This window comes from Haliotis rufescens, unplaced genomic scaffold (genome assembly GCF_023055435.1).
Source record: "Haliotis rufescens isolate VD_foot unplaced genomic scaffold, xgHalRufe1.0.p SCAF_24, whole genome shotgun sequence".
In the NCBI taxonomy this organism is placed as follows: domain Eukaryota; kingdom Metazoa; phylum Mollusca; class Gastropoda; order Lepetellida; family Haliotidae; genus Haliotis; species Haliotis rufescens.
The window spans coordinates 4,879,126-4,951,214 of record NW_025963935.1 but is presented as its reverse complement, the minus strand read 5'-3'; the positions used below and the strand labels follow the sequence as shown (position 1 = coordinate 4,951,214).

The 72,089-nt window shown below is 42.9% G+C and overlaps 2 protein-coding genes across 3 annotated transcripts; one reads left to right on the top strand and one right to left on the bottom strand.

Moving 5' to 3' along the window:
• Positions 1-16,128: 16,128 nt before the first annotated feature.
• On the top strand, positions 16,129-26,848 carry LOC124123156 (palmitoyltransferase AKR1-like). Of its 2 annotated transcripts, XM_048402052.1 has the most exons (5): positions 16,129-16,897; positions 25,166-25,225; positions 25,676-25,741; positions 26,286-26,693; positions 26,742-26,848. In XM_048402052.1, the coding sequence occupies exons 1-4, from the start codon at positions 16,156-16,158 to the stop codon at positions 26,684-26,686; spliced, it is 1,269 nt and encodes a 422-aa protein (XP_048258009.1). In that variant the 5' UTR covers positions 16,129-16,155; the 3' UTR covers positions 26,687-26,693; positions 26,742-26,848. The 2 variants fall into 2 exon arrangements, with proteins under 2 accessions (XP_048258009.1, XP_048258010.1); XM_048402053.1 differs by lacking the exon at positions 25,676-25,741.
• Positions 26,849-46,765: 19,917 nt separating this feature from the next.
• Positions 46,766-58,785, bottom strand: LOC124123159 (chitin-binding domain protein cbd-1-like). The gene is made up of 4 exons (XM_046486428.2): positions 58,770-58,785; positions 53,969-54,056; positions 51,490-51,763; positions 46,766-47,561 (listed from the first exon to the last, which is right to left on the bottom strand). The coding sequence occupies exons 2-4, from the start codon at positions 54,042-54,044 to the stop codon at positions 47,096-47,098; spliced, it is 816 nt and encodes a 271-aa protein (XP_046342384.1). The 5' UTR covers positions 54,045-54,056; positions 58,770-58,785; the 3' UTR covers positions 46,766-47,095.
• Positions 58,786-72,089: the final 13,304 nt, after the last annotated feature.

Here is a 72,089-nt window from a genome sequence, read left to right as displayed (position 1 = left end):
TAACTGGATTGTCTTGTCCAGACTCGGTTATCTACCGACCGTCGTCATATAGCTGGAATATTGATGAGTGAGGCGTTAAACAACAAACCAACCAACCAACCAAACGTGCTATTGAGATAGTAATGTTTAAATGATAATTCATATTAGCAGCAAACTGCTGTGAATCCTTTATCTATAGCCTTTGTACATAAGCGACGGCAAATGCATGCTCATATAAATGTAGAAAAGTGGAAATGGATATGAAACTCGCATACATGGCAAAGGAATAAATTACACACACGTGAGGAATCTGGTCGTGGTCAGGAAATGCGTGTGCACTCGGATGTGTGAGGAATGTCAGGATGTCAAATATTGACCAGTATGCTGCAACCTGGGCTTGCACAATTGCACACCTGGCATTGGTCAGGCATCTCGCGTCTGTAATAGTCCACATTTGTAATACATGGAGGAACTGAGTAGTCTGACATATCGATGGCAAGCACGAATCAAAATTCAAAATTCTGCATTGAAACGATGTCACTTGAAATCACAAGACATACCCGTTTACATGTTGTGTGAAGGTTGGATTGTACAGGATATTTTGTTGAAGAAATCCATTAACATGAGAACAACCGCCTGACATTTACTCAGGACAGGATATGATACCACACGAACGAGGAACTGTGATCAACATGTATCAATACGACATTAGCCTTTCTTGTACACGATGATTATAAAGGTATGCTGTAGACTACTATTGTGACTTATTCACTGTGATTGCGTCATGTCATTAATGCTGAAGGACATTGACTATTCTTTACACACGACAACCAGGGCCATCAGCGTCATACGTTTGTCCTTGTATGTAAGTCACAACACACCCACACCCACACCCACACTCTCTCGGGCATCCGTCGAAGTATGATGAAGATTACTTGTCGTGTTTGAACCCCAGCACTTGCTTGACAAAGTCGACAACACTCTGTCGATGACAACGTTTTTTATGTATTTACTGAACAACAACAGTTCCTGTGACATTGAATAAGATTTAATGCAAAGTTATGTTTTTTACCAAATCTGAAACAATTTCGGTTTGCAACAGATAAAAGAATCCTGTTCTGTTCAAATGGTTTAATTTGCCATACTGACTTCAGAGAATAAGTGATTTCATAAAAAAAACATGAACATGCCAAAATGTCAATTTACAAATCAATAGCGTGTGTGTCCACCTGTGGTTGCGATGCAAGCAACACATCTTCGTCTCATGGAATGGACCAGGCGTCGCACAAAGTCCTGTGGGATATCTGTCCATATCTGCTGGAGCATGTTTCCTGGAGTGTATGTGGAACACATGGCGGAAGGCACTGATCCATCTCATCTCACATGTGCTCGATTGGCGAGAGATCAAGGGAGCAAGCCGGCCAGGGGATGACATTCACGTTGTTTCGTTGAAAAGAATCCTGAACAAGTCGAGCAATATGAAACGAGGCTCGTCAGTGAATAGAACTTGTCCCCACTGCATGGCCGTCCAGCATAGACGTTGTCTGCACCACTGTAGACGGTGGTTTCCTGTCAAAATGGGTCGTCTGGCTGGTCTTCTTGCGACAATCCCTGCACATCTGAGGCGACGACGTACGGTTTTTGAAGATATTCGTCAAAGGCCAGGGATGCTTCTTGCAGTCACTGTTGCTGGCTTGAATCGATTTCGTAGGTCTGTTGTTTGAATCCTTTTGGCTTGTCGATTATTGGGTATGTGTGGCCTGCCACTCTGAGGATGGTCTCTGACTGCATTCGTCTGTTGCCAACGTTGCCATAAAAACCAATGTGTGTTTCTGTGGACCTTAAGTTGTCTTGCAACATCGCGTTGACTCAATCCTATTTCAAGAATTCCAATGGCTCGAAGACGCCCATTTTCGGACAGGCGTGGCATTTCGCAATGTTGAATAATTGCATAATTTTGTTGTTTGTCTAAGTGTTTGTTGTCGGCACGATGCTAAACAATAGATATGGAATCCCGTTACCGCACATGTTTTCATACCTATTCTTGGGTAGTGAAATGCATGGGGCTTGCATGAAAGTCAACTTTGCATGGAATGCATACTTTTTGTAGCAGTTGCATTTTTGTGACTTGATTCAATACATGTACTACAATATTGAAAACCAAACTTTACTTGTTTGAAAAATACACTGATATATTTGTGTCACAGGAACTTTTGGTGTTTAGTATACTATTCACAACAAATATCTTTTTATATTTGGACCGCCTCCGTGGTCTAGTGGTAGAGTGTTCGCCTGGAGAGCGGACGGTTCGGGGATTCCCAGCCGCGTCTTACTATGTTAAAAGATGATACTTGTTGTTACACTGTCTGGCACTCGGCATTATGGGTCTAAAACAAGGACTGGTCGGATTGGAGCATAGTGCTGCTGAGTGGGGTATTCATGCTAAACCAAGTCTCGCAACTACCACCACCACCCTACCTCTCCCCCAACCCTCCCTCCAGCTACACAACCAAGTCTCGCAACTACCACGACCACCCTACCTCCGCCCTTCTCCCCCCACCCTCCCTCCAGCTACACAACCAAGTCTCGCAACAACCACCACCACCCTACCTCTCCCCCAACCCTCCCTCCAGCTACACAACCAAGTCTCGCAACTACCACCACCACCCTACCTCGCCCTCCACCCTCCCTCCAGCTACACAACCAAGTCTCGCAACCACCACCACCACCCTACCTCTCCCCCCACCCTCCCTTCAGCTACACAAACAAGTCTCGCAACCACCACCACGAACCTACCTCCGCCCTTCTCCCCCCACCCTCAATCCGGCTACACAACCAAGTCTCGCAACAACCACCACCACCCTACCTCTCCCCCAACCCTCCCTCAAGCTACACAACCAAGTCTCGCAACAACCACCACCACCCTACCTCTCCCCCCACCCTCCCTTCAGCTACACAAACAAGTCTCGCAACCACCACCACGAACCTACCTCTCCACCCACCCTCCCTCCAGCTACACAACCAAGTCTCGCAACAACCACCACCACCCTACCTCTCCCCCCACCCTCCCTTCAGCTACACAAACAAGTCTCTCAACAACCACCACCACCCTACCTCTCCCCTTCTCCTCCCACCCTCCCTTCAGCTACACAACCAAGTCTCGCAAGAACCACCACCACCCTACCTCTCCCCCAACCCTCCCTCCAGCTACACAAACAAGTCTCGCAACAACCACCACCACCCTACCTCTCCCCCCACCCTCCCTCCAGCTACACAAACAAGTCTCGCAACAACCACGACCACCCTACCTCCGCCCTTCTCCCCCCACCCTCTCTCCAGCTACACAAACAAGTCTCGCAACAACCACCACCACCCTACTGGATCAGGCCAATCTAAGTGATATTGATGTTCAAATACAATAGTGTCCAACCATCAGTCGTCGTTAACAGTGCATTAATCTACAAGACAATGACATGATTTTTCGTTATTCCCGGTGCATTGAAGACGCGAATTGAGATATTATGTTACGTACGGGTGTACTAAGCAACAGTTCCAAATGTCATTTCTTCAAATATCCAGCGAAAAGAATGATTTAGCGAGGGGGTGAATTTTGATACTGCACAGTCATTGTGGAGAAGAGATTTGGAATCCGATTGGACATGCCATTTTGTGTCTATTGCATTTTGAAGGATGTGTCTATAGGCTTGAGGCTAAGTCCTGTAGGGGGCTTAGAAAAACGCCAACCACATAAAAGCAAGGGTGAAATGTCCCTTTAATTGTTTCCTGGCTACGTGTCAATGGGAGTTCCGTCAATATTCAGGAATGTATGTGTCACAGTTGTCAAACATTTAATGTTTCACAATAAATACACAACAAACATCCCGCTACATGAATATATCCAACAAACATACATGACACAGAACTCGCATCGGCACACTGGAGGAGCAAGGGTGAGACTTCCCTTTGGTCGTTTTCTGGCAATGTTTCAATGATTTGTTTACGTTGCATTCAGTACCATCTGCGTCGCTGTTGTTAAACATTGAATCTTCCGCACTTAACTCTTGACACACCAGGTTGATGACTAACAGATCCCGAATAATTCTCCACCCCTCCCTGGGAAAAAGGGGAGGTGTGATCCCTGACCTCCAAGTTTCAATGTGCAATGACCTGAGGTCGAGTGATTATTCAGAACTCTTACTGCGCAGTACTTCTCTCGAAACAAGGAAGGAGATTTGACAGTGTTGAAAATAAATCAGCAGATCAGATGAAACATGTCACGAATGAATAGCCTTGCTGTGGCTAAACAATTTGTAACATTTTCGTAAACTTTGATAAGTTAACAGCAAATATAATTCAGTTTAATGACATCTTAAGATGTTAGCTCAATCCTGCTTATCTTGTGGATACCATAAACATAAATCAAAGTTTCTTTTGAGCTGGTATGATTATCATAAAATACTTAGTAAGTCTATCCTGATAATTTTCTCTATTCCACCATGCCTCTGGTCCCACAAAAAATGTTCTTCATGAATACTGTGAATCCTGAAATAAATGCAATGATGAGTCACCACATTAATGCGAGTGTCCACCCCAGGCCTAAAATACGCCTTGTACGTAGCACCCAGACTGTAGACTCAGAATTCCATACAGAAGTTCTGCCTGACTTTCGACCAAATAAACATTTGCTATCTTCACAAACTTAACTTCCATTAGTGTATGCGAAAAGTTCATATGTTCATAGGCTTCGTCGGGATATGACCTCCATGAGCGGCAGTGCATCTTCGAATGTGGAGTCGAACTGAGTAGACAAGCGTCCTCACATCGACTGCAGGTATTCGATTCCATTCCTCACGGAGCGCAACATCAACGCTTGTCTCGTGAAGGGAGAATGTTGACGTTTTCGAAGACGACGCCCCAGCTGGTGATGTTCTATGGGTGACAGATCTGTTGATCGAGCTGGCCACGGCAGGACAGTCACGTTTTTGGCGTTGAGGAAGTCTCTAGTAATACGGGCTTTATGGGGTGTGGCGTTATCTTGTTGGAACACCGTCCGTTGTTGACGCTGGATGAAAGGAAGAACAACTGGCCGTTAGATATTGTCATTGTAGCGTTGTGTTGTCAGATTACCTTTGTTGATGACAAGTTCTGTCTTCTCGTCCCCACAAATGCCGCCCCAGACCATCACACCGGATTTTGTTTTGAATTTATAGCTCAAATAAAAATATCGAATTACCGTCATTGTCCGATTTCAATACATCGTTGAGGCCGCGCTATACTATCACCTATTTATTATAATCAATTTGACTAGTATGTACATTACCCCAATGAGCATGTATTTGATCACACACTTAGCATCAACCAATACTATTATTTTATTTTGTGATGAATTTAACTGGATCAGCCGTAACATGAGATATTAATTATCCATCGATATCTTTCCTCGTTGGTCTATCTTTGTCTACAAAATAAAAATAATATCCAACAGGAGCCTAAAACAATTCTTAATTTCAGTGTAGAGCTGAGGAAATCAAGACTTTCTCAATGATTCTAAACTCGAGTTGGACTCCTTTTTTTTCTAGGGTGACATGTCACACAATAACAAGTCCAGTTTGGCCCCCGCCCGGGATCCCGTCCGTCACAGCAGCTGACTTTTGGTTATATCATCTAACATGGCCAACTAAGTGTCTCAAGTAAACAAGAACCTAATCAGTGAGGGGTCCCTTATTGAAGTAGTCAGTGCAAACATTAGAGAGAAATTCCTGCAGTGTATCGGGTGAATCAGATCGATGTTCTGGGCCGACATCAAACGGTAGATTACATATTATGTGAAACCTTTTATTATCAAATTATTAATTTATATTGCTAACCCTTTTTACAAAATGCGTTCTGAAAGTCATGTTCAGCAGCTTAAATATCACTCGGGCTTCGAACAGCTTTCATAAATTTACTGTTTCAGCTAATGTTCCTGATCTAGGAAGATACAGTCGGTAGACTTTCACAGCAGTCTAATTTGGATATAAACATAATTTGCCTTCATATATACTGAGTCAAATTAAAAAATTCACATTTTTAAAAGAAATCCCATATATGATATACAACGGACAGATGTATCAGAGAAGGTAATTTTAATCATTTATGTCCAAAGAAGGATTTTAATTAACGGTGGTAACCATAATTTGTTCCAAGCACCTACGGTATTCGGTAATAACATCAATAATTTAAATCATAAGTCCAAAGCACGAGAATCTGATGGCACACTAGTTCAGTAGCGTGTATGGCCACCATGTGCGTTGACAACTGCCACACAACGCCTCAGCATGGACCTTGTGATGCTTGTGAACACATGATTGGGAAGACGACGCCATTGTTGCTGCAAAATGTTGCCAAGATCTTGCAAATTCTGTGGTTGGTTCTGGAGAGTGCGCAGACTTCTGCCAAGAGCATCCCAGACGTGTTCGATGGGATTGAGGTCGGGAGACCTTGACGGCCAGTCCATGACGTTGACTTCCTGTACACAATACTGGGCGTAACGTTCATGACGGCGCCTCCACACCCTCGCCCTACCTTCAGCAAATTGAAGATTAAATCGGGATTCATCAATGAAGACGACTTGATTCCAATTCCTCTGAGTCCATCGTAAGAGCCGCTGTGCCCATAATTGACGTTGACGTCTGTGTAATTGAGTCACAATCGGCCCGCAGTATGGCCGTCGTGCTTGAAGGTGAGCAGTTCTCAAACGGTTTTGAACCGTTTGCGCACTGAGTCTACCCCTAAACAGTTCATTTCTGGTTGATGTAGCCGTCGAAAAGCGGTTACGGAGGTGACGTAAGACAATCTGACGATCCTCTGCATGTGACGTCACACGTGGTCGACCTGGCCGATTGCGATCAGCGGTGGTACCCGTTTGCTGTAGACGCGTAAATCATAAACAGTCCGTCGACTACAACTCATCGTCCTTGCGACTTCAGCTACGAACGTTCCCGTCTGAAACATGCCGATGTCACGTTCACATTGCACATAGGAAAGGGGTGGCATGACAAATGGCCTTAAAGACTTTTGTTTTCTTGTGTTTTTCTTTTTTTGTTAATGACTGTTAACAAGTATGGCTGAAAAAACGATTTTGATCGATTCACAAGCACAAAAACGGGTGTTATCTGAAGACAATACGTGGCCATTACTGTTTAAATACACAATAAGGGCCCACAATGATAACTGGTCAAAATGTTAAAATTTTAGGATTGTGAAGTTTTTAATTCGGTTCAGTATATATTACCTGTGGATTTGCCAGTACTAAACTGAACTTGGAACAAAGGATGCAAGGTTAGGTTGAAGTGTTACATGTAGCAATGCCAGTCAGCGGGAAGCACAGCTCCTTTTTGAAAATACAGTATCATTCTTGTTTTCCTGAGTTTACCATGACATAATCATTCACTTATCTTTTAGAAAATAATTCTAAATACATCGGCTCAGTCTGATGTGTTGAGTGGGTGGGTAAATTAACCGAACTTTTACCGATATTGATATGTATTATATGAGAGGCAGTAAACAGGGGTCATGGGCCGAGACATCGTATATCTGTACCGCGGTAGGGAAGAAAAATCGCCCAATACTTCAATAAATCGATGTCCAGATGCCGGGATATCGTACATACAACAAGACTAAACTTCTACAGTACGGACACCGTGCACTGCACTCTGAGTGCAGGCATGAATGAATGTACATGAATATGTTGTCTGAATATTTCGAACAAAAACAGAAACTGTTGGAATCAAGCATAGATAATTCTAAAACATTTTGGTCATCGCTAAAAGCCATTAAACCAAATAGATATTGCAAAAATGATATTGATATTCAAGCCTGGTTTGAGCATTTCCAGGAACTGTTTTCAGTTCCATTTAGCCATGACAATAACAATTTATTTGACATGGAATTCATGGAAGATAAAGTTGACAGCGTAACAGATGATATTCTTGAATGTCCAATATCTAGAGAGGAAATTTTTGACAGCATATCCAACCTTAAAGATAATAAGGCATCTGGAAATGATAATGTGATAGCAGAGTTTTTTAAACATTCCTCAGACATTTTAATACCATATTTGGAACTAATTTTTAATATCCTTTTAGAGAGATCATATTTTCCAGATAATTGGACAGTTGGCATTATTGTCCCTCTTCACAAACAGGGCGCAACCAGCGATGTTAAAAATTACAGAGGCATAACTCTCCTAAGTACATTCAGTAAAATATTTACTTCAATTATTAACAAGAGACTTGTTTTCTGGGCGGATTCTTTGGATAAGATAAGTGAGTCACAAGCAGGTTTTAGAAAAGGATACTCCACCACTGACAATGCTTTTATCCTATATTCTATAATTCAGAGATATCTATCAGTGAAACGAGGGAAGCTATATGCTGTATTCGTAGATTTTGCAAAAGCTTTTGACTCTGTGAAAAGGGATAACTTGTGGTCACACTTTCAAAGACATGGGCTAAGTAGCAAAATTGGAAAGTTATTATGCTCTCTATATAAAAATGTGAAGGTATGTGTACGGAACAATGGCGCTATATCGGATACTTTTGTAAGTAGCAGGGGTGTCCGACAAGGGTGTATATTAAGTCCCTTCTTATTTTCCTTTTTCATAAATGATTTGGCATATCAAATCCAAAAAAATTGCACTGATGGAATACAACTGCACCCCGAAACTATTAAATTATTTCTGCTTCTTTTCGCTGACGATATAGTCATGTTCTCGAGCACAATACCTGGCCTGCAAAAGCAAATACATGTATTAGAGAGTTATTGTGACGAGTCAAAACTTACTGTAAATATGGATAAAACCAAAGTTGTAGTTTTTAAAAATGGTGGTAACATATCCAGAAAAGAAAAATGGTTTTACAGAAGGAAGCCTGTAGAAGTTGTTCCATTTTATAAATACTTAGGCTTGTGTTTTACAAGTAGATTAACTTGGTCAAGGAATGCACATAACATTTCATTGCAAGCCAAGAAAATTTTTGTAGGCATATTAAAAAGTCTTAGAGTTCTGGACAATGTTACATATGATGTTTATTTTAAAATATTTGATACAAAAATAAGCCCGATGCTATTGTATGGATCCGAAATTTGGGGCCTAGAACATTTGGATGTTATTGAGAAAATACATTTATATGCATGTAAACGGTTCTTGGGGGTAAAATCTAGCACAGAAAACGCAAGGGTATATGGTGAATGCGGACGGTTTCCCATGTATATTAATAGTTATTTAAAGGTTATTAAATACTGGGTTAAGATATTAAATATGCCATCTTCAAGATACCCGAAAAAATGTTATAATATGATGCTTCTCTACGACAGCCATGGGAAACAAAATTGGGCATCAAAAGTTAAAAACATGTTATACGAATGTGGATATGGTTATATTTGGTTACAGCAGCATGTAGATATGCCACAACATTTCTTCTCCCGTTTGACACAGACTTTAAAAGATATGTACATTCAAAAATGGCATTGTTCTTTGTTTAGTTCTAGAAAAGCAAACTATTACACTACATTTAAGACTACTATTATATTAGAACCTTATCTATTAAGTGTAAATTTACATAAGTTTAGAACAGCTCTTTCTCGATTCCGTTGTGGCTCACATGATCTATTTATTGAAACAGGCAGATATGAAGGTATTGCAAGAGAACACAGACTTTGTAGGATTTGTAAAACTGATTGTACTGAAGATGAATATCACTTTTTATGTGTATGTCCAGTGTATGAAGATTTAAGAGCAAAATATCTAAATAACTATTTCTACCGCAACCCAAACGGTAACAAATTTTGTAAATTAATGACTTGTGATTGTACAGAAACTATTAGAAATCTATCAATGTTCATTTATCATGCCATGAAACTAAGAAAATGTATGAATTTGTAACACGCCCCACACATTGTACTATAGGCCTTTGGCCTCATAAGTACCATGAATAAAGATTGATTGATTGAATATGTTGTCTGTATACTGAATTGCCGACGTGAGATAATTCAGCCTTGAACACGGACCCTGGCCTCGTTGTTGACGTATCTGTATTCCCCGGGAGGAGCTGTGCAGGGTCCGTTTAACTACATGTGCAGGCTTCACATCCGTCGCGGACTCTGTTGTACCACCTCGTAGATGGCAGCATATCGCTTCTGGGCCAAGGAGCGGATATAGCGGCCTCGAGTGTTGGTGCTGACAACACTCTACTCACGGCAAAATGGGCCGCGTGCTGGATGTTCATCCATAAAAAAACATTTCTGTAAAATAGAACTTTTCCTTCTCTGATATTTCGGTCGTATGTACGGATTGTGGGTTCTAGTTGTAGGATTCAGTTGTGGGTTGAAGCTGCGGGTTTCAGTTGTGGGTTGAAGCTGTGGGTTGTAGTTGTGGATTCTGGGTTTCATTTGTGGGTTGAAGCTGTGGGTTGTAGTTGTGGATCGTGGGTTTCATTTGTGGGTTGAAGCTGTGGGTTGAAGCTGTTGGTTGCAGTTGTGGATTGTGGAGTTCAGTTTTATTTTGCAGCTGTGGGTTGTGGGTTTCAGTTGTGGGTTGAAGCTGTTGGTTGTGAGTTAAAGCTGCGGGTTTCAGTTGTGGGTTGAAGCTGGGGGTTTCAGTTGTGGATTGTGGGTTTCAGTTGTGGGTTGAAGCTGTGGGTTGTGCGTTTCAGTTGTGGGTTTCAGGTGTGGGTTGAAGCTTTGGGTTTTGGTTTCCAGTTGGGTGTTGAAGCTGTGGGTTGCAGTTGTGGATTGTTGGGTTCAGTTTTGGGTTGCAGCTGTGGGTTGAAACTAAGGGTTGCAGTAGTGGGTTGAAGCTGTGGGTTGAAGCTGTTTGTTGCAGTTGTGGATTGTGGGGTTCAGTTTTGGGTTGCAGCTGTGGGTTGTGGGTTTCAGTTGTGGGTTGTGGGTTTCAGTTATGGGTTGAAGCTGTGGGTTGTAGTTGTGGATTGTGGGTTTCAATTGTGGGTTGAAGCTGTGTGTTGCAGTTGTGGATTGTTGGGTTCAGTTTTGGGTTGAAGCTGAGAGTTGCAGTAGTGGGTTGAAGCTGTGGGTTGTAGGTTTCAGTTGTTGGTTGAAGCTGTGAGTTGTAGTTTTGGATCGTGGGTATCATTTGTGGTTAGACTGTGGGTTGTTGGTTTCAGTTGTGGGTTGAAGCTGTGGGTCGAAGCTGTTTGTTGCAGTTGTGGATTGTGGGGTTCAGTTTTGGGTTGCAGCTGTGGGTTGTGGGTTTAAGTTGTGGGTTGTGGGTTTCATTTGTGGGTTGAAGCTGTGGGTTGCAGTTGTGGAATGTTGGGTTCAGTTTTGGGTTGCAGCAGTGGGTTGAAGCTAAGGGTTGCAGTAGTGGGTTGCAGCTGTGGTATATAGGTTTGAGTTGTGGGTTTGAGTTGTGTGTTGAAGCCGTGGGTTGTGGGTTTCAGTGGTGCATTGAAGCTGTGAGTTGAAGCTGTGGGTTGAAGATGTGGGTTACAGTTGTGGGTTGTGGGGTTCAGTTGTGGGCTTCTGGTTGATGGTGTGGGTTTCAGTAATGAGTTAAAGCTGTGGATTTCAGTTGTGGGGTGAAGCTTTGGGTTTCAGTTGTGGGTGTAAGCTGTGGGTTGTGCGTTGAATCTGTTGGTTGAAGCTGTTGGTTTTAGTTGTGGATTGAAGCTGTTGGTTTCAGTTGTGGGTTGAAGCTCTGGGTTTCAGATGTGGGTTTAAGCTGTGGGTTTAATTGTGGGTGTAAGCTGTGGGTTTTGGTTTTTGATTGAAGCTGTGTGTTTCAGTTCTGGATTGAAGCTGTGTGTTTCGGTTGTGAATTGAAGCTGTGTGTTTCGGTTGTGGATTGAAGTTGTGTGTTTCGGTTGTGGATTGAAACTGTGTGTTTCGGTTGGTGGTTGAAGCTGTGAGTTTCATTTGGCAATTGCAGCTGTGGGTTTCAGTTCTTGATTGAAGCTGTTGGTTTCAGGTTGGAGTTAAAGCTGTGGGTTGTAGTTCTTGGTTGAAGCTGTGGGTTTCAGTTGGGAGTTGAAGCTGTGGGTTTCAGTTGTGGGTTGAAGCTGTGGGTTTCGTTTGTGGATTGAAGTTGTGGGTTTCGGTTGTGGATTGAAGCTGTGGGTTGTGGATTAAAGGAAACTAGTCTTTGTTCAGTATGATATAGGCTTGCCCAGGCTTTGAGTAACAGAAATAAATTGTATATATAAATGCCACAGTCATCGCGCAGGACTACATGATTGAAGACCAACTGAACACAGAAGAGTTGAGGTAAAATCTTATTTTTTTAGCAACTGGATACACGCCCTTCATCACTTCTGTTCGGTAGTAGACAGTAGATGAAAGCAAAGACAAGACCCCGTAGATCGCCGTGGATGGCATAAATCTGATCTAAGAGATGTGTAGAATGTATTATCCGCATACAGTACAGTAGATTTAGGTAGCTGTTGGAGACCCCTGTCGGTGGTGACGATTAGAAGTCTTCTCAGCTAACTCACAAATTGATTTGATAGAGATTTATACTACCAAGAGCTATCTAAAACAGAAAACTAGTATAAGCTGTCCACCTACGAATTGTAACTTCCTACAGTCATGCGTGTCCACTATTGCAAGAGTCTGCAGTCAAAACATTTCACTAGCTTCAGTGATTCTGACCATTGGATGTCCCGGTCCCTGGTCGTTATTCGATGTCCCGGTCCCTGGTCGTTATTTGATGTCACAGTTTTACTGTTTCTTCAGTTCAATGTCACGGTCACCCCAGAAATGTGTTGTGTAGAACATTAAGTGGACACAAAGTGAAAATGAAGTGAAACTTTCTCGTTTTAACTCCACATGAAATCACTATTATGACGTCTTTGCATGCCGACCCTATAAATAGGATGTCACACTTCCCAGATAGAAGAGTGCCAAGTTTCAAATGTTTCGATGTCAGCAATATTCCAGTGATTTGACGGTGGTATCTACATTACTTCTATGAACATGTACATGATCACACACTTACTAATATTCAATATTATATAGTTCTATTCTATGGGGAATTTAACTGGATCAGCGTTGTTATGTGATAATAATTTTCCATCGATATCTTCCTTGGTGGGTCTGTCAATATTTCACATTCAAGAGCACATTTGACATAATTCACGGAAACACGTTGACTGAATGTCTACATGTACATACAAATTGTAGACAACCATTCCATGGCAAGATGTATTTTAGCCATCATTTACGTTTGGGCTTGTTCCGCTGTTGGCTGTGTTAGAGATGAAACATTAACAACGAACAGCACAGGACACAGCTCATACCACACAAGAACAAGTCCAGTGTGGCCCTTCGGTTGGAGCTCCTTGTTCGGCTGCTTGTAAAATCTGATATCTCACCCCACAGCTAGTAAATACATATTCTCTACTGAATACTCGGGAATACTTGTTCTCTGCTGAATACTCGAAATAGAGTGAGTGAGTGAGTTTGTTGATCACATGATGGCGGTGGTGAGGGCGATGATGGATTCTGTGGTTAAGCTGGTTTCAGGAGGGGTTTCAGTGATGCGACGGCGGAGAATTTGCAGAGTGTCATCTATGGGTACGTTGGTGAAGAGGTCTACTACATCGTAACTGATGATTTGATCTGGATTGGTGATGTTCTTGAGTTTGGAGCAGAAGTCCGTGGAGTCAGAGATGAAGGAGTCGGCTGTTTTTCCTAAGGGGGCAAGGATTGTGGTTAGGTGTTGGGCCGTTTTGTAGAAGACAGTGTCTCGGGAGCACACAAGTAGACGGGCTTTAGGAGGGTTCTTGTGGATTTTGATGGTGGCTCTGGCATAGGGTGGCTGGGGGTGATTGATGGAGAGTTGGTGGTGAAGAGCTTGGCTAATTTCAAAGTTGTCTTTAAGTCTTTCATGTATATCTCACAAAGGTGGGAAGAATCTCCCGCATACATGCAAGCAACACACATATATGACACAAAGACAACACACATATATCTCACAAAGGTGGGAACAGTGCCCCGCATACATACAGGCTACCCAGATATATCTCACAAAGGCTACACACATATCTCACAAAGGTGGGAACAATGTCCCGCATACATACAGGCTACATAGATATATCTCACAAAGGTGGGAACAGTGTCCCGCATACATACAGGCTACACACATATCTCACAAAGGTGGGAACAGTGCCCCGCATACATACAGGCTACACATATAGATCTCACAAAGGTGGGAACAGTGTCCTGCATACATACAGGCTACACAGATATATCTCACAAAGGTGGGAACAGTGTCCCGCATGCATACAGGCTACACAGATATATCTCACAAAGACGGGGACAGTGTCCCGCATACATACAGGCTACACACATAGATCTCACAAAGGTGGGAACAGTGTCCCACATACATACAGGCTACACACACATATCTCACAAAGGCTACACACACATATCTCACAAAGATGGGAACAGTGTCCCGCATACATACAGACTACACACACATATCTCACAAAGGCTACACACATATATGTCACAAAGGCTACACACATATATTTGAGAAAAGTGGAAACAGTGTCCTATGGCATACATACTGATTACAAACATATATATCATAAAGGTGGTAACAGTGTTCTTCCGCATATATACTAGGTACAAACAGCGATAAATGTTGCTGTAAATATTACCACAGATGGTGATATATTTTGTGTAATATAAATATATAATATAAATACTTAGAGAATTCTATAATAGCAAATATAGACTATACTTGATGAAATAAGTTATATTTCTTAGCTGGTGGAAGCAAGACTCCACATTAAAATTGTCTGACTTATGAAAAGAATAGATTGGCGTAGAGGCACAGAACACTTTTACAAATTGAGGCACATGATATTTTTACAATCCTGGAACATGAATGCCACAAAAGCCTTCCCATATTCATAAGAAATCTCTTCAAAAACCAGAGTCGATTGTAGTATTCAGACTATATCATGAGCATGTGTTTATGAATCACTATCAAATAGTGGTGATACCAGTTGCTTGCGAAACGATGAGCGCACCCTGTCCTACCGGTTGAACCCGTCACAAACGCATGCAAAGGCATGTCAATTATTCACCTGAAAAAGAATCATGTCCACAGGAGAAAGCTGATTCCAACTTTTCCGAGCAGATAGAAGAATTTGTGTCCGTGGAGATGAGATTTATTAACAAGCACGTAGAGAGTGTTATCCCAAATATATATCTAAGAACTAAGAAAGTGTTATCCCAAATATAACATATGTTACATTTGACCACTTTCTAAATGGCATTGTGTATTCATAGCTTTCGGCCATGGGAGCCGTGCCAATTTACATTTGTCATAGGGGTACTCAAAGTACGTGATCTAGACTACCAGTTGTCGGACTTTCATTTTTGTGGAAGCCTCGGTGGCTGAGTGGGTTGGATCGCTGACTTTGTGTGCTGGCGATTAGGTGCTTCACTCTGGCAAGTGTGGGTTCGAATCCTGGACGGGAGTCAACTCAAAAAGTACTAGAATCTGTACTTTACTAAGAAAGTGTTATTCCAAATGCAACATATGTTACAAGCACGTAGAGGACGAGTTTTTATATTTTCATAAAATTATGAGCTGTGTTATTTTTTCAAACAGATCCTGTCCCGAGTTTCTAGATCCACAGCCCCTTCCTGAACTGTGGTTCCCGTGTAAGGTCACACTGACATCGGCTAGGCTTGCCATGAACTCAACTTGCCTAAACGGGGACTTTATGCAATCACTGATGCTCTGATATTTCCACTTACAATTCATGTAAACTGAACTAAACCATAATCCTTGCAAAGTCAAACGGTTCAAGCTGACATTCTTATTTAGGATGTTTAAGTAAATCGGCGTGTTTGTTGGATCCACCATAAATTATTGTAAGATAATGTAAATATGTACTATCTGTTTAAAGTACACTATATTGTTTGAGTGCGTTTTACGTCCTCCTTTTTGACAATATAAATTCACAAACGTTAGAAGTATTCCGGGCATTAAACACAATATTCTGATGAAGCTGTTAGTCATGTTTGCTGTTACGATGCCACATGTACACACAGGAAGTACTTATAGAGCATCTGTTTCCCTGAGCTGGCTTTCGGCCAAACACTTGAGTCGGGCTATGATATATATATCCCGCATCAGTGCAGCCGTACACAGCAAACTGCGCCATGGAGACGGTATCAACAGTAATAGTCATCGGTCTTGTGTCGTTTTGTGGTGTCAGTGTCGTACATGCTGACACCAGTTTGACAGCTTTCAATGGCCGACTGAACCTACTAGAGGGAGATATCAACGCATTGAATCAAACAGCTGTTAATCTTGAGACAAAAACGAATTATAAATTTAGCACGCTGGAGTCATCACTGAAAGAGAGCCTGACTAACACGTTCATTCCTGCCTTGATAAAGGGTCTAGTGAAACAAGCGATAACTGACATCCTGAAAGAAGGTTACAATGAAGATATGATTAGCAGCCTGACCCAAGACATCCATAGTTTACAGCTGCAGCTGAATGAGACGGTAACTGGTCTTCGTGATGCAAAGATGGTGAACACTGTTCTCAGACAGGATCTGATGACACTGAATACAAGCTGCGTGAAGATGAGCCAATCGATTGAACGACTCACCAATAATAAACAATCATGCAGGGAGGGCTTGCGGGGAATGCAGCAAAAGTTACGCACTGACATTCAGAGTTTAAACAATCAATTAAATCAGACCATTGATGATCTGCATGACTCAAAGCAAAGAATCACTGGTCTTACGGAGGACATGATGGCACTGAATACAAGCTGTGTGATGAGAGAAGGGTTTGAAGAGAACGATGTTAATGAAACGTCGCTGTCTACATCCTCGTTGACGCAAGTGCCATCCACCACATCGCCCCCTATGTTTCCTGGTGCTGCAGGAGGTGAGACTTTTAGCAGAGATTTCTTATGATTATGGAAACGGTTGTGTCGCTGAATTTACAACCGTCTCTCTTAACATGCCCTGTGATAGATGTATGAAATATATTATTTCCTTAGAAAAAAAAGATAAATGTATGTCATGAATTTCAAACAATATATCGAATGCATGCAAAGGATATGCCTTCTGCCTTTAAAAATGTGTCTGAACTTTCTATTTTTAAACGTGGAGACCGTAAATTAAGCTCATTTAAAAAATTGGGTTAACAGAGCATATCGACATAGGGTTTACAGGGCATGTCAACATGAGGTTTACAGGGCATGGCAAAATTGGGGCTTACAGAGCATGGCATCATTGGGCTTATAGGGCGTGTCAACATGTCGACATAGGGTTTGCATGGCATGTCGACATAGGATCTGCTCGGCATGTCAACATGTGGCTTACAGATATGTTTTCATGGGGCTTAGGGGGCATGTCAACATAGGCCTTACAGAGCATGTCGAGATAGGGTTTACAGGACATGTCAGCATACGGCTTACAGAGCATGTCGGTTTTCTAACGCTCTGTAGACATAGATAAATATTCTGTTAACTGGTATATAGCAGGTATAGATACCGTTCCGTACACCTGTATAGCTAGCTGGCTTACCCACTAAGAGACCAAGCAGAATAATATTGACTCGTTTAGGAGAGCCCAGTTGAGTAACATTTAGTCCCGTAAATATAGTTATCTTACAAAGGAACAGACAGACAAGAAAAAAATCTTTTTCATTTCACTCCCGTCTCCGACGACTTTTCAAATTAATGAGTAGGCACGGTTGACCCAGTCGTTTTAGGCGGCGCAGTTCGCTGCGCAGAGATCGCCGAATCCCAGCACCATACCATACTTCGGATGTTCCTCCTACATCAAGCTGACACACCGTGGTATAACCGAAATACTGTTAAAAGCGGCGCGAAAAATAGTTATTCAGCATATCCTTTTTGACGATCCTTTATCGATAAATTATAAAGATCATATTTCCCAATCATGTTTACATGCTTACTACATCAAACTTCAGTTAACCAACGAGTCTTTAACCCACAGATTTAGCTCCTTCTTTACGGACTTAAGTATGCACATGTGCTATTGTTGTGACCGAGTTAAATACCTGAGCGTATTCATTTACAGTCAAATTCCATGTTCAGTAAAGATTTTGAATATAAGCAATACGAAATGTAACAGCGACAAGGCAACACTTCATGGCCGAAATGTTTTAGACATTCAACATTCAAAATGGTGGCTATCGTCGCGATAGCTTAGGTGCTGTGTTTGCTTGTGATAAGGTTAAGTAACTGGTCAGTTGTTATCGGTAATTTTCCGATCAAAACACAAATATGAGTTCATGGTCTGAGGGTTTTTAATGAACCAAAATGATGTCTCAGGGCAAGGGCCAGGCACATCGGGCTCAGCCAGTTTAAAAATATGCTCCCATGGTAAGAAGTGCAGGCTTGCAGTCAAAAGATCGAGTCCTTACAATCAATATACCCGTGAAGATCCGGGGTAGAATAGGTCTTCAGCAACCCATGCTTGATGTAACAGGCGACTATGCTTGTGGTAAGAGACGACTAACGGGATTGGGTGGTCAGGCTCGCTGACTTGGTTGATGCATGTCATCGTATCCGAATGGCGTGGATCGATGCTCAATCGATGCTCATGATGTCAATCACCGGAATGTCTGGTCCAGAGAGCGGCGTTAAACAACAAAGAAAACAAACAATCTTACAGACAATAGATGGAGTCGTTACGTTACAGTCAATAGATGGAGTCGTTACGTTACAGTCAATAGATGGAGTCGTTACGTTACCGTCAATAGATGGAGTCTAACCTCGGTCACTCCAGTTGCCCATTCGATGACGAGCCTGTCCTGTCCAGTTAATGGTGTTAATGGTGTATTCATGGATGGACTAAAGCTTAGTAAAGTTCATGTGAGCATCAAACCTTGTATGAGTGTGCGCCAGCACATGAATGTCTCGGAAGGATGAACGGTCGTCGGACCATTCCCTCCAGGACGCACATCACGCGACTGGATTTGGCAAGGATAAGAAAACAGGTTTGATAATGAACGACGCCGACTGAAGCTGCGTAACTCAGTCAGTCAGTCAGTGAGTTGTGTTTAACGCCGCTTTTAACAGTATTCCAGTTATATCACAGCGTGTCAGCTTAATGTGGGAGGAAAGCCCGAAGTGATGCAGGTCTCAGACGTTTACCACTTTGGTGAAACCCACGAGCACGGTAGGTGCTGACAAACCTAGAAACATAATCGGGGCGAACCGGGAATCAAACCCACAATCATAGGTTTCTGGCATGCCCAAGGGACGCAACTCTGCACAGCGAATTGCGGCGCCTTAGACGACTGGGCCACCCGTGCCCCCAGCTGCGTTACTGCCAAATATGTGGACGTATACGTAGCAATATGGCCACCAGTTGTATGTGAGCGACAGGTGAGGTGAGGTGAAATTGGGTTTAACGTCGCGTCTAAGATTATTACACTTATATATAGCGACGTGCATGCATGTATACTGAGTCAAATTAAAAACTTCACATTTTCAAAAGTAATCCCATATATGATAAACAACGGACAAATGTATCAGAGAAGGTCATTTTTAATCATTTATGTCCAAAGAAGGATTTTAATTAACGGTGGTAAACATAATTTGTTCCAAGCACCTACGGTATTCGGTAATAACATCAGCAGTTTAAATCATAAGTCCCAAGCACGAGAATCTGATGGTTTAGTAGCGTGTATGGCCACCATGTGCGTTGACAACTGCCACACAACGCCCCCGCATGGACCTTATGATGCTTGTGAACACATGATTGGGAAGACGACGCCATTGTTGGTGCAAAGATCTTGCAAATTCTGTGGTTGTGTTCTGGAGAGTGCGCAGACTTCTGCCAAGAGCATCCCAGACGTGTTCGATTGGATTGAGGTCGGGAGACCTTGACGGCCAGTCCATGACGTTGACTCCCGCATTCTGAAGGACATTCTTTGTCAAAACTGCTGTGTGGGGTCTGGCATTGTCGTGTTTGAAGATCAAACCGGGTCCATGTGCTGCCATAAAAGGCAGAGGTTCTGGTGCCAGTACCTGGTCGCGGTAAGCAGCAGCGTTGAGGTTGCCACGGATGACAAGAAGCCTGGAACGTGCATTGCCACAGAAAGCACCCCACACCATGACACTTCCGCCTCGAAATCTGTAAACTTCCTGTACACAATACTGGGCGTAACGTTCATGACGGCGCCTCCACACCCTCGCCCTACCATCAGCAAATCGAAGATTAAATCGGGATTCATCACTGAAGACGACTTGATTCCAATTCCTCTGAGGCCACCGTAAGTGTCGCTGTGCCCATAATTGACGTTGACGTCTGTGTAATTGAGTCAGAATGGGCCCGCAGTATGGCCGTCGTGCTTGAAGGTGAGCAGTTCTCAAACGGTTTCGAACAGTTTGCGCACTGAGTCTACCCCTAAACAGTTCATTTCTGGTTGATGTAGCCGTCTGTAAATCATAAATAGTCTACAACCCATCGTCCTTGCGACTTCAGCTACGAACGTTCCTGTCTGCAACATGCCGATGGCACGTTCACGTTGCACATTTGAAAGGCGTGGCATGACAAATGGTCGTAAAGACTTTTGTTTTCTTGTGGTTTTTGTTGTTGTTAATAACTGTTAACAAGTATGGCTGAAAAAACGATTTTGATCGATTCACCTGCACAAAACGGGTGTTGTCAGACAATACGTGGCCATTACTGTTTAATACACAATAAGGGCCCACAATGATAACTGGTCAAGATGTTAAAATTTTAGGATTGTGAAGTTTTAAATTTGGTTCAGTGTATGTGTGTGGCTGCTTGTACTATTCCGGACTGATGCCGATTTATAGTGCTAGCTCACTGAGATATCATGCTGCAGTTTAACATGAATACCCCACTCAGACACAATATACTGACTTCGAGCCGACCAGTCCTTGTTTTAGCCCGTTTATGCCGAGAGCGCCAGACTGGGTAACAACAAGTACCATCTTTAACGTTTTTTGGTATGACGCGGCCGGGGATCGAACGCCGGACCTTCCGACCTCTACCACTAGACCACGGAGTCGGTCGTGAGCGACAGGGATGGCGGAATAGAATGTGCGTGTGTACTAGTATGGTAAAAGCCAATGGAGCTATTGAGAATGTGACCTTTTAATATCTCACTCGTCTATCTGGAAAAAAGAATTAGGTAAAGAAACTTGCATCTAAGCATTCTCAAAGACGTTAAAAGTAGGTAGTTGTTGTTACCTTGCCTGCTGTTAATTTATCTTAAAACGTCATTTAATCCCACTGTTGAGGTTTAGTTAAGAAATAAAGTTTGCTCTACCCCCATGAAAAGTATAGTGTTGCCCTTAACTATTATAGTTAAAGCATGAGGACGCTTGCGTTGCTTTGACGTTATAATAGTTCAGGGCAAAACTATACTTTATATACGTGCGGCTAGAGCAAACTTTATTAATTTTCTAAGATGCAGAATTTAAAAATGATCAATTTTTTGTCTTGGGGATGGGTTTAAAATCAAATCTGTATTAACATGCGGTAAATTGAAAATCCTAACAAGCTAACAGGCTAACTGACGGGCTGGTCCACTTGATTGCCTGTATACCCTTACGCTCAGAGACATATTTACGTTAACAATATAATAGAACACGACTAAAATGATTAGTTTATTATAATAGGTCCTATTTTCTTATCCGTCCAGGGGCGGTCGGGTAGCCTAGTGGTTAAAGCGTTCGCTCGTCACGCCGAAGACCCGGGTTCGATTCCCGACATTGGTACAATGTGTGAAGCCCATTTCTGGTGTCCCCCGCTTTGATATTAATGGAATATTTTGCTAAAAGCGGCGTAAAACCATACTCACTCACTCACTCATTCACTTATCCGAAGGATTTTGAAATTATTTTTTTTTATATCAGCGGCTATATGACGGTGGTCTGTAAATAATCGAGTCAACACCTTGAAATCCATTGATTGATATCATGAGCATCGATCCATGCTGAAGACATATATATAATTAATTCATAGGGCACCGGGGCCGACGCCTGCATGGAACAACTTTGTGACTGCTGTCGCACGGTTAGTTTGGTTGGTTTGTTGTTTTACGCCGCACTCAGCAATATTCCAGCTAAATGACGGCGGTCTGTAAATAATCGAATCTGGACCATACAATCCAGTGATTAATATCATGAACATCGATCCACGCAATTGGGATCAATGACATGCATCAACAAAGTAAACGAGCCTGACCACCCGATCCCGTTAGTCGCCTCTTACGACAGGCATAGTCACCATTTACGGCAAGCATGGGTTGCTCAAGACCTATTCTACCCCGGATCTTCACGCGGACACAATGCTTTGTCGCAGGATAAAGTATAGTCGGTGCCTTTGATCTTTTAGCAAAGCGTCTTAGAATAAAAATAAAGACATATTTTACGCACGACGATGAGGTAGGTTTCTTTAACCAATGAAGTAGGCTTAATTTGTTACCTCAACATACAATCTGAAACGAAATCAGGTAAGACGGTAGTAAGACTTGTAGATCTAGTATCACTCCACACTGTATTATCTTAGAGTGATCGGCACAAGCAGCCGAGCGCCAAACTATGCCATGCTCATAACCAGACACGTCACACTGACGTCATAACTCGCCCCTTCGCTAGTCAAGACGTTTCTTGACTGGCAGTGAGATGTGTCACTCGTGTTAGGACTTAAACGGTGGTAAGTTTTCAGTTTGTACTTCAGGATTTTGTTAGGAAGTTAAATGACACTAACATTGTAAATATATCAAGATTGATGTACAACAGAATACATTTTGAAGGAATCGGGTGCTTGCTTCACACACAGGACCATGTAACAATAAAAATATAATTGGCCTCGTCTATGATTTTTTTGCGAGTTTTATTATATTGTTATTGTTTCATGGTCTTGTGCTTCACACAATGTTTACACCCAGACGTTTGTTTAGCCTGTCACCGGGGATAACAAACGTCTGGATGTAAACATTCATACCTCGTTTCAACTGAAAAGCTTGTTCTATTTTAATCAGTTGTTCTATATTGCAAAATATATGCTTGTACGTTTCATCTCTGAACTAATAAGAATTATTTACAACTGAGACTGAAGACAATATGAGATTATTCGAAATCTGTTCAGTCAAGTGTCGGATGCGTTTTTTCGCTCATATTTTTAAAACGTTGTTCTGCATCATGGAATGGCCAAATGTTTCAGCCATATTATTTTTACACTCAAGGCGTGCAGCTTTGTTCTTCTAATCCGGAAAATATTACGTGGAACAGTTGTATATCTGCAGGACACTACATTGTTTTTAAAGAATCATTGGCAAGGAAATGTAGAATATATAAGGGCAAATGTGCATGATTCTCGTTGTTGTATGAGTAAGTTGGAACGGACGTTAAATGCGAAAACAATTTGGCGCGTTTCACACGGGCAATCGGCATTTCAGTCTTATCACTTTATAGAGCCACATGTTTATTCCCTTCTTTACACAACCAAACACCCTATCAAACATCTTGTAGATCTAGTGCCGGCGACAGTTTCTGCCTCAGATAATAAGCTGATCTGTGATGGGTGTACTGCCGCCATCGCTTGGAATGCTGAATTATGACAGTGTTGCAAAGAGTTTTCCGGACACTGAATTACCACTGTGTTGCACACGCGCTTAGTCAAGTAGACCTGTTGCTCTTTTACATTCATTGTATATCATCATGAAAATGTCATCACTGAAATATTAATCTGTAGCATGTCGTATATCGACGTTTGTAATACTGTGTAGCCTGAGACACCAAACGACGTAAAATGCACCAGTTTCAGAGTCTAGTTAAGAGAGTGTTTGTATTGGGGAGGATGGGGACTAAAACAGCAAGCAAAGTCACTTGGAACAACAAATAATTTACGATAGGTCACAGCACTCTACATTTAGTAGCCTGTTATCATCAATTGGCAAAGGCAATATGTACACAGAGAAACCATCAATACAGTTGTCGATTTGACGAAGTAACAATTGTGTAAAATGCCAATTGTCCACAGACGTTGAAATGCACGAGAAATATATTTTCCTCCAGAATTACAATGGTGGGCGTCATATCCTGGTCAAAATATATATAACGATGTGCATTGATTCTCACTCACAACAAATACCTGAGTATTATTTAAATATACAGTAATAACATAGCAGGCAATGAAAATTAGAAAATAATGTTCTGTATTTGACCTGTATGAGCGGAGTAGGTTTGCTATTCACAGTATTGTTACTCAAATGCAGATATTATGCAACAACGCACCAACTTGCGGGGACCATTTCATTGTCATAACGATTCCACCCACAACTAACGAAGTCAGACTTAAATACTAATCATTCCATAATTGGGAATTAAGGGGAGGTAGCTGATCCAAAATAATAAATGCACATATTCTGTGTATTCTGTGTACAGCAATATAAACTAACATGTTTCGTCCTTAGTCCTCATAATGATAACATATAAAACCCTAAAAATGACATATGTCTACAAGCCTAGTCGTTATGATATCTGAACTACTGGAATTTTTTGCAAGGAATATAGGACGAGTGCCAATTTCTATCGCTGATGTAGTAATGTTCATTTATGTTGTATGTTGTATGATAATATTATTTATGAGAACAAAATAATCTATTCAGTTCCTGCAACTTCAACCAAGAGAAGAGATATATCTCAGCAGTTAGCATAGAGGCAGTGTGCAGCTTAGGTTTATTCAGGAAGTGATTAAATAAATAAAAGCAATCTAAATCTAATAAATATATGTGATTTCCAAAATGTGTCAGTCACCATGCTATGGTATATTAATAATACATCTACTGCAACAAATGTATTATAAGTTATGTTCATCAGTGAATAAATTTGAAAGTCACACATTTGTTGAAATGTTTTTTTTTTGGCAAAAGCTTCTCTGAGGCCAGTAGTTATAATGTTTACCTGCAACATATAGTTTTCTGAACAGCATATATGGGGGTTTTGGGTGGTGGGTAGCCTAGTGGTTAAAGCATTCGCTCTTCGCGCGGAAAAAAACTGGGATCGATTCCCCCACATGGGTACAATGTGCGAAGCCCATGTCTAGTGTTCCCCGCCCAGATATTGTTGGAATATTGCTAAGAACCTGTAAAACCCAACTCACCCAACCCAACTGAACAGCATATTTTGTGTTTCAGCCTCGAACGACCCGAGTCAGGGAGAAAGGGCTGCACAGATGACGACAGTGACGACCCATGGTAGGTGGGAGAAGCCAGCAGGTGGTAGATACTGTCACTGTCCAACTTTGTACGAGATGAGGTCACATCAACATGTAACAAATATATGCCTGAAAGTTCACTCCAAAAACCTTCATATGAACAGTCTCTACAATAACAAGCTGATAAATGTAATCTCTTATTATCCTAATAATTTGTAACAAGTCAATTGTATTGGCAGTACCACCATAAGGCTCAATCCAACAAGCCTGTACAGACGCGCGGCTCAGATGAACAGCAATCTCAATGTTTGTGTTGTATTTATGATAGAATCTAGTCGTTTGAGTGATTTGTTAGTCGCTAGACGACCTTATATTTATACCTCTACTAAGATGAATGGTTTTGAAATTGTACAAACTTTGTCGAATATCGTGTATGTATAAAGCTTATTTAGTTTGTATTGTTTTCTGAACAGCATGTTCTGTATTTCAGCCTCGAGCGATCCGAGTCGGACAGCGAGGACACCAGTGACGTCTACAAAAAAGCCTGCTACACAGGGTAGGTGGGAGAACCCAGCAGGTAGAAAGCCCACACTTTAATCCCTCCAACAATTAACAAGCTGGGGTATAGACCCGTGGGGGTTCTGACTTGCGTCTTGCATGTCATCGTATTCCAGTTGTTTCGATCGGTGCTCACGTTGTCAACCACTGGGCTGTCTGTCTGTACCAGACTCCGCCATCTTATTACTGGACTACTGCTGAGTGCGGCGTAAAACAACAAACAAACATATCTAATATTTCCAAACAGCAACTGTACTGACAGTATCATCTCATAAAGCTCAGTCCATCAAACGTTAACACTCTCCAGCCACACACAGAATAATGTTACAACAACTGGATTTTACAGAAAGATTTTAAACATTGGCTACATAATCCTTGATTACATGAACCAGCTGTCGTCCTTCCCCTTGATCCTTGTATTGTCAGCCATGTTGGAAGTGGTTGATGACGTGCCGTGTCACGTGTCACCACGTTGAGGTGTGAACCATGTAGATGTATGACGAAGATGTCTGGAAGTGTACAGAGTTTACTTTGTGTTACAGCGACTCCATCACCAACAGAATGCGAGGACCTCTATGACGCCAGCGAAGCCGGGAGCCTGGAGGAGGTGAAGCGGATCCTGTCTCTGGGCGTCGACGTCAATTGTAGGTGGGGAGAGTGGAGCATGACACCGGTGATGAGGGCAGCATACAGGGGACACAGAGACGTGGTGGAGCTCCTGGTGAGTGAAGGGGCCGATGTGTCACTGGTGGACAGGGACGGTGACAACACCCTTCATTTCGCCTGTAGGGGAGGTCACTTGGATACGGTGAAGTTTGTGCTGTCACTGAACGCCGTGGACATCGACGCCAGGGACAACTCGGGGGAGACTGCGGCCGACTGGGCGAGATACTGGGGATATTCGCGAGTGGCGGATCTGCTCGTGTCCCGCGGCGCTCAGTGACGTCAGTGTCGTGTTTGTGTGGACGGTTGGGGGGGGGGGAGGGGGAGGGGGGGAGATCTGACAGTGACGTGGTGTGCCGTTCACGTCGTCGTGTGTAAATATGTCTTTATTTACGTGAAACTGTTTGTTGTTTTTGGAGATGAATAAAACTTGTAAAAGCTTTGTCAGACATTTTGTGTATGTAAGCACCGCACCTCGTGATATGTTCATGCATGTCAATATATATTTCTGTGTTAATTGTACGCAATAAGTTTTTGATTAATAGTGAAAAACACAAAAAAACCTGTTTGTTTACATCTCGCTGCACTCGGTGACCTCAGACCGAGCCGAGGTTCGCCCAGCTGACGTGGCGCCAAATGTACAATGACAGTGACGTCACACTGTCGATGACGTCACGGCATTCCAGCTAAGGTCTAAACACTAAAGCTGCCTTCTGTTTTCTCTGCTAAATGCGATATCGGTAATTCACAGGACATGCAGATACACTCCACAGTTTTGTATACTGTGAACTTTCCGCCATATTAGATAGTGATTACAAAATCACGTTTCACATGTAGCCTACCGGTAATGAGACGCCTGTAACATTACGCGTATTTCAAACTCAGCTGTGATACATACATCCTTGAATTCCTCATACATTTTAGAATCAAATGACACATGGTCTCTGTCACCAATACAAAGTGCCGAGATCAATCAAGCAAAATAAGTTAGGTGTGAAAACAACGCTGTGCTCGAAAAACTGCACTTGTTTGAAATGTAAACAAAGCAAAATACATATTTTACAGTGTAGCATGTTCCCCTTTTTTAGCTATCCATTCGTCTATTCTTTTAGAATATGCATGGGAAGAGAATTATAGGAAGAATTAGGGAATTAAAGATAGATACATTGCTATGCTTTGATATTTTTCAACAGAAATTTCTTGGGAGTGTCAAAGTCAATATTATAAGTTCATATAAACAACTTCCATGAATAGCTGTTTCATTTTATTTTAAAACTAAAACTGAATATATTACCACAACAAAATGGATATTTTGCGTTAAAATATACGCACACATTTCCAGGAGAATTGTCTTGGTCTTGGAATAGTTTTTTTAGGTCGTTTGATAAACATAACAGTGATATCTAAGGATTCGCAGGTGCGCGTTGTCACAAACGATTTACGAATTATTCCTCTCGTTTTGCATTATATAATCAAAATGTTCATCTTTTTCTAAACATTGTGATCACAGGGTATTAAACTGTTTACTTTCTTTCTCCAAGAATTGTAAAAAGTAATTAGGGGAGGTATATATGTATTAATCAAAATACCAGTGTCGTCTTTCTCCGACGCTGTCAAAGATATAAAACCAGCCATGACATCAAATAGAACGGTGTCATGTTTTTAGTATTTCATTACATTTGATCACAAGACTAGTACTCCATTAATAATGGTGCAACATAAGCCAAATTACATTTGCACAGTCAGAAGAATGTTGTTATCTAAGGACTAATTAACAGCTTAGATAGGGCCATTCATTTCGCTATTACTTCTTTTTTTATTAAGTAAGTTTCATCATTTCTTACGGTAATATAAGGGAGTATACAGTTTCAATATCGATATTTGTGTTGGAATAGTTTGGTTACTCGTGAACAAAATACCACGAAAATATACTGTCCTTACCCACAGCTAATTCTCACCAAGTGACCTGAGTTTAAATAAACTGGAGCTAAGCATAACGGAGTTATGCCCCCTTTTCTTTTTTCGTGTTTAACATCTATGTCGCCTTTTGACGTCATAGAGAAAAATCAGTTTTCGTCATTTACGGCAGGCTATTTTTTGCATTGAATGTATGGCAGACAGACAGACAGACACACAGACAATTTATTCAATAAAAGGCCACTGGCCCAAAATACATACATATGCAGGAATACATAAAGCCTGCGCAAAATGACATATTTACAAACTGGGAAAATTTACATTATTTTTTTTTTTTTTATACTTATAAATTCGCAGTGGATTATTTACCCTAAGTTGATGAGATTGGGAAAAAAATAGATATTTTATATAAGGTATCATATGCATCTAAGGAAATAATAGAGATAAAGTTATGCTGAAGGTTAGAGGTAATATATTTCTCTAAAAGTGCATTACGAAGGGAGCTGTAGGATTCACAAATTAATAATAAGTCTTTCTTCATATGGTTAGGCATGGTATCTTCCAGTATTTACTGCTATTGGAAAGTTACTTAAAATCCTTCTTAAGTGAGATGGAAGTGGTGAATTTAAGTAATATTCAACATTTAGTAGCGATTTAAAATGTTTATAGGAATAAGAGTCAGATAAACTGTTCACATTTACACTCCAGGTTTGCTGCAAGTTGTCAAATAGTCTCTGTTTAAACATGGAAATAAAAACAATTTTATCCCCAACTTCTTGTGCTGCCAATGCATATCCAAATCCAAATCTGAATAAAATATTTTTAATGTGTGTGCGACCAGGTGGTGCGACCTGAATCATCCAGAACAGCTAGCATCTTGTAACACTGATATGTGGTAGTCTCTCCGGGCCCAGGTGGTCCAGGTGGTCCAGGTGGTGCGACCTGAATCATCCAGAACAGCTAGCATCTTGTAACACTGATATATGGTAGTCTCTCCGGGCTCAGTTGTATCAGCCTGCACCAGTACTTCACAGCTCTTGTCATATATGTAAGCTGTAAAGGAGCTCTACCACACTCACCAAGCACCATCACATTACATGTATTTCTTGACACTTTAAGAACTAATTTACACACCTTAACTTGAATATCCTCAATGATTTTGCTGTAATTAACATCCCAGATTTCAGAGCCATAGCACAGGATAGGAGTTACAATACTATCAATAATTTTGAATAAATCTTTGCATGGAATATCACCAAGTTTCTTCTGATATCTATTTATTGCAAACACAGCTTTGGGACTCTGAGCAGCTAAACATGTTTGAGCCTGGGTCCACACAAGTTTGGGGGTGAACATAATTCCTAAATATCTGTAAAATGGAACAATATCAATTCTTTCACCATTATATGACCACTTTTCACAACTTCTTAGGGGACCACCATTTCTTAATACCATTACTTTTGTCTGCTTCAGATTGACTTTCATACCAGTTTGTAAACAGAATAAGTGTAGAGCATCAATTTATTTTTGTAGTTGAACTTCTGAATACAGATGAAACATCATCTGCAAACATTATGGCAGAAACATTTTTAAAATCTTGTGATATAAAAACACCTTCTCCTCCGCAGTCTTCAAGTTGAATTAAAAGCTTGTTTATGAATATCATAAATAGTTGTGGACTCAAAATACAGCTCTGCCGGGTGCCAATATTACATTCAAAATAGTCAGTTAGTCCAGTTGAAGCCCTTACACAAGCACACAGACTTGAATTCATTGATGAAATTATGTTGAACAGTTTACCCTTGATCCCAACATCGTGTAGGCTTTTCAGTAGATTATCATGTCTTCTGGTGTCAAATGCCTTTGAAAAGTCAACAAAGAGGCAGTAAAATCTCCCCTTTCTTCTCCCTGCATATTTGTTGTCAATAGTTGAATAATTGGACCTAAATCCTGCTTGTAGTTCATCAATTATGTTATTTCTCTCACAAAAATTCTTAAGTTTCCAGTTTATGATAGAGTAAAATATTTTACACAAGTTATCAATCAAGGATAATCCCCTGCAGTTGTTTACATCATGCTTGTCTCCAGACTTAAAAAGAGGGCAAATGATACTTCTATTCCAAACATTAGGAAACACACCATTGTCAAGTATTTCATTAAAGGGAGCAGTCAATGTAGGTAAAATTATATTTTTTGTATTCTTGAAATATTCAGAGACAATACCATCAGGTCCTTCGCCCTGTTCCACAAAGCGATCTTAGTGCTAAGTCTGTCGTAAGTCTATGTCAAAGTATGGGAGTTACGATCATCTTAGAGCTACGATCGCTTTGCGGAACGGGGCCCTGGTGATTTATTATTTGCAAGCTTTTGGATATGTTGTTCAACTTCTTGATTAGTTTTAGGTTGATTTAATTCTTCATGTGCCGGGGTATCATCAGTTACATAATTATCTGTGTCCATTGGTGGAGGTAAGAGGTCCATTCATCAGTTCTAATTCCAACTAGCAATTGTGATTGTCTCCCTTGCTTTAACAATTTCCAGAATAATTTAGGATTAGCTCTTGATTCAATTAGTTTTTGTTGCTGTTGATTTTGATAAGATTGTCTTTTAAGTGCAAATGTTTTCTTGAGTTTAGATCGCAACTCTCTGAACACACCAATATCTAAACAATAGTCTCTATGTCCTCTCAGGGCACAGTATTTTTCATTCTTTAAGTTTTCAAGTTCACAGTCCCACCAAAGTGGTTGACTGATCTGTCTAGATTTATTATGGGTTGAAGGAAAACAGTAAAGTCTCTTTTGTATAGATGCTGCTTCTTGGTAGACATTCACAAGTCCACAGAGTGCAGTATTAACATCTGTTGAAATTATCTGTTCAATTTCATCTTTGAGGAGGTCATACAAGTCTTTAAACTTGGATTTAAAGACATCTTTATTATCTTCCTTCCATGGGTATTTGTACCAGGGATTAACTTCAAGTTCACTAAGCAGAGAATCATCATTGTACTTGTTTACTTGTACATTACTGCAATCATTATGAGCAAAATTAAACCTACGAAACACTGGGAAGTGATTGATTCATCTGGCTCACCTACTCCAAAGTCAGATATACATGGAATGAGGCTAGGGGAAGCTATCATATAGTCCACAGTACTGGCACCATTGTGTGTAATGCATGTATATTCACCTTGCTTGTCTCTGTGACATCTTCCATTCAATATATGTATACTGAATAATTTGCACAATTCAACAAGTCTCTTACCAAAATTGTTGGTACTTCAAAGCTGTCAGTTGGGTAATTATCAATTTCCTTTTGGATAAAATGAATGTTATCTTCAGGTATGTAATTAAGGAAGGTTTTGGTCCTGGCATTCAAATCACCAACAAGAAAGAGTTCCTTTTCTGGGTGATCATGTACAATCTCTTTCAAATAGTCCTCCAATACTGACATACCATCTCTATCTTTATCCTCATAGATAGGTGAGTTCTCAGGTGATAGATATGTCAGAATCAAGATTGTATCCTTGTCAATACCTTATCTTGATGTGTTAAATAAGAAAACTACTGTATTTTCAAAATGTTCATATATCCTTGTTAAATATCCATCAATGACCCACGATTCTCTAATAAAAATTGTCACACCACCACTGTAGCTACCAAACTTCATAGTTTTTACCCGAACACTCTTATATGAATGTATGTCGTTAAACATACGCATATAACTCCATTTGATATATATACTATTCAAAAAAAGAAACTTGACATAGATGTAAACCCACCTTTTGCCAAATATCTAAAATAGTTACATTAAATGAGAACCAAATAAGTCAAACAGAAAGATGATGTGTCTATAATTGGCGAAAACACATGCAAAGCACATAAACGTACCGTTTGGGGATCAATTTTACAGCTACATCCAGACGCAACCGCCTGTAAAAAACGTGCAGCACAGGATCCTGCATTAAGGCATGCAGGCCCCCCCCCTGCTGAATGGGTATAAAAATCCACATCAACGGCTGTTCATACAGTCCTTATAACGGCAGTAGAGGCGATGACAGAATGCCAAGACTGAATGCAGCTCAATGGAACAACGCCATTGGGAGAATACAAGCTGGAGCAACTCAGCAAGAAATGGCCAGGCACTTTGGCGTATCCAGACAGACAATCTCCGCACTGTGGTCCCGATACAACAATACCAACAGAGTTGATGACAGTCCAAGGTCAGGAAGACCAAGGGTGATAACCCAAGCACAAGATCGATACATCCGGCTGTGACACCTCCGAGACCGCACTACCACAGCCACGTCTACAACCACACAGATCCCTGGGGTACGCAGAATATCAGATCAAACGGTACGCAACAGACTGAGGGAGGCTGGACTTTTTGCACGAAGACCTGTTAGACGTCATGGCTTGACCCCAAGTCATCTGGTGGACCGTCTGCTTTAGTGCCAACAGAGAGTTAGATGGGCACGTGCAAGGTGGAGAAATGTACTGTTTACCGACGAGTCCTGTTTCCTACTCACACGTGCTGATGGGCGCGCACGTGTCTACAAACGTCGGGGTGAACGTTACGCCCCCAACTGTGTGCAGCCGGTTGTCCCATTTGGCCGCGGGAGTGTCATGGTATGGGCCGGAATTCATCACGGTGGTAGGACGCCTCTCGGGTGCATGTGGCAGGTGCATTGACAGGTGTGCGTTACAGAGACTTGATCCTACAGCCTTACGTTCTTCCTCACGTCAACGTTCATGGCTGACAGTTCCAGCAGGACAACGCTCTACCGCATATTGCACGTGTTTGTCAGGACTTCTTACACCACAACAACATCCAGACATTACCTTGGCCAGCCCGGTCACCAGATTTGTCCCCGATTGAGCATCTGTGGAACGTGTTAGATCGACGCGTTCGCAGTAGGAATCCATCGCCCCAAACACTTCCGGCGCGTCTTGATGCACTTCAGCATGAATGGCAGCACATCCAACAGCGTGTTATTGACAACTTGATTGCATCTATGGGTCCTCGGTGTCAAGAGGTGATTGATGCACGTGGTGGGCACAACCGATACTGACATCTTCTGTACCCCTCTGACATTAACAGTATCGTGTACGTGTGTCTGTCCAGGTGACACGATTAATGTTTTGAACATTGTGGACATTGATCTTCAAACAGTGTTTCAATTATGGTTTCTGTGTCCTATTTTGAAACAATCGCATTATATTACATTTTGAAAGTCAGTGTCAAGTTTCTTTTTTTGAAGTGTATATTTATGTCGTTCAGATATTAGGCAGAATTTTGTTCGCTCACAGTTTCCGTAAAGCTGCTAAATAATAAAACTCGTTACACAGTACTTTTACCACTGTACGATAAAAAGCGGCGAAATTTCCTGAATATATTTTTGGACAACACTTAGCAGTATCTTTTGTTCAAACGGGATTAATATCTGCAGTTAAATTTAAACCATCAGGCAGGAAATTTAATACTCTGCGTAATCTTATCGACGGATGTAGCTCCAGTCCCGCATGAGCGCAATTGTCGCACAGCCTTCACTTTTCCGATCTAAGGAAAATGTGCCTCAGAAAAAAACTCAGCATCCAGCGGGTTAATTTTGATTGCGTTTCCCATGTTTTAAGATACAATATGTATAATGAATACTGACGAGGCACATATGCTTTTCATTTGGCATCTATCAGTTTGTTTGTCGCAAACGCTTTTCCAAATGTAACTGACGTTAAGTGAATTTGGCAATCGGCTGATACACAATCATGTTTTATCATCCAAAACTGGCTCCCACAAAACTGGCTCCCACAGGAGATATCGCTTAATCTAGAGAGATTACTACACGAGTGTCTGTCAGATACCATTGATCTTACAACGAGTTGTTTCAAAACGTATCTAACGAGTGAAAGCGAGTTAGATACGCTTTGTAACAACGAGTTGTAAGATCAATGGTATCTGACAGACACGAGTGCAGTAATCTGTTTCTTACACACCCTATAATCGCACCTTTTTAGCATCGAACCGATGACTTTTGTCTATTCTCATGATTGCAGTAGCGCATTAATACATAACACCACTGTCATAAGTGACGTCATCCTATGTGCTGCTTACTACTCATAAATAATGTGACCCTACACAAAAAGGTTTCCGTCCTATCTGTGGATTATCAAGGCGATGATGAAAATGCATACTAGACAAAAAACAAGAACATGCTGGGTGCCAAGTTGAAAGTTTACACCTCAAAGAAATGACCAAATATGTACAACAATGTTTACTTCCATATGACATCACTACCGGTGACCGACTTTTACAAAATGGCGTGTTCACTGACAACAGTACGCGGGATTTCCAGAGGAGATTTTCGTTAATTGAGGGATCGTATACACATAAATGTGTAACGTAAGTAATCCCAGAAACATTCTGACAATCTGCGTACTGTTATTTGTTTAACATGTTTTCCAATGTAACAAAGAGAATTAGTCTGAAATGCAGATAACTACCGTCATCGTTGTGCGTGATTTAGCGTCAGTCATGTCGTCACACAGGACGGAACTTTTACGGCTTCTGTTGAATTTACCACATCATTGTAATGTATATATGTGTAATTCCATAATTAGTGCAACGATACTCTTCCCATGAATATTCTCAAACGCGTGATCGAGCCAGTGTATGCAACAATTAGACGAAAGTACCTCTTTAATGCTACACAGTGTAAAATCTGAATTTTTCAACAAGTACAATTTTCCGAGCACAGTTTTCGTTTCCATACATAATTTATTTCGCATGATTTCATCTAGATAATTTGCATTGGTGACAAAGACCATTTATCCATTGTTTCGAAAATGTATGAGGAATTCAGGGATGCATGTATAGCAGCGGAGTTTGAAATATACCTGATCGAGTATAGGCGTCTCATAACCGGCATTTTGTAAACACAATCCAATATGGCGGAACGCTTCGGCGTTCGTGTGTGCATATTTTCCAAAACATTCTAGACGATTCTAGGCTTATTAGCGACGTTTCAGAATTATCATTAGTGATTTGATACCCGTGATCGCTAATATGGTATTTTTCTACTTTAATTATTCGAGTAAATATCCGATATTTAGATTTCTAAACACACAGTAAATATTTATATAACGCCGTGAATTGTGATTTGGCGAGATTTACAATGTACCTAACTTTCAGTAATTTTGAATTGCCTAAAATGACAGTAAATGATAAAGAGAAGGGGGAATTCAAAACTGTGAAGTGTTTGCGTGATGTATTTTAAATTTTATTCGATTTCGAAGTGAGGGTTGAAGAGAAGGGACATGTGTCGCTGTGGCAGCCAGGGGTTTACACTCTGAAAACACGATAATGTTGACATAACAACAGATAATGTAACTGATAATAATAACAAACAAACTCGCAGACGAGGAAGAGTTTGTTTATTTTTATTATTAATTACACGGTCCTGTTTTTCAATACAGACGTAGGTGAACATTCGACTGAAGCACGAGCAACGTATGAGTGACTTACACTCAGGAAAGTAGTCCGTCATCATCTGACCCTAGGTCATCACCATGGAGTAGCCAATCACGGGCCTGGAATTCGATCTCACACATATGTTTGATACCAGTTATCTCAAATGGGTTTCTCACCCACAGGTGTTTAAGAAAATCCAATCATACACTATAGGGGTGCGTTGCAAAGCGCCAATCGCTTGCAAGCGATGTACAGCGATTCGCCTTACAACAGTGCGCTAACTTTCAGCCGCTTGCAAGCGAAACAATCGCTGGCTGAGGTCGCTTCGTTCTCAAACCAAAATGGCGGCTTACTTTGACAGCGGAACAAGAAATTCTTGACTGGATCAACGAGGAAATGAGCAAAGGCAGCCAACACCCCATCATCCTCAGCCTGCTCTACATCTTCAAAGTAATCATAAATTCCATCAGCTCGTCATCGAGCCTCTTCTATTACATTCTTCATTAGGGCAAGGCAACCAAGCGCTAGTTGCGCCGCCATTTTGGAAGAGTGCGCAAGCGCTTCGAACTGTTGCAGACACCGGGATGAGCGATTAATTTGCTATCTCTAAGCGGTTCGTGGCTTGCAACGCGCCCTAGATATCGCTGCAATGAAATTACATCACAATGCTTTGCAGACCATTGTGACGTCACTGGTTACCATGACGTCACAATCAACTGACATCACTAATGGCTCTGCTACTGAAGCTGTGAGCAGTACTTTTTACACTGAAGTCACTGCTAATTACTGTCTACAAATTGAAAAAGTTGGAAGAATGATGTTGGATGATAAATAAAATCTCACCCGAGTGTCTTTTGATATCAAATATATCAACACTCGTTGATAAAAGTGGCCAAAATCCTCGGCAAGCCTCAGAATTGTTCCACTTTTATCAACTCGAGTTGATATATTTGATATCAAAAAGACACTCGGGTGAGATTCTCTATATCTAACAGTTGTAACATATGCAATCGTTTTATCTAATAGTCATAATATAAGCATACATTTTATTTAAAGAGCAAACATTTTAGTTTTTGTTGCGTATTTGATACGTGAGGATTTGATTTGTCTGCTTAGTTCAGTTTATTTAATGCGTATTTTTACCCAAATACACAGCTTATCTCGAGCTCTGGAATTTACCTTTTTCTTTGTTTAATCAGATTGGATCAAGATTGCAGACTAAAATGAAATCACAGGACTGGGTTCCTGTCTACCTAAACTAAATCGCGCTAAACTTGCGTGGCACACCAACAATGGAACCAGTTAATAAAATCACCCAACTTCCCCCTTACATTCCTACTGTACCAATTATATGATAGTTGGTATGAAATAGAATTCAAATTGACAAAACAATAATTATTAGCTGAGGTAAGTGTATTTTCGGCGTCACGGAAGTCATCACTTGATTATAAACAAAATGGTCAGTCGGTTGTGAGTTGAACTCCAAGCATGGTTGTGGTCACCCATCACAGTGGGGAGCTTTGACTGGTGCCAGCGACAGCGAAGAGAAATTGCATTCCAGTAACAAACAAGAGGTCCATAGGGTCTGTATCGCTCACCGGGATATTTACGCAATCAGTCCATTTGTACAATTGTGAATTCCTATCACCTGAGAATACTTCCAACCAAATTCTCAGTGATGGAGAGTGGTGGGTCAGTGATGGGTAGTCGGTTGAAACACATCAGGTACTGGGTAGTCGGTTGAAACACATCAGGTACTGGGTAGTCGGTTGATACACATCAGGTACTGGGTAGTCGGTTGAAACACATCAGGTAGTCGGGTGATGTAGGCGTTACTCCATATATTACATGTATATAGGCGCTATTCCATGTACTACATCGTCTCCCCGTTACTGACCCACCACTCCTAATCTCTGACCACCACTCACCATCACTGACCCCCACTCCGCATCGCTGACCCCCCACTCCTCATCACTGACCCCCCACTCCTCATCACTGGCCCACCACTGACCCACCTCTCTACACCACTGACCCACAACTCCCTATCACTGACCGACTACCCTCCATCACTGACAAACCACTCCCCATCACTTACCCGACACTCCCCATCAATGACCCACCATTCCTCATCACTGACCCACCAATCCTCATCACTGACCACCCACTGAGCTACCACTCTACACCACTGACGCATCTCCCCCATCACTTATCCATCACTCATCCACCACTCTCCACCACTGACTCACCACTCCCCACCACTGACCCACCTCTCTACACCACTGACCCACCACTCCTCATCACTGACCCACCGCTCCTCATCACTGACCCACCGCTCCTCATCACTGACCCATTACTCCCCAACACTGACCCACTTCTCTACACCACTGACTCACAAGTCCCCATCACGGACCCACCCTTCCCCATCACTGACCCATTACTCACCAACACTGACCCATCACTCCCCATCACTGACAGACCACTCTCCATCACTGACCCACCACTCCCCACCACTGACCCTCCACTCCTGATTACTTACCCATCACTCCCTATCCCTGACCAACCTCTCTACACTACTGACCCACAACTCCCCATCCCTGACCACCACTCTCCACCATTGACCACCACTCCTGATAACTTACCCACCACTCCCCACCTCTGACCCACAACTCCCCATCACTTACCCAATACTCCCCATCACTGACCCACCACTCACCACCACTGACCCACCATTGCCCAACACTGACCAACCACTCCTCATCACTGACCCACTACTCCTCATCACTGACCCACTACTCCCCAACACTGACCCACTTCTCTACACCACTGACTCACAACTCCCCATCACGGACCCACCACTCCCCACCACTGACCCACCAGTGACCCACCACTCAGTCCCCATGACTCTCCACCAATGAAACCCCACTCCCCATCACTAACCCACCACTCTCCACCAACTAACCCGTCACTCTACACCACTGACAAAAAACTCCCCATCACTGACCCACCACTCCTCAACACTGACCCTCCACTCCCCATCACTGACCCACAACTCTCAACCACTGACCCACCACTCCCCATCCCTGACCACCACTCTCCATAACTGACCCACAACTCCTCATCACTGACCCGCCTCTCCCCTTCACTGACCCACCACTCCTCATCTCTGACCCACCTCCCCTCATTACTGACCCTCCTCTCCCAACCACTTACCCATCACTGACCCACAACTCCCCATCACTGACTCACAACTCTCCACCACTGACCCACCACTCCCCATCACTGACCCACCACTCCCCACCACTGACCCACAACTCTCCATCACTGACCCACCGCTCCCCACCACTGACCAACAACTCCCCATCACTGACTCACCACTCTCCACTACTGACCCACCACTCCTCATCACTGACCCACCACTCCCCATCACTGGCCCACCACTCCCCATCACTTACCTATAACTCACGATCACAGACCAACAACTCCCCATCACTGACCCTCCACTCCTGATTACTTACCCACCACTCCCCATCACTGACCCACAACTCTCCATCACTTACCCATTACTCACCATCACTGACCCACCACTCCACACCACTGACCCACAATTCCCCACCACTGACCCACCACTCCTCATCACTGACCCACCACTCCCCATCAATGACCGACCAGCCTCCATCACCTCACTGACCCACCACTCCCCATCACTGACCCACCACTCCCCATCAGTGACCCACCACTCCCAATCACTAACCGACCAGCCTCCATCACTGACCCATCACTCTCAATCACTGACCCACCACTCTCCATCACTGACCCACCACTCCCCATCACTGACCACCACTCCCAATTCACTCTCCATCACTGACCCACCACTCCCCATCACTGACCGACCACTGATCCACCACTCCCCATCACTTATCAATCCCTCCCCATCACTCTCAACCACTGAAACAGCAATCCCCATCACTAACCCACCACTCTCCACCACTCTACAATCACTCTTCACCACTGACCCACAACTCCCCATCACTGACCCACAACTCCCCATCAGTGACCCACAACTCCCCATCACTGACCCACCTCTCTCCACCACTGACCCACCACTGCCCATCCCTGACCACCACTCTCCATCACTGTCCCACCACTCCTCATCACTGACCCGCCTCTCCCCATCACTGACCCACCACTCCCCATCACTGACCCACAACTCCCCATCACTGACTCACCACTCTCCACCACTGACCCACCACTCGCCATCACTTACCCATCACTCCCCATCACTGACCCACAACTCCCCATCACTGACCCGCCTCTCCTCATCACTGACCCACCACTCCCCATCACTGACCCACAACTCCCCATCACTGACCACCACTCCTTATCACTAACCCATCACTCTACACCACTTACCCATCACTCCCCATCACTGACCCACAACTCCCCATCACTGACCCACCACTCCCCACCTCTGACCCACAACTCCCCATCGCTTACCGATTACTTCCCATCACTGACCCATTACTCCCGACCACTTACCCATCACTCCCTATCACTGACCAAGAACTCCCCATCACTGACCCTCCGCTCCTGATTACTTACCACCACTCCCCACCTCTGACCTACAACTCCCCATCACTTACCCATTACAACCCATCACTGACCCAATACTCACCATCACTGACCCATTACTCCCCATCACTGACCCATTACTCCCCATAACTGACCGATTACTCCTCACCACTGACCAACCACTCCTCATCACTGTCCTCCACTTCCAATCACTCTCCACCACTGACCCGCCACTGACCCACCACTCCCTCCCCATCACTCTCCACAACTGAATCCCCACTCCCCATCACTTACCCAACACTCCCAATCACTGACCCACAACTCCCCATCACTGACCCACCTCTCTCCACCACTGACCCACCACTCCCCATCCCTGACCACCACTCTCCATCACTGACCAACCACTCCTCATCACTGACCCACCACTCCCCACCACTAACCCATCACTCTACACCACTGACCCACAGCTCCCCATCACTGACCCACAACTCCCCATCATTGACCCACAACTCTCCACCACTAACCCACCACTGCCCATCACTGACCCTGCACTCCTCATCACTGAACCACCTCTCCTCATTACTGACCCTCCACTCCCAACCACTGACCCACCACTGCCCATCACTGACCAACAACTCCCAATCTCTGACCAACCACTCCCTCTCACTGACCGACCACACTCCATCACTGACCCATCACTCCCCACCACTGACCCACAACTCTCCACCACTGACCCACCACTCCTCATCACTGACCCACCTCTCCTCATTACTGACCCTCCCACTCCCAACCACTGACCCACCACTGCCCATCACTAACCAACAACTCCCAATCACTGACTCACCACTCTCCACCACTGACCCACCACTCCCCATCACTGGCGCACCACTCCCCATTACTTACCCATCACTCCCCATCACTGACCAAGAACTCCCCATGACTGACCCACCACTCCTGATTACTTACCACCATTCCCAACCACTGACCCACAACTCCCAATCCCTGACCCATTACTCCCCATCGCTGACCCATTACTCCCCGTCACTGACCCACCACTCTCCATCACTGACCCACCACTCCCCACCGTTGACCCACCGCTCTCCACCACTGACCCACCACTTTACACCACTGACCCACATCTCCCCATCACTGACCCACCACTCGTCATCACTGACCCACAACTCCCCATCACTGACTCATTACTCCCCATCACTGACCTATTACTCCCCGTCACTGACCCACCACTCCCCATCACTCCCCATCACTGACCCAAAACTCCCCATCACTGACCCACCACTCTCCATCACTGACCCACCACTTCTCATCACTGACCCGCCTCTCCCCATCACTGACTCACCACTCTCCATCACTGACCACCACTCTACACCACTGACCCACCACTCCCCACCACTGACCAACAACTCCCTATCACTGACCCACCATTCCTCATCACTGTCCCACCACTCCCCACCACTGTCCCATCAATCCCAATCACTGACCCACCACTCGCCATCCCTGACCCACCACTCCTCATCACTGACCCACAACTCCCCACCACTGACCCACCGCTCCCCATCCCTGACCCACCACTGACCCACTACACCACACCACTGACCCACCACTCCCCACCACTGACCCACCACTCCCAATCACTGACCAACAACTCCCTATCACTGACCCACCATTCCTAATCACTGTCCCACCACTCCCCACCACTGACCCACCTCTCTACACCAGTGACCCACAACTCCCCATCACTGGCCAACCACTCCCCATCACAGACCCACCAGTCTCCATCACTGACCCACCACTCCTCATCACATACCCATTACTCCCCATCACTTACCCACCACTCCTCATCACTGACCCACCACTCCTCTTCACTGAGCCACCACTCCCCACCACTGACCCACCACTCATGATCACTGACCCACCACTCCTCATCACTGACCCACCACTCCCCATGACTGACCCACCACTCCTCCCCATCACTGACCCACAACTCAGTGATGGGTCATCAAACGTCTTCTGAACCACAAATGGCAAACTAACGAAATTTGACCGGAAGCATCCCACTGTGGTGTGAGGGGCTGAGGGGCGGGACCAAATAAAGGGTAATTTGGAGTCATTGCTTTAAACGACTTTTACTCTGGAACTAAGAGATAGAGATCAACCATATTTGCTAAGAAGCATTCTCCGGTGGTGAAGATACAAAATTGTGCAAATAGATGGGCTGAGGGGCGGGGCCAAATAAGGGTAATTTGGAGTCATTGCTTCAAACGACTTCTACTCTGGAACTAAGAGGTGGACATCAACCATATTTGGTTAGAATTATACTGAGGTGACGAGGAATTTACAAAATTGTACAAATAGAAATTGAGGGGCTGATTCACCCCCCCCAACACCCCACCCCCCAACACCACCACCCCCCCCCCCCCCCCCCCCCCCCCCCCCCCCCCACACACACACACACACACACACACACACACACCCCCACCCTCCGGTGACGTGCCGGGTTAGCGAAAATCCATTTTTCCCTAGTATCAATAAAGCGAAAACCCAAGTTTGGGTATTTGTCCCACGAAAGCGGGAAATGAGTAATGACTATTAAAACACCGGATTACCGTAGTTTAGATTATCGCCCGTGCTGTTCAAACAGAGGAGAGAAGACTTCCAGACTTCGCCGCCACCACGACGTAGTTCGACAGACGACCTGCTTCAAGTAATTCCTTCCTTTGCATCCCTGAAGACCATTCTGACCGACCTGAGATTGATCTTAAAGGACAGTGGACATTGACCGAAGCAGGAGAACATTTCCTTCATCGCATCGACAAAGACATTCTCATCTTCACCACAAGCAAGAATATTGAGCACCTGTGTGCAGCAGATGAAGTGTTTGGTGACGGCACCTTCTCCTCGGCTCCATGACTGTTTGAGCAGATCTACGCGACTGTTTGAGCAGATCTACACGACTGTTTGAGCAGATCTACACGACTGTTTGAGCAGATCTACACGACTGTTTGAGCAATCTACACGACTGTTTGAGCAGATCTACACGACTGTTTGAGCAGATCTACACGACTGTTTGAGCAGATCTACACGACTGTTTGAGCAGATCTACACGACTGTTTGAGCAGATCTACACGACTGTTTGAGCAGATCTACACACTGTTTGAGCAGATCTACACGACTGTTTGAGCAGATCTACACGACTGTTTGAGCAGATCTACACGACTGTTTGAGCAGATCTACACGACTGTTTGAGCAGATCTACACGATTGTTTGAGCAGATCTACACGACTGTTTGAGCAGATCTACACGACTGTTTGAGCAGATCTACACGACTGTTTGAGCAGATCTACACGACTGTTTGAGCAGATCTTCACGACTGTTTGAGCAGATCTACACGACTGTTTGAGCAGATCTACACGACTGTTTGAGCAGATCTTCACGACTGTTTGAGCAGATCTACACGACTGTTTGAGCAGATCTTCACACTACATGCTGAAGTCCAAGGCCACATGTTCCCGCGTGTGTACTGTCTGCTCCGGAACAAGTCCGAAGATACGTACACCAGGACATTTGAACATTTACGTCTAATGGCTCAACAGCAGAATTGTTACTTCAATCCAAGAACTTTCCAGTTAGACTTTGAAATCGCTGCCCACAATGCCAGGAAGAGCCATCCGAACATTTTTGAAGACGTTACGCTATTTCAAAGAGAATAATCCAACATAGAAGTCGCCATTCAACGAATTGGAGTCCACTGGTCAGCACCACCCAGAAAGAGAAGATACCGGCTGATTGACAACCGTCTTCAGGCTCTGAAAGACAATCTCGTCAACGTCATCGGCGACGTTGAGTACACAGATCACGTTGGTGACCTGATCCACTTGGAGTTTATTATAGAATGTATTTATGTAATTCCCATAATACCATTACATTTTAAGATATAAGTTATTGTTGTTGATGTAGAAATTATAATGTACATCTATGAAATATTAAAGTATTAGAGTTATTAAATTTGTTAAATGTAAAGTACTTTTGTGCAACTATACTATACTTCAGCATCTAATAAATTACTACTGTAATTACGGTATACGCATTTCTGTGTTTTTCTTGTAATTTCAGAGTCCCGGTATAGCAATATCCCGTGTTTACTGTAGCGTGACCAGTCCTACTGTAGCTTCTCGAAAGCGAAGAGATTTTAGAGTTGATTATGACTGAGTTTCGCTCTTCCGGCCCATAACCCAGCCTCCACCCACACAGGGGCTGAGGGGCGGGGCGGGTCCTAATAGAGTTTATAACCTGGACACAGTTAAGATCCCCAGGGTATAACCAACCATATGCACAGTTGCTGAGTAGAAGTAGAGGAAGGCACATTTGCTAGCCTTCTGTTTATCTGTCAGATACATTGTATACAGTTGATTGTTATGACGAGAATAATACATGTTTGCCAATAGGATTCGCCCTGGGGTCCAGCCTTGCCTCTGGAAACTTAGACCCTTGATCATGTCTGGGAAACAGTTCAGATCTTTATGCTACATTAGTATCTAGAGAAATACACGTTCATGCTGTCAGATTTGCCATTAAATGTTAAATGCTGACACACGAAATATGTGCAGTATTATATACATGTGCAATGCGAATGTATATTTTGTCATGATTGCGTAAATATCCAGGTGAGCGATACAGGCCCTAGAAGCTCCCCGCTGTGATAGGTGGCCACAACCATGCTTGGAGTTCAACTCGCAACCGACTGACAATTTTGTTTACAAACAAGTGATGACGCTTGTGACGCCGAATACACTTACCTCAGCTAATTATTATTGCTTTGTCAATTTGAATTCTATTACGTATCAACTATCATATAATTGGTACAGTAGGAATTTAAGGGGGAAGTTGGGTGATTTTATTATTTTGGTTCTACTCTTGGTACGCCACGCAAGCTTAGCGCGATTTAGTTTAAGTAGACAGGAACCCACGCTATTTATTTTATGTTTGTCTGCAATCTCGAACCAATCTGATTAAACAAAAAAAGTATATTCCAGAGCACGAGATAAGCTGTGTATTTGTGTAAAATACGCATTAAATATACTGAAATACGCAGACAAATCAAATCCTAGCGTATCAAATACGCAACAAAAACTATAAATACGCTCTTGAAATATAATTTAGGATGTTTATTATTAGATAAAACGATTGCATATGTTACAACTGTTATATAACACGATTGCAATTGTGTATCAGCCGATCGCCAAATTCACATAACGTCAGTTACATTCAGCCATTAACCAAGTCAACGAGCCTTAAGACCCTTGGTCGCCTCTTATATAATAACGACAAGCACAGTCGCCTTTTACGACAAGCATGGGTTGCTGAAGACCTATTGTAACCCGGATGTTCACGGGGCGATGGATCCACTGGCGGTGCCTAGAACTGTTTCCTCTTAACGACGCAGCTAGGACGTTGTTGATGACGTCAATCACACGTCCTTCACGAACTGATTCACATCAAACAATTAACGTAAATGGCATCAGGGCGTTTGTTATCCCCGTGGGCGATCGTGCCCGGCGTCGCACGCTACATATTAACAACTAGGTCAGTGGTCGCGGGGAGTAGCGAACTGTGTCATCACACCCAACAGCGTTGATCGTTGTTCATGCTTTCAACCACTGGTTTGCCGTTCCTTGACTTGACTATTTACGGTAATTTATCCGCAGTCTAGCTGAATGTGGAGTAAAAACAACATTCACTCACTGAATTCCAAATATGATAATCAATAAAGTGAATACACAATGCCATTTAGAAAGTGGTCAAATGTAACAAATGTTATATTTGGGATAACACTTTCTTAGTAAAGTACAGATTCTAGTACTTTTGGAGGGGGGGTTGAGTTCCGTACGGGATTCGAACCCACACCTGCGAGGGTGAGGCACCTATTCGCCAGCACACAAAGTCAGTGATCTAACCCACTCAGCCACCGAGGCTTCCACAAAATGAAAGTCCGACAACTGGTAGTCCAGATCACGTACTTTGAGTACCCCCCTGACAAGTGTAAATTGGCACGGCTCCCATGGCTATGAGCTATGAATAGACAATGCCATTTAGAAAGTAGTCAAATGTAACAAATGTTATATTTGGGATAACACTATCTTAGTCCCGTACGGGACTCAACCCCCCCAAAAGTACTAGAATCTGTACTTTACTAAGAAAGTGTTATCCCAAAAAAAACATTTGTTACAAACTCAATATAGTGTGGGTGAGTGAGTGAGTTTGGTTTTACACCGCTTTTAGCTTCATTCCAGCTACTTCACGGCGAGGGATACTAGAAATAGGCTTCACACATTTTGTCCATGTGGGGAATCGAACCAGTCGGCGTGATCAATGAAAAACAAACACTTTCAAATTCAAATTGCAGATGTATTATGTCAAAAATTAAATATTCGGCAATAGTCAAGTTGGACCCAGAGAACTGTTTAAACAATCATCTGTTAATCTGAAGCTTTGTACCTCAAACTCCACTATCCCGATACATGATTTTACACGATGGAGCATTACCTTTCACTTTGTATCGCCATTGTTGTATAAAGGCACTCACTCCCCTTGTCTCGAAATTGTGATAACTTTTCGAGTTGAGGGATCAATTGCAATTTCGATAGTCATTTTGTATGGAATGTATTTCAGACATTACAATTACAGGGTTCTATGGGTTTCTTATATCCGGAGCTGATTGTTTTTAGAAGCACGTAGTTGACAAGCCTGTGCATTGCTTCAAGTTGTCATCCCAACTTGTGGCGGCGGGGCATGGACGGTTGTCACGCAAATGGCCCTGGAAACACGTCGCATACACGTTGCAAGATACGCAAGACTGGTAGTCCCCATCCACCCGTCCGCTACAGGAGGTTATACACGGGTTCACGTAAGGCGTCGGGCTGGTAGTAGTCGGCGAGGTAGTGGTCGCCGAAGTCGTTGTAGCCGATGTTGTCGTAGCACTGGTTGTCGTTGTTGGTTCTACGCATGTTGTTGATGTTTCCTCGCAGCGTTGTTTGTTGTTGTCCCACATTAAGAAGGGAGGGCAGTCACGGACGTACATGTTGTTGCTGGTGCATGTGAGGTATTTCTTACATGTCTGGCACCACTGGTAGTTTCCAGTGCTTCGACCCGAACAACTTGTGATGCATGGGTTAACGAAAGGCGTTGGGCTGGAAGACAATAGGGAACAACTTGTGATGCATGGGTTAACGAAGGCGTTGGGCTGGAAGACAAGAGGGAACAACTTGTGATGCATGGGTTAACGAAGGGCGTTGGGCTGGAAGACAATAGGGAACAACTTGTGATGCATGGGTTAACGAAAGGCGTTGGTCTGGAAGACAATAGGGAACAACTTGTGATGCATGGGTTAACGAAAGGCGTTGGGCTGGAAGACAATAGGGAACAACTTGTGATGCATGGGTTAACGAAAGGCGTTGGGCTGGAAGACAATAGGGAACAACTTGTGATGCATGGGTTAACGAAGTCATTGGGCTGGAAGACAATAGGGAACAACTTGTGATGCATGGGTTAACTCAAGAAATTCAGTAAATCGCGTCAATGGATTGTCTGGTCAACACCCAATTGTTTACAGGTTGCAGGTGGGGTGGGATGGGAGTGGACAAAATGAAAAGTGTTCGTCCCTCATCACTTTTGTTTTCAATAAAAAAAACAAAAAAGACGACCGTCACTTTTGAGAAACATTGCCAGAAAAACATTTAACTTCTTTATGCAGCCTCATCGAACCTGGACAAGCAAACTTAATGACTGAAAGCGGAATAATAATCACTCTGCCGAGTGACTTGTCATGAATGAAGCATGCTGATATCCAAACACCATTTTTTTCTCCTTACACGGGGCGGTCGGTTAGACCAGTGGTTGAAGCGTTCGCGCGTCACGCCGAAGATCCGGGTTCGATTCCCGACATGGGTACAATGTGTGAAGCCCAATTGTGGTGTTCCCTGCTGGAAATTTTTAAAAGCGCCGTAAATACCCCACTCATTCACTCTCTCATTATCCTTACGCCCTACTTGATAAATAGAGAATTTTCTGGGATGATATTGTTAATGTCAAGTCGCTGATCCATCGAATGTGCGTGAACATACAGTCCAAGATTATTGTTGCACTGTCATGGCGAGGCGCGCGAGCGTGTGTGTGTGTGTGTATGTGTGTGTGTGGCTGCTTGTACTAGTCGCGTCCCAGATTAATGCACTGACATAGCGACGCGTGCGTGCGTGCGTGCGTGCGTGCGTGCGTGCGTGCGTGCGTGCGTGCGTGCGTGCGTGCGTGCGTGCGTGCGTGCGTGCGTGCGTGCGTGTGTGTGTGTGTGTGGCTGCTTGTACTAGTCGCGTCCCAGATTAATGCACTGACATAGCGACGCGTGTGTGCGTGTGTGTGTGTGCGTGCGTGCGTGCGCGCGCGTGTGTGTGTGCTTGCGTGCGCGCGCGTGTGTGTGCGCGCGTGCGTGTGTGTGTGTGTGTGGCTGCTTGTACTAGTCGCGTCCCAGATTACTGCACTGACATAGCGACGCGTGCGTGCGTGTGTGCGTGTGTGCGTGTGTGTGTGTGTCTGTGCACGCGCGCGTGCGTGCGTGCGTGCGTGCGTGCGTGTGTGTGTGTGGCTGCTTGTACTAGTCACGTCCAAGATTATTGTACTGACATAGCGGCGCGCGCGCGCGTGTTTGTGTATGTGCGTATTGATGTGTGTTAACACGAATACCCCACTCAGACACAGTATACTGCCTCCGAGCCGACCAGGCCTTGTTTTAGCCCCTTAATGCCGAGCGTCAGACAGGGTAACAACAAGTACAATCTCTTAACGTCTTTTGGTATGGCACTACTGGGATCGAACCCCGGATCTTCCGCTAGACCACGGAGGCGGTCCATTACTTCAGGTGAAGAAAGTGGCGGTAGAGAATGCGTTCAAGGCAACCAGAGCTATATGTGTAATGCCAAGGAAACAACAACTAGCATAGTAAATCCATCGCTATATATAGCAAACAGATGCACAGAGAAACCCCGCCGGAATATCCCTTGGTATCATATGCTTATAAAGAACACTATTATCCTATCAATGTAAATGGACCAGTGGCCTCTTCGCGGAATAAATGTAAATATATTAAGATTACAATATTGTCAGTATATATAACAGCAAAAAAGGCAGTTCACAAAATAATTACATTTTCACATTTATGCTGGTTGAAAGCTTTCTCCCCGATGGACTTTTCAGGGGAGGCATAGCGGTCAAAGGAGTTTCTTTTCGCTACTGATCGACAACTTTCAAAAATATCCAAGCAACATCATGGAGTGGCTCGGTCATTTTATTACCGCCTTCGCCATGCTTGTGGATTTGACACAGAGATAAATCCATGGTACGATCCAGAATATGTAGAGGGCGTCATGGAAAATGATAAATACACATTTTTGGGGAAATAGGCCCGTATACAGTCTCAGACGTATCCGGGCCAACAAACCTGATCTTGTCCTTTTTGATAAATCCAATGAAATCATTTGTATTATTGAATTTGCTGTCCATTTTAACACCAGTGTGATTGACAAGATTCAGGAAAAAACATAGCAAATATGCAGACCTCGCTTTCGAAATGTCAGGTTTGCATCCCAAGTTCCAAGTTGTCTGCCTCCCCATTGTTCTCTGTGCCTTAGGTTTGGTACCTCTCCATTTGTTGACTGGGAGAGTACCCGGGTTTGCTACCAGGACTACAGCCCTTCTGACAATCTGGGTAATGAGGAAGGCTGCAGTGATGGGGAGTCTTCACATTTTTCGAAAAGTTCTGGGTGGGTTTGACTGGGCAGCGCTTCCTGGGAGAAGTCCCATTCGCTGTCTGGGCTGCGTGTAGAGGGGGCGAGGTCCCTGAGCGTATCACGAGCCTTACCACGCTGACTGTGCCAGGATCACCCAAACCCTCTTTGATGCATTTAAAAAAAAATTAATCTGTACATAAAAATAAAGCGACAAAACCCTTTCCATATCCAATAGAAATTTCTGCATAAAGCAGAGTTCATTGTACGATGGACGACAGGTCGCCACATCCCGACGTCGACGATTGTTGGTCATTCTATCGACCACTGGCATACATATCCAGGCACGATTATTAACAGGCCGATGTCATGCAGCTGGGCAATTTAAGTTTATGGCACAACACAACACACAACCAGTAAGGGAGGAAGTCCATATTGACGAACATCGTGTAACACTTTGGTGAAACCAGCGGGAAAAGGTGGACTGCTGTCAAACGAAATAGGACGAATCTTGGTTCGAACTCAGGGCAAGCGGATCCTGGTACCGAAAAGAAACAAAACACCGGCCTCACAGATCACCGGGGCGCATGTGTACAAATGGAGCAATATACGTTTTCGCCTGATCACTTATCATTGGAAACATTCATGTTTTTGGTTTGGTTTGGTTTATTGTTGAACGCCGCACTCAGCAATATTCCAGCTATATTCGACGGCGGTCTGTAAATAATCGAGCCTGGACCAGACAATCCAGTGATTGACATCATGAGCATCGATCCACGCAATTGGGATCGATGACATGCATCAACCAAGTCAGCGAGCCTGACCACCCGATCCCGTTAGTCGCCTTTTACGACAAGCAAAGTCACCTTTTACGGCAAGCATGGGTTGCTGAAGACCCCGGAATTCTACCCCGGAATCTTCACGGGTCGGAAACACTCATGTAATAACACGAATATTCTTTGGTACATGACAATAACATCGCGTCCGGTCACAATGGCCTGTTAAAAATTCAACGAAGAACGTTTGGTTTGATATAAACACTTAAGAAAAGCAACCAAACACAAGACGAAATAACAGTATTCCCCAAATTTATTCATGTTTGGAAATGGACGTTTAAACCGAGGTCCATATGAAAATCCGGTCATAGAGTTAGTTCATGCAAATGGGCAATAAAGGCTGATCATATGTTTCAAAGGTGTAGCTGTATAGTAAATACCTAAAATTAGTTCATATCAGGATATCGTATGCAATTCCGGTCATTATTTCTTATTGTATTTGCGTTTGATTCATTGGTGAAAAATCCGGCTTTTGGTCATGTGTTACCTCCCCATGTTACACTCACCTTGTTGGGATTGTGGTGGTGGCGCTAGTCGTCGTGGCACTGGTCGTGGTCATGCTGGTAGGTAGTGTACAGGTCGGACTATTGAACTCGCACTGTTTGAGGTTGTCATCCCAGATCTGACGCGGGGGGCACTCTCGGCGGTCCCGCAGCAGCCCGTTGTCACACGTTGCATAAAACCGACACGACACACATGACTGGTAGTCCCCGTTGGGAAGCCCCCTACAACTGCTGATGCAAGATGCTCCAGTCTGCCTCTTCTCTCGAGAGAGGACTGCTGAAAACAGTTGAAGGTATCAAATTAGTTCGCGGTCAAATAAACACCGATCCCAAGCTCCTCACAGCGACAGCCCGTTCGCGGCGCTCTCTATACTATCACTGCCACTTGTCAGAACTCCGCTCCGTGATGTGTGGCCACAACCATGCTTGGAGTTGAACTCGCAACCTACTGACCGTTATGACTGCCGTGGCGCCGAATACTCTTACTCCTGCTAAATTATTTTCTCTGTTTATCTATTTAAATTCATTACAACTATCATGTAATTGGAATAGTAAGAATGTAAGGGGGAGGTTAAGTCATTTTCCGTTCGTCTGCAATCTCGGACCAACAGATCAAACAAACACAAAGTTAAATTCATATGGGAAATATGGTCAGTCGTGAACCTTTTCAAAAACAACTACGATGACATTCCGAAAGACATAAACAAAAGTATTAACGTTACTACATTTGGGTTTAGAGGGCACATTTCACGATTCTTGTAATGGCCCCGCCCACACTGGTGGCAGCAATGCTACCGAGAGTGCAACGAAGGTGTCACGCGCTGTGCAGGAGCTTGCCACCGATCTATGGTCAAATGGTCGGCCACTTAATATTATTCTATTATAACATTTCAAAGTCAAAACTCGAGTCTTTTAGTCAATGAAACATCGGCCCAACATACCAGAGGGTAGTTCAGTTCATAGCACAATCTCATTAAAATCCGATCTGAGTTCTCGCTGCCGCTAAACAAAGATCTAAGAACATCCCATTACGGGTCACGACAGAACGACCTTTCGAACGAACTTCGACTGACCATTGAAATTACTAACAAGAAGTCGACATCAGCCAGTTAGAGAGCAGCTTTCTCGAGCCTTAAGGCAAACGTTTCAACCTGGCGACTTCCATTTCAGACAACGCTTGAAAAATATGTTCTCGATTAAAATTATGAAAACTGAACAAACAAACATTCCAGGATGTCTAATGTATGGTTGCGATGGTATAGCAGTGCTTCCCGTGTACTGTGCAACGCCTATTCCGTTCAAATATTTTATCCCACGGAAGCGAGAGAAAGACGATGATTTTGACGGAATCAGTGGTACGAACCGTTACTGTCGTTCGGAATACCCCGTGTTAAAGTTTTCCAGGTTGCATAATTAGAAAAAAAATTCCGACTGTCACGACTGATCTGGTAAGCGACGCTTTGATTGGTCGGATTAAAGGTAGTTCTAACGTGACCCGTAATGGGATGTCCTGAAATCTTTGTTTAGCGACAGCGAGAACTAAGATCTGATTTTAATGAGATTGGTTCATAGCAGTGAGTGCTACATGCGTATTTCATGTAAACTGTGATATGTGGTTTCTTATTCTGACGTTCATCACGACTCTGACTCCGACTACGGTTACAATGGTGCAGGCAGCACGAGGCACGTCTATGGAGACGTGCTTGCACCTGACAGATCTGGCTGATGATGGAAGACGAGTATACCACCTCACTGTGAACGTAGGTAAGCGTTCTGAAGGAGGGTCGTGTTGATTGGCGTGCAGTAATATTGTGGTGGTCTATCACGCAACTAAAAAATGTATGGTGTCGTTCATGCTAACCTCACATCCGAGGATTATAGGATGAAAATTGCTTTGCCGTAAAATACCTCCTGCCTAAGTGTATAATCAGTAAACGCTGTTAGTTTGAACGATTTTCGCGACAAAGGGTTTACAATAAAGCAGTCTGTTTTCTTCGGATTATCTTTTAAAAAATGCTTTGTTATGCACGGGTGTGAGTGAATAAGCTTGACGTGAGAGGAATGCCCGAAGTGATGCAGGTCTCAGGCGTTTATCACTTGATGAAACCCACGAGCACGGGTTTGCTTACAAACCTAGACACAACGAACTCGAACCAACGATCATACGTTTCTGGCGTGTCCAAGGGACGCAACTCTACTCTGCGAAGTGCGGTGCCTGAGACGACTGGTTCACCCGTGCCCCGTGTTATGTATGTGCATCAAAGTTAACATTTCATAGAGGACGGCGTTGTTTTATTTATATTTTTAAAAATATGATTTATTGATGGAAGGTACTGAAATGTATAAGTTGTTTTTTTTAAGTGATGAAACACTATTAATAAGATACTAAGTATTTGTTGTTGTTTTTCCTTAATAGGAGTGTTTGTTCCTTAATAGGAGTGTTGGAATAGTAATAGGTGTGTTGGCGAAGGTCAGTACGTACCATTTCCTTCCAAGCTGAAGCCATGAACGCTCACACTGACCATAGCCAGTGCCATCAACGTGTAAAGGTAGTCCATTTTGTCCGATATCTGCAACATATGTCACATTGTGTTATTGCAAAATTGCCCTAACAGCTAAAAGCAACAAAAATGTTCCACAGTTATTAGAAATCTCTGCCAAAAGCAAACCCCATTGCTCGAATCCGACTATCCGGGTCAGAAAAGGTCTTCAGCAACCCATGCTTGCTGTAAAAGGTAACTATGCTTGTCTTATGAGGCGACTAACGGGGTAGGGCGGTCAGGCTCCCTGACTTGGTTGATGCATGTCATCGTATCCCAATTGCGTGGATCAATGCTCATGATGTCAATCACTGAATTGTATGGCCAGACTCGATTATTTACAGACATCCGTCATATACTTGGAATATTGCTGAGAGCGGCGTTAATCAACAAACCAACCAACTGTTTATGAATCACTTTAAAAACGTTATGACATCAGGTGTTCGCGAAAAGGGGAGCATATCCTGCCCCAGTGGTGGCACACGTAATATCACACGCAAGGGCAAGGCAATTATTTGCGGAAAAGGTCATGTCTACCATAAAAAAACATTTTGAAAGCTTTGCGTTGGCCTTGGATGTTGCAACCCTGATCAACCAACATTTGAGCAAGAAAACAACCCTGTTCCCTGGCATTGTACGAACAGAGAATGAGTCCTTGATTGTTTGGCAATGTCTCGGATTAGGTGTTTCGAGTTTTCTTTATCATAATCGTTAGCAAACTGATTGTCCATTCGCTGTCTCTTAAGGTCGTCATGATGTCATAGTATTTGTTGTGCCGTCACTTCCTATCACGTCAAAAGTAACGATGTTCGCACTTCGAGCTGAAAGTGCGCCACAGATCTACTGAGGGGCAAAAACAACTATAAGTCTCAGTTGATTTTATCACATGTTTCATTTTCATTTGAAAATATCTGAATTTTATCAAAATTATATCCTCAAAATAATCTGTACCGCCATTTAGCATTCAAAGAATATTTTTACATGGTTTTATTTAAAAAAGTATCATTTGATCTGAAACTTAAAAACTAAAAACTCATAATAGCATAATAAACAACTGCTATTGGGCATACTAACCATCTGAACTTTGAAAATCAATGCATTTGCTTTTTTCAGCACAAATTTCAAACATGGTAGGGGGCACGTGGTTGTTAATTCATTTTCTACCCCAGTCGTCCCTGCACCAATTCATGTTCTACCCCAGTCGTCCCTGCACCAATTCATTTTCTACCCCAGTCGCCCCTGCACCAATTCATTTTCTACCCCAGTCGCCCCTGCACCAATTCATTTTCTACCCCAGTCGCCCCTGCACCGATTCATTTTCTACCCCAGTCGCCCCTGCACTAATTCATTTTCTACCCCAGTCGCCCCTGCACCGATTCATTTTCTACCCCAGTCGCCCCTTCACCGATTCACTTTCTACCCCAGTCGCCCCTGCACCAATTCATTTTCTACCCCAGTCGCCCCTTCACCGATTCACTTTCTACCCCAGTCGCCCCTGCACCAATTCATTTTCTACCCCAGTCGCCCCTGCACCGATTCACTTTCTACCCCAGTCGCCCCTGCACCAATTCATTTTCTACCCCAGTCGCCCCTGCACCAATTCATTTTCTACCCCAGTCGCCCCTGCACCAATTCATTCTTACCCACTTTTACCCACTTACTGATTACTTTTTGTTGCCGGAATGAGTGATGGTTAATTGGACATAATCAAATTAAACAACAGTTCTTTCAATTTTCAATTACATAATAAACATTTAGTGTCTCCAGCCACTCTGTAATGTCACTGTACAAATCTAGAAATGATCAATTCATTACGTGCATCACCAGTGGAGTGTAGGAGACTTCAGGCTCGTTTTCACATCGTTATGTCTCTTATTCAGCTGGTAAAACTCCTCACACCACGAACGACACGTGCAAGTCAATAAAGATTTAGCAGGTTAGAAAAAACGTAAAGCATATAAAGTTTAGAATGTGTTTTGTTCTGTGATGCATGAGTAATGTGTAGGAAGCAATATCTAAATTGAACACTATTAACGTTATGATCCAATTTTCGGAAGAAAATAAAAGTTCTAAGAAGAACCTGTAAATCAGCTTTATTATCCAAAACTCTAACAGGAGATACTGCTTGGGTGAGCTTAAACGATATCTACATTGTAAAATTCGCTCCAATGAAATTGTTTCACAATGCTTTGCAGGTTACCATGACGTCACAATCAAATGACATCACTAATGGCTCTGCTAATTAAGCTGTTAGCAGTATATTTTTACACTAAGACACTGCTTATTACTGTCTACAAACTGAAAAAGTTGGAAGAATGATGTCAGATGATAAACAAAATCTCACCCTTCTGTCTTGTGATATCAAATATACCAACACTCGTATAAGTTTAAAACTCCTCGACAAGCCTCGGTGTTTTAAACTTATATTGACTCGTGTAGATATATTTGATATTAAAAGACACATGGGGATATTCTCCATGTAGTGTGGATGCTGAAGGTCCGAAGCACGAGTGGGATTCCAACTACGGACCGCCTCACCCTGGTCCCTGCTGGTTTCATGACTTAGCAAATATGAACTAAGTGTTTTGTACCGCCAAGGAAAAATACAATTCCTATCACTGCGTGTCATCATAATAAGTGAGGCAAGCCAGAGGCGATGCAGGTCTCGATGTGATGCACTTAGATCAAAACCAAGGGGACGTACTTACAAAAATCATAATCTGTGCGAATCTGGACTAAAACATCTCAATCATTGGATCCTGGTACGCCAAAGGGAGGCACCTCGGCAATTCGAACCCACGATCATAGGTCATTAGCGTGACTAAGGGAAGCAACTCTGCTTAGCGACGACCGGGCTTCCCGTGCCTGCTATTCGTGAAAGGTACGTAGTCGTTAAATCACAATCAAGTGAATCTAGATAATGATATCACTGTTAAATGAAGATGTGAAGATTGTTGTTCTTATCGCGTGGTCCGCAGGACTTAGAGGGTATTCTCGGCTCGAAGTTTGGGAGTAACGAATAATTGAACCGTCGAATTTTTCTCCAGATACATGTATGTATGCCTATGATCCTGTAGCCGTACAACGTTGGAAAGATGAAACATCAATAGTGGAAATCACTTTTACGCTAGAATAACGACAGTTTGCACAAGGGTATGGGAAGAGGGAAATACAGATCATTAATTGTCGTAATGTCTCCAATGACGGCCTTTGCAATATACCGAAGTTATCAAATTGCTACAATTACCATGCTTGATAACAGTTCAGAGGCTACACCAAAACGATTGTTATAAAGAACTTGTTGAGAAGAAGGTTGGTAAGGTGACGTGAGATGACGTGAAGTGACGTGCCGTGCCGTGCCGTGAGGTGAGGTGAGGTTATGTGAGGTTATGTGAGGGCGAGGTGATGTTATGTGATGTTATGTGAGGTGAGGTGAGGTGATGTTATGTGATGTTAGGTGGGGCGAAGTGAGGTGATGTTATGTGAGGTGAGGTGAGGTAATGTTATGTGATGTGAGATGAGGTAAGGTGAAGTGAGTGAGGTAATGTGAGGTGAGGTGAGGTGAGGTGAGGTGAGGTGGGGTGAGGTGAGGTGAGGTGAGGTGAGGTGAGGTGAGGTGAGGTGAGGTGAGGTGAGGTGAGGTTATGTGATGTGAGGTGATGTGAGGTGAGGTGAGGTGAGGTGAGGAGAGGTAATGTTATGTGAGGTGAGGTGAGGTGAGGTGATGTGAGGTAATGTTATGTGATTTGAGGTGAGGTGAGGCAATGGAAAAGTGAGGTGAAATGGGGTTTAATCGTGCGTTTAAGATAGCTTCATGTAGCGACGAGCAGCCCGTGTGTGTGTGGCTGCATATACTAGTCCAGACTGATGCCGGCTTATAGTGCTAGCCCACCTGACGCAACACGGATACAACACTCAGACCTGCCTTCTTTTATCCATACAACGTCGGACACCAGACACAGTAACAGCAGGTACCATTTTTAAAGTCTCTTGGCATGACGCGGCCAGTGATCGAACCACCGACCTTCCAAGTAAGGATAAGAATTTATGGATTAACAACTTCTTTATTACAATTAAGAGCGACGTTAGAACCTACACCGAAACGTCGCTCTTAATTGTAATAAAGAAGTTGTTCATCCATAAATTCTTATCCTTACTTAGTACTCCAACTTGTAAATGTTTATCAAAGAAGTCACAGACATTCCGCTCCCTGACAGAAACTATTCCTTGCACGACGCAAATGGTTTCAATTATTCAAGAAAATCAACATTCCTATGACAAAGAACTATACAGCACATACGATCGCAATACTATGGCAAAAGAGGCCGAGAATACAATAGTTTTTAATGTAATTATATTGAAAACAGATTTTTAAGAGATCATGATTATTTTGGGGGATGTTTTTTTCAGTATTGAAGACATTTCATAAAAGTATCCCCAAATATTTCATGATCCCTAACTTGTTCAGCATATATAAAAAACCCACAATAGTCACACTAACGTACCAGACAACTATGCTTGTCGTAAGAGGCGACTAATGGGATCGGGTGGACAGGCTCGATGACTTGTTGACGCATGTCATCGTATCCTAGTTACGTAGATCACTGTTGATAATGTTAACCACTGGGTTGTCTGATCCAGATTTACAGAGCGTCGTCATAAAAATGGAATATTGCTGAGTGCGGTGTTAAACAACAAACAAACAAACAAGCTCTTACGTACCAGCGCCTTGATCCAACTCACCTGCTCCTTGACAAGACGGCTCCTGCTGTAGAGATGACAAACAAATCCTTACTTATATACACACATGTCCGGCAGATCTTATCTGAATTAAAAACCTCATCACTGTTTCCTTCTCCGGAGATAGTCATCAGTGTTCTTTGGTTTTGTATGATTTAAATTTTCACCTCCCGGAAGGGTTTCGAAATGCTGTGTAATGACACATTTGGAGGTCAAATATAGACAGCAATCTCCCAAAGGGGTTTGCACTGACTAATGGGAGAGTTTATTGTGTCTTCTTTGCATATCTGTGCATCTGTCTTGTCTGTGGGAAGAAAAATAGAGTCTATGGATTGTAGATACCAGGGTAAATATTCTCTATTACGAATAAACGTTGAAAGTACATTGCGCTTTTTCCCAATACAGGATATTTACCATTCCAAAACACACAAGCGTGATAAGCTCTTTATCAAATCATGTTATTTTTAATTTCAGTCTTTGATAAAGATGTTTTCATCTCTTGTAAACGGTACTAAAACCTTTACTTGGAATGTGCGCATTAATATATATTTACGTCAGAATGTCAGTTATTAGTCCGTTATTGGCCAAATGAAACCTGTTTTAGACAGTGAAGTAACTACATATACAACGAGTGTCACACATACCGTTTATCGCGGCGATCAATCGGTGTAGGTGGTGGTGTAGCATAAGGGTGAGTGAGTGAGTGAGTGAGTTGGGTTTAACGCCGCTTGTAACAGTATTCCAGTAATATCACGGCGTTGTAGCATAAGGGTGAGTGAGTGAGTGAGTTGGGTTTAACGCCGCTTGTAACAGTATTCCAGTAATACCACGGCGTTGTAGCATAAGGGTGAGTGAGTGAGTGAGTTGGGTTTAACGCCGCTTGTAACAGTATTCCAGTAATACCACGGCGTTGCAGCATAAGGGTGAGTGAGTGAGTGAGTTGGGTTTAACGCCGCATAGCATAGCATAAGGGTGATTTGGACCAGAAATAAAGTATATTTGCGCCCAACACATCAAGTGTAACAGTCATAACTATAAGTAGATCTACTGCACCAAAGTGATTAATTTATCATGTATTAAATGTATGGCATTGTACACACTACTCCGATGAAATGACAGGACCCTCTGCTTTATGAAATAAATTAAAACATCAAGCAGAAACAATAGCGTTTAGAAAAAAAGCTGATTCTCGTTCAATAAAAGAGCAAACATTCTAACGGAAATAGAAATGTTAAAAAGATTTATAAACGATACCTTTGTTTGGTTTATGTTTAGTTCTGCGACATATTATTAGACTAACTCAGTCACATACTGTAAAATTGCACTTTGAATTAAGCCATAGCTGGGGCCCAATATCGCAGCAAGGGAAAATGTTTCACTTTTCCCGAGCACCGCACTTCTAAGATTTTGTCTTATGTTGCCATAACGAGAACATTCGAACAGGTGATGTTGAATTGTTTCAGGCGTATGTTCACTGTATTGGTCACACAGGGAATACCTCATCATCATCAACACTTGTGTAGGCGTCTAGTGCACATTGACAAAGTGAGTGAGTGAGTTTTAACGCCGCTTTTAACATTATTACAGTTATGTCATGGCGTGTCAGCTTAATGTGGGAGGAAAGCCCGAAGTGATGCAGGTCTCAGACGTTTACCACTTCGGTGAAACCCACGAGCACGGGTATGGTGCTGACAAACCTAGAAACATAATTGGGGCGAACCGGGATTCGAACCTACAATCATAGGATTCTTGCGTGCCCAAGGTACGCAACTCTGCACAGCGAATCGCGGCGCCGAAGACGACTGGGCCACCCGTGCCCCCCACAGTGACCAAGACGAAGGCCCAGTCATAACGCTGTCATCGCGTCTCTTACAACGGTGGATTTGTCGTCCAGTAGAACCAACATCCCTCAAACGTTGCCGACTTCACAATGGACATTCGAAATCTGTTTGGCAAGGTCTGAATTCTGAATTATCAACCTCATCCTGAATCAGGACAATTTACTTTATGTTCATATTTTCCCATCCGTGTCAATGCTTGTAGAATTGCTTTAAGTTCTGCTGCAAATACCAATATGTAATCATGAGCCCTGAACACTTCAATTCGGACATGGGATCCAGAACGCACCAATAGTACGAACCATGGAACAATCCTTTGAGGCGTCAGTATAAATGTGTTTGAAGTCTACAAAGAGTACTTGTATAAAATCCTCAGAAATTGCTCTGACGATATTTGTACTGTATAATCCTCAGAAATTACTCTGACAATGTTTGGACTCATATTATTCTTAACCATGGAATATTCGCCATCCTACCATCCGTCTGGACAAAAGTTAGAGTCAAAGAGTCAGGAACACTATTGCTAGATCCGGCTTCCTCAACCAACAGACCCCACCACCACTCCCGTCCCCACCCCCAGGTTGCCCAATTTGGTCCCCTTTTACGACCAGGAATAGGGTGCTGGCACACATTCTACCCCAGGACCCGTGAAGATCCATGTTATTGGGGCCATAGTGTTACAGACACTTTTACCCTAGCTTTGTCCAGACGGATGGTAGGACGGGCCCGGTCCTATGAACCATCTGGTCATGCTAAGCCCTGTGCCTTTAATTTCATTTGCCTAATTTTGCTGGTCATTAGCTATTCTTCATGCTATTTAAATTGTCAATTTTAATTAATTCCTATACGTGTAGACATTTGAAACTTCTATTATTACAAATGATCAAATCAGCAATTACTGGAACATCGCTATGTTTCCCTGGAGTCTTGAGTATGTAGACCCCCTTGGTATACTTGGTGTTGCCTGTGGAGGCCCAAGGGTTATGACATTGACCTTGTACTCCATAGTGGGTGGGGAACCAAGAGGGTGAAAAACAATAATAATAAAGGCAAGAAATATTGTACGGTTTTCAAGACCTGCTCCGGAAACAAGGACTACCGCCATTTTCAGTCAAAGTCGTTGTTGTGGAAACATCGAAAAATATCTTTAAAAAACCCCGCAAACTATTAAAAGGTACCAGTGTACCACTAAACCAGTCTATATGCCAAGTTTGGTGAAGAAATACTGCAAGATTTTCTTAAGATCTGTTTCGGGCACTACCGCCATATTCTGTCTAAGTCAAAGTCGTTGACCTGGAAACTCGAAAGAATTTTTGTTTAAAAATCCAAACAATCAAAAGACATCAGTTCACCACCAGACCAGTCTCTGGGCCAATTTTTGTTTTAGTTCTCCGGAGACAACGAAACGTGACGGACTGATATTAGAACGGGAGGACAACACCCATTCTTATATCCCCCTGTGCAGAGTTGCGTCCCTTGGCCACGCCAGAATCCTATGATTGTGGGTTCGAATCCTGGTTCGCCCCGATTATGTTTCTAGGTTTGTCAACACCATACCCGTGCTTGTGGGTTTCACCGAAGTGGTAAACGTCTGAGACTTGCATCACTTCGGGCTTTCCTCCCACATTAAGCTGACACGCCATGATATAACTGGAATACTGTTAAAAGCGGCGTTAAACCCAACTCACTCACTCACTCACTCACTCACTAATACCTATGCCTAAACCAGGTAACGATCACACCGATCCTTCTAATTACCAACCTATTGCCCTGACAAGATGCATCTGTAAAACTATGGAACGTCTTGTGTGGTTTCAGTTATCTGATCACAGACCTCCAGTGTGGTTTGGACACCAGAGGAGCGCCCTTGTACGGAATGGTTTTGTTAACAAGCATGCTGTGTCAATCTTTGTTACTTGGCCGTATGCCAGATTATATCACACGCTTTGTAGAAGATAGTTATCTGATCACAGACCTCCAGTGTGGTTTGGACACCAGAGGAGCGCCCTTGTACGGACTGGTTTTGTTAACAAGCATGCTGTGTCAATCATTGTTACTTGGCCGTATGCCAGATTATATCACACGCTTTGTAGAAGATAGATATCTGATCACAGACCTCCAGTGTGGTTTGGACACCAGAGGAGCACCCTTGTACGGAATGCTTTTGTTAACAAGCATGCTGTGTCAATCTTTGTTATTTGGCCGTATGCCAGATTATATCACACGCTTTGTAGAAGATAGTTATCTGATCACAGACCTCCAGTGTGGTTTAGACACCAGAGGAGCGCCCGTGTACGGAATGGTTTTGTTAACAAGCATGCTGTGTCAATCTTTTGTTATTTGGCCGTATGCCAGATTATATCACACGCTTTGTAGAAGATAGATATCTGATCACAGACCTCCAGTGTGGTTTAGACACCAGAGGAGCACCCTTGTACGGAATGGTTTTGTTAACAAGCAAGCTGTGTCAAACATTGTTACTTGGCCGTATGCCAGATTATATCACACGCTTTGTAGAAGATAGATATCTGATCACAGACCTCCAGTGTGGTTTAGACACCAGAGGAGCACCCTTGTACGGAATGGTTTTGTTGACAAGCAAGCTGTGTCAAACATTGTTACTTGGCCGTATGCCAGATTATATCACACGCTTTGTAGAAGATAGATATCTGATCACAGACCTCCAGTGTGGTTTAGACACCAGAGGAGCACCCTTGTACGAAATGGTTTTGTTAACAAGCATGCTGTGTCAATCATTGTTACTTGGCCGTATGCCAGATTATATCACACGCTTTGTAGAAGATAGATATCTGATCACAGACCTCCAGTGTGGTTTGGACACCAGAGGAGCACCCTTGTACGGAATGGTTTTGTTAACAAGCATGCTGTGTCAATCATTGTTACTTGGCCGTATGCCAGATTATATCACACGCTTTGTAGAAGATAGATATCTGATCACAGACCTCCAGTGTGGTTTGGACACCAGAGGAGCACCCTTGTACGAAATGGTTTTGTTAACAAGCATGCTGTGTCAATCATTGTTACTTGGCCGTATGCCAGATTATATCACACGCTTTGTAGAAGATAGATATCTGATCACAGACCTCCAGTGTGGTTTGGACACCAGAGGAGCACCCTTGTACGGAATGCTTTTGTTAACAAGCATGCTGTGCCAATCATTGTTACTTGGCCGTATGCCAGATTATATCACACGCTTTGTAGAAGATAGATATCTGATCACAGACCTCCAGTGTGGTTTAGACACCAAAGGAGCACCCTTGTACGGAATGGTTTTGTTAACAAGCATGCTGTGTCAATCTTTTGTTATTTGGCCGTATGCCAGATTATATCACACGCTTTGTAGAAGATAGATATCTGATCACAGACCTCCAGTGTGGTTTAGACACCAGAGGAGCGCCCTTGTACGGAATGCTTTTGTTAACAAGCATGCTGTATCAATCATTGTTACTTGCCCGTATATATGGGGGTCGTTGACCTGCAAGTGTTGTTTAGACACCAGAGGAGCGCCCTTGTACGGAATGCTTTTGTTAACATGTACAAGCATGCTGTATCAATCATTGTTACTTGGCCGTATATATGGGGGTCGTTGACCTGCAAGTGTGGTTTGGACACCAGAGGAGCGCCCTTGTACGGAATGGTTTTGTTAACAAGCATGCTGTGTCAATCTTTTGTTATTTGGAAAAAGTCTGTGATGGACATACGGTATCATAAAAGATCTCCACGATATGGGTAAACTTGGCCGTATGCCAGATTATATCACATGCATTTTAGATGACAGAAAAAATAATTTCGAGTAGGCTCCACATTGTCAGAGATATGTGGGGGGTCCTCACGGCAGTATTGTATGAGTCATAAATAGAGAATACTACACTCATTCTTGTTAGATACCATTTTTACGAAACGAGTGGACTTTCAATGGTATCTGACCGAGCGAAAGCGAGGTCAGATACCATAGAAAGTTCACGAGTTTCGTGTAAGTTTATTAAGTGTAAATACATAACAACTTTCGTTCGTTGACAGACCAAACTGAAACCGGTTGCAAAATCTGGTTGCGCATGAATATTGATATATGACCAAACATGGGCATTGTTGACATGTTTATGCATAAGCATTAACAACATGTGCCTGCTGTTCTGTTTGCAAACAAAACAGCACCGACGCTCAAGATCCTTTAGGAAGAAATTCTTCAACTTATGGTAATTCAAGCGTTATGTTGTTAGTACGCAGGACACCGATAAGAACATTTGAAATGTCACATTAGCGCCGCGCTTTGAATATCGGACCAACAGTCGGTCACTCGCGCTGCCGGGGTCCCGGCTGTGCAATCAAAATGGTCCGGTTTCCTTGATCTATCAGCTGAATTTATATTATGTTCGTACCATTTTGGAAGAGGGAAATCAGACTGTTCGCCAAAGACATTCATGTTAACTGTACCACCCTATATACTGTAGACGTGAAAATCAACAAAATCAAATCTGCTTGCATGTCAGTGACAGCTTCGAACGATCGAAGGGCAAGGTCGCCACCGGAATAAGAAAAGACAACCGCGATCCACTCACAGCATTTTACGCTAGAATGTTATTATTCACATTTGGGATGTTTGGGGCCACAAAATCAGAAGTCATGCACACTTCCACGGAGTTTTCGAATGATTTGTATCGGAACTGTTAACTTTAAGTGATCTGGTCGTGCTGTCGTGTATGTTCATTCATGAACAACACCTCCCGAAACAGCGCCACAAAACACGCTTCAAAGGGGACACCGATGGCACAACCGGATCATCCCAAGTAAGTCTCGATATCTGTCCAGATAGTTTAAACAGACTTCATTTCACCACGCTTATCCTTTTATGTTAAATCAAATTGAAAGTTGCGAAAGTGGTCGGGTGCGTCACGCACAAGGGGACCCTCGCTCTATTGATCGGTAGTCGTACATTGTAAATCGATTTATAGATCTAGCTCGATTATATATAATGTCTGTAGAAGCTCTATGCATAACTTACATAGAATGCAAACCGAATTTGATTCGTGTGACTATCTTGTTTGGTTTAATAAAGTGTTTGTAAACATCTCTCGTTCTCGTGAATTTCTTCAGTTCTGCCTTGTAATCGCAAAATGAATGACGTCTCGCGATATTTTATGAATGAAAAAAGTAGTCCCGGCGTGACAGAGGTCACGGTTATCCAATCAAAACGAATAAAACAAGGTCAACCTTGTACGACACACGTGTGACGTACGGATTTAGTATCTTACCACCTGCATCTTCACTACGTGGGTAATAAATGAAAATATTGATGGTTCGTTTATTGTTAATGCATTTAATATTTCATACCGTGGTAAAAATATGAATACCTTTGAGAGACAGTTGCAACTTTGTCTCAATACAATAAAAAAATGATCTTTAGAAAACGGTTTTAAGTTTTCCAAAACTAACGGAAACTACATAAAGATCCAGAATTGACTTCACATAATATTCCAATTAAAGTGGTCAAAGAAACCATTTTTTTTATCAAAAGTTATCGTTTATATGTCACATTACAAATGCTAACGTGAAATGTTTGCAAGCGCTTGATATTTTAAAGGTGATGTGAAAGTGGGTTGGTGAAAGAGAGACTCTATTACATCTCAAAACTTAATTATGGTTGATTCATTTTCGGTTCAGCTCGTTAATCATATATTTGAGAACATGACGCCATTCACCATCAGGGACTTAGATTGTGTCTTGAAGCATTTAGCCAAAGATGAGTAAACTGTTATTACAATACATCACTAAACTCCAATCCTTGTAATTCAACATTTAATAATATATCATATCCTTCATATCAACATTTATATGTCAGAAATCAAGACTCAAATAAAATAAAAAATCAGAAAATAAAATATCGGAAATGCCTACTTGGCAATCTGTTTGTTGGTTGGTTTGTTGTTTAACGCATCACTCAGGTGTATTCTAGCTATATGACGGCGGTCTGTTTGTTGGTTGGTTTGTTGTTTAACGCATCACTCAGGTGTATTCTAGCTATATGACGGCGGTCTGTTTGTTGTTTGGTTTGTTGTTTAGCGCATCACTCAGGTGTATTCTAGCTATATGACGGCGGTCTGTTTGTTGTTTGGTTTGTTGTTTAGCGGATCACTCAGGTGTATTCTAGCTATATGACGGCGGTCTGTTTGTTGTTTGGTTTGTTGATTAGCGCATCACTCAGGTGTATTCTAGCTATATGACGGCGGTCTGTTTGTTGGTTGGTTTGTTGTTTAGCGCATCACTCAGGTGTATTCTAGCTATATGACGGCGGTCTGTTTGTTGGTTGGTTTGTTGTTTAACGCATCACTCAGGTGTATTCTAGCTATATGACGGCGGTCTGTTTGTTGTTTGGTTTGTTGTTTAGCGCATCACTCAGGTGTATTCTAGCTATATGACGGCGGTCTGTTTGTTGTTTGGTTTGTTGATTAGCGCATCACTCAGGTGTATTCTAGCTATATGACGGCGGTCTGTTTGTTGGTTGGTTTTTGTTTAGCGCATCACTCAGGTGTATTCTAGCTATATGACGGCGGTCTGTTTGTTGGTTGGTTTGTTGTTTAACGCATCACTCAGGTGTATTCTAGCTATATGACGGCGGTCTGTTTGTTGTTTGGTTTGTTGTTTAGCGCATCACTCAGGTGTATTCTAGCTATATGACGGCGGTCTGTTTGTTGTTTGGTTTGTTGTTTAGCGCATCACTCAGGTGTATTCTAGCTATATGACGGCGGTCTGTTTGTTGGTTGGTTTGTTGTTTAACGCATCACTCAGGTGTATTCTAGCTATATGACGGCGGTCTGTTTGTTGTTTGGTTTGTTGTTTAGCGCATCACTCAGGTGTATTCTAGCTATATGACGGCGGTCTGTTTGTTGGTTGGTTTGTTGTTTAACGCATCACTCAGGTGTATTCCAGCTATATGACGGCGGTCTGTAAATAATCGAGTCTGGACCAGACAGTCCAGTGATTGACATCATAAGCATCGATCCACGCAATTGGAATCGATGCCATGGATCAACCAAGTCAGCGAGCCTGACCACCCGACCCCGTTAGTCGCCTCTTACGAGAAGCATAGTCGCCTTTTACGGCAAGTATGGGTTGCTGAAGACCTATTCTACCCCGGAATCTTCACGGGTCTGGCAATCTGTACAACCTGGTGTCAATTTAGTATTGGCGAAACTAAAGAATTCGGAAACTAGCCAAATATTTTATCAACAAGAATTTCAGGAACAGAAGAACCAGTATCCCTCTTATACCAGTCTTTACACATCAACAGATTGAGAGAAGGTATCAGCTGCAGCTGTTACTACCAACTGTACAGTGTCCATACGACTAACTGATGGAAGCTCGATTTTTTACGGCAGAAGCGCAGGCTATACTATTAGCTTTGCAATATATTGAATAGTCTTCCAAAAGCAGTTTTATCCTATTTTGTGATAGTTTATTCTGTTCACAGGCAATGAAAAAATCGAAAATCTGATCATCCATGTTTAGATGAAATGTTACAGTGTCATCTCAAGTTAACTTGAGTTGAAAAAGATCTGACGTCGGTACCCCAGTCATGTTTGTATCCATGGTAACTGTAAAGCAGATACATCGACAAAAGCCGTTCTTAATAAGTCAAATTAAAACACAAAATATTCCCGTATTCTGATCTAACACCTGCCATCAGACAGCATGTTGGCAACAACTACCAATATTTTGAATCAGCTCCATGTCATCAAGCACTTGAGGTCACACACATTCGGGTCTATATCATCATGATGAAGCTGTACTACAGCGGTGCCGCATTGGCCACAGTTATTATATACATTCCTATTTACTGAAGGGTCAAGAACCACCTTTATGTAATCCTAGCAATAGTCCAATTTCTATCAAGCACATTTTCCTGGAATGTATTGATTTAAAACTTATCAGACAACTCTATGATAATGTTCATACCTTATCTGAACTTTTTAAAAGTTTCTAACCACTTGATTTTCGCATATTTAGCAGAATTCAAATTATATTTTTATCTGAACAGTCACTTTTTACCCTTGACTGCGATGTTTGACCGAAGTTTTCATGACTTTCAGCAACACCTTAGGATGTGTGTTTATATATTATCAGATAAGACATTTTCCCGCTGCGAATAGCTTCAAGATTGCTTAAGGCAATAACTATTCTCACTCGCATCATAGTCAGAATTGTAAATGACCCCCATGCTCTTCAGGACACTACCCCTGACACGGGTGTCACAAAATGATGTTAAGGGCAAGGCATTTTTTTTTTCCTTTTCAATAGATAGTGAATCACCAAGTCACCTTTGTTTTAGCTTTTTCACGAATTCCAAATCACCAATAGTTTTTTAAAGAAAATAGTCTCAAATTTTTAAGGCTATGTCTTTGGTCAACTGGTGAAACCATAACAACAGATTTCACATCTGAAAATCAGTTCAAATCGGTCTGAGACACGTCATGGTGTGTGCGCTTTTTGGACACCATTGTAATGTAATTGTAGGTCAATTCTACATCGGGGGATGTTTCCTCAAATGTATTTAGGAAATCATCATGTCGATACCCATCTATATCACTCTCCATATCGATACTCATCTATATCACTCTCCATATCGATACCCATCTATATCACTCTCCATATCGATACCCATCCATATCACTCTTCATATCGATACCCATCTATATCACTCTCCATATCGATACCCATCTATATCACTCTCCATATCGATACCCATCTATATCTCTCTCCATATCGATACCCATCTATATCACTCTCCATATCGATACCCATCTATATCACTCTCCATATCGATACCCATCTATATCACTCTCCATATCGATACCCATCTATATCACTCTCCATATCGATACCCATCTATATCACTCTCCATATCGATACCCATCTATATCACTCTCCATATCGATACCCATCTATATCACTCTCCATATCGATACCCATCTATATCACTCTCCATATCGATACCCATCTATATCACTCTCCATATCGATACCCATATATATCACTCTCCATATCGATACCCATCTATATCACTCTCCATATCGATACCCATCTATATCACTCTCCATATCGATACCCATCTATATCACTCTCCATATCGATACCCATCTATATCACTCTCCATATCGATACCCATATATATCACTCTCCATATCGATACCCATCTATATCACTCTCCATATCGATACCCATCTATATCACTCTCCATATCGATACCCATCTATATCACTCTCCATATCGATACCCATCTATATCACTCTCCATATCGACGACCAACGACGGGTTCGCCACAACACAACCAGCGACAACTGAGACTTGCCACGTGGGTCGAGCAACAACACTTCACCAAACAAAGACAAATATGGCAAAGTAAGCCAATATTTTCAGGTGGCCGTATTCTAAACTTACCTTGGTGATATTATTAATCTATTTAATTCCGAAAGATAGACATGTCTAGCCTCACGTGAGCCAAACAGCAAGAGCGACGGTCCGCGCGTCTCACCTCGCTGACAGCCGAAATCGGTCTCCCACAATCCACCGCTCTCCCACAATCCACCGCCCTCCCCGTTCGAGTAAGTGCCCTTTATTAAAGGGAAGCTACTCTGGTCTGTGATACATCACGTTTGTTTAGAGTCTACCTGATCTGTGATAAATTAACGCCAGGAAATGCACAACCAGATCTATACACAGTTACAAAATGAAACAAGGTAACAAATCGGACATACTTCAGCCAAATCCGAAAGTTTTAAAGCGAGGAAAATACCACAAACCACTTGCACCATGCCAGTGTTGTGTCTAAATTGTTTAGCAATGTATATCTCCAAATGTTCCGAAACTAAAATTACTCAGCTGCGTACAAGTTAGATACTGATTTTCAGTATCTTAGACTAGTGTTGTTATAATGACTCCCGACAAGTTAGACATTGATTTTCAGTATCTTAGACTAGTGTTGTGATAATGACTCCCGACAAGTTAGACACTGATTTTCAGTATCTTAGACTAGTGTTGTGATAATGACTCCCGACAAGTTAGACACTGATTTTCAGTATCTTAGACTAGTGTTTTGATAATGACCCCCGACATGGGTACAATGTGTGAAGCCCATTTCTGGTGTCCCCCGCCGTGATATTGCTGGAATATTGCTAAAAGCGGCGTAAAACCAAACTCACTCACTCACTATTAGAGCCCGTTTCACAAAGCAGTCGCGGCGCTGAGAGTCTGTCTTTTGTGTGATATACCGAGGGGCGTCACTCCCGAAGCTTTAAAGATTTTTTAATATATAACCCCCCGAGTGGAAGTGGTTTACTAAAATTATAAACCGAAAGAATTTTAAAAAAAACATTAATCGGCAAGTTTATGTTTTAAACATACTTTCCATGAACCTTAGGAAGGGGGCGTAAAATATCTCCTGGCGAACATGACGTCAGTGGAGGTGGATTCCGATCAACGCGACGCTACGATCGAGGAACGAGGCCCTGGGCCCTGGGACATCCTGTCCCTGCATCTTTTTGTCAAAACGTTACATTGCTACCAAAGCATGTTACCTTGTTACCAATTACCTGGTTAAAGCTTCTTATGGAGGGGTAGGTCTGTGGGTTAATCTGATTTTAGCCACCTTACTACAATTATATATTCGCAAATACGCATAGCTTAGATTGTGATACATATCAATGGCATTACCACATAAACACTGCCCCGACCTTATGTATAACTCAAACGGAGCAAGATAAACAAGTAACACCACACGAGAACCACGGCCATTTTAAGGAATGGGATTCTCTGTACGTCCGCTCAAATAGGAATAGAAGCGACAAAATCACTATCAAATAGTGGTCACCAGGTGGTCGGGGAAAGGTGAGCGTATCCTGCCCACTGGTGGCACACGTCACAAACACATGCAAAGGCTAGTAAATTGTTCACCTGAAAGAATAACAAGGGAACATATGGTACAAGTTAAAATAGAGAATAGCATCAGACATCATTCTTGTCACTGATGCGTTAAATTTGGAAAAGCTCCACATGTCTGCCATAAAACCTTTTGAAAGGTTAGTGGTTTTCTGGACATGGTCCTGACTTGTTGTGGTTGTACTGAACTAAACGTAGTTTCTTTAACACTCCGTTTGGCTAGTGATCCGTGGATAACGAACCTTCCCGTGATAGTCTAGGCACTTAGTAACTAGTCTGTGAACTACTCCGTTGTCAAGTAATCCGTGGATAACCACCTTCCCGTGATAGTCTAGACACTTAGTAACTAGTCTGTGAACTACTCCGTTGTCCAGTAATCCGTGGTTAACGAACCTTCCCGTGATAGTCTAGACACTTAGTAACTAGTCTGTGAAGTACTCCGTTGTCCAGTAATCCGTGGATAACGAACCTTCCCGTGATAGTCTAGGCACTTAGTAACTAGTCTGTGAACTATTCCGTTGTCCAGTAATCC

Bases quoted from the DNA above. Each gene is read 5' to 3' on its own strand.
- LOC124123156 (XM_048402052.1), top strand. From the start codon at position 16,156: ATGGAGACGGTATCAACAGTAATAGTCATCGGTCTTGTGTCGTTTTGT. The intron at 25,226-25,675 runs GTAGGTGGGAGA...TCTGTATTTCAG, and splicing joins GACGACAGTGACGACCCATG to CCTCGAGCGATCCGAGTCGG. The intron at 25,742-26,285 runs GTAGGTGGGAGA...TTTGTGTTACAG, and splicing joins AAAAAAGCCTGCTACACAGG to CGACTCCATCACCAACAGAA.
- LOC124123159 (XM_046486428.2), bottom strand. From the start codon at position 54,044: ATGGACTACCTTTACACGTTGATGGCACTGGCTATGGTCAGTGTGAGC. The intron at 51,764-53,968 runs GTACGTACTGAC...AACTGTTTTCAG, and splicing joins CTTCAGCTTGGAAGGAAATG to CAGTCCTCTCTCGAGAGAAG. The intron at 47,562-51,489 runs GTGAGTGTAACA...ATTGTCTTCCAG, and splicing joins ACCACCACAATCCCAACAAG to CCCAACGCCTTTCGTTAACC.